Consider the following 72,089-nt stretch of genomic DNA (forward strand, 5'->3'; position numbering starts at 1 on the left):
CGCCCCCACCCCGACTCAGGTTCAAGGGTTCAAACCATTGTTTCTCAGTCTAGTTGTGTAGGACACAGCTCCCTGGCCCATGCTGGTATTATGAGCGTTGTGTTCTCCCGGACTGCTCAGCTGCTCTTGGCAGCACATGGTAGCCCATGGCAGCACAGCAGCTGGCAGCTGCCCACCGCTCATGCCGACCTCCGGCTGCTCACTGCAGCCCAGCTCCAGGGATAGCCGTTGTTCACAAGGTTAGCTGTAGAGGGCGCAGTTTACTGGCCCACGTGGGAATCAAACTTGCCACCTCAGTGTTAGGAGCATGGCGCTCCAACTACCTGAGCCACCAAACGGGTCCATGATGTATCATTTAGAATGCTTTTGGTTGCAAGCAATAGTAAACTTTAATTTACACTGGCTTTAAAAAGGAAGAAAGTTAATATCACACGAAACAAGATATGCAGAGCAGAGCAGGCTCCATCCAGTAACAGTAAAATTACTGACTCAATGATACCCTTATGGTTTAGATAAGCAATTCTTGAGCCTCTTACATACTATGTTGGAATATATGTATATAATATATATATATACATATACATATATATTTCCTTTTCAGATAATTGTAGATTTTCTTCTTTGATATTACACTCAAACAACAAATACTAACTTCTTGAAAATTAGTTGTAATATGGATCTAAAATCATATCAATAAACATTTTATATTCTGTCACTATCCATTCATTTGTCTTGCACTTTGAATGAATATCAAACTCATGCATAATTGTGTAAAAGTCAAACATTGGTCATTTGGAAAATATTAGTTCACTGAGTTATGCAGATCTTCCAAATGTTAAGATTTTTTATTATAGCCTATCAAAATAATCAGGTTAATTAATATCACCCCTGATCTTATCAGAAAAAGTCATTAAATATTGGGAAGCTATTAGTAAATATTGGGATGTTCGCAAGCTCATAGAGGCAGATACACATTTTCCAAAATTCCAATTTTGCTCAAAAGCTAGACCTTTATGGTTGATAACAAACCCTGTCCATTGTTTGCTCTGAAGTGGTCCAAGTTTAAGACAATGTCTACCAAACACTCAAATCTAATGTCTATTGACAACCATAGTTCGTTAATAGAAAAAGGAGCTAAATTAGCTCACAACCCAAACAATCGCCCAAGTGCTTTTCCTTGAGACAACCACCATACTTTAAAATACAGAGAAGGAATATATGAATATTTGCCATTTTTTAATACAGATATCAAAAAAATGTTTCACTAACAATTGTCACCCCAATAAATAAATAAATAAATAAATAAAATAAATGTGGTCAAAATTTAATAGAATTAATGGTCAAAATTTAATAGAATTATCATTATTTACTTCTTCATCAAGGACATTAAGTGAAGCTACTTGGGTTTCTTTTTTCCTGCAAGTGCATGGTGGAATGCAAAAATACAATGGTACCACTATAGTGTGTACAGGATGTGCCACTGACTGATTCACACTAAGGCACCAGCAGTTTTACCCACCAGTGCTTTTGCATCATCAGTGGAAATGTCAGCTACAGTGAAAAGGGCAAATAATGCTTTTATTATGAAGATAGTTTTGAGCTCATGGAACTCCTAAAAGGGTCTCAGGAACTACACTATGAGAACAGCAGGCTTAGATATACCAGGACCAGGAGCCCAGAATGGGAGAGAAGTAAATGCCTAAATAAAACTAGGATTATGTTAGGGAGAAAGGATGATTAATGGATACTTACAGGCAACCAACAGTGTCCACTACGCATGGGCACAATATATGAAAATCATAGCACAGTGAATATGGTTAGCTACTGTGGAATTAAACAAATAGGTATAAACACCTTCCTAAGTGTGGCGAAGACAACTGGATATGCATATGCAAAAGAATGAAATCGACCCTTAACTCAGACCACATACAAAAATTAACTCAAAATAGATCAAAGACCTAAACGTATGAACTAAAACTATTAAACTCTTTGACAAATACGTAGAGGTAAACATAGACTTTGGATTTGGCAATGGTTTCTTAGATATAGCACTAAAAACAAGCAACAAGCAACAAAATAAAAAATAGATAAGTTGGATTTCATCAAAATTAAAAATTTTTGTACATCAAAAGTCACCATTAAGCAAATGAAAAGGCAATCCACATAATGGGAGAAATATATGCAAGTCATATATCTTTTTTTTTTTTTTTTTTTTTGCAAGTCATATATCTGATAAGGTCTTAGTACCCAGAATATATCAAGAACTCTTACAACTCAACAACAAAAAGATAAACAATCCATGAAAAAATGGACAAAAGATATTAATAGACAAATATACCAGTGCCCAACAAGCACATGGAAAGATAACCTATATCATTAGTCATTGGGAAAATGCAAATCCAAACCATGAGATAATACTTCACATCCATTAGGATGGCTATAATCCAAAAAAGAAAACACAAAAAACAGCAGGAGTTAATGAGGATGCAGAGAAACTGGAACCCTCAAACATTCTTGTTGGGGATGTAAAATGATTTTGTTGCTGTAGAAATGTTTGGCAGTTCCTTTAAAAGTTAAAGATAGAATTACCCATGACCCAGAAATTCTACTCCTAGCCTGAAGAAGTGAAAACAGGTATTCAAACAAAAATTTGTATATGAATGTTCATAACAGCACCGTTCACAACTTCCAAAAACTGGGAAAAATTCATGTCACGTAAATAACATGTGGGATAGCCCACAACGGAATACTATTCAACCATGAAAGAAATGATACATGCTACAACATAGATAAACTGAAAACATCAGGCTAAATGAAAGAAGCCAAACACAAAAGAGCATATATTGTATGATTCCATTTATATGAAACGTCCAGAATAGGCAAATTAATAGAGACAAAAAGCAGATTAGTGGTTGCCAGAGGCAGGGGGGAGAGGGAAATGAAGAGTGACTGCTTAATGAGTACAGGATTTCCTTTTGAAATGATGAATATAGTCTGGAGATAGATCATAGTGATAGTTGCACAACATTGTGAATGTATTAAAAGCCACCACCACTTTAAAATGGTTTAAATGGTAAATTTTATGATATGTGGTGTGTGTTTTTGACCGCAATTTACAGGGGAAGCAAAAAAAAAAAAACCTTCCTAAGGTTACATCATAGCAAATGAGTCCCAGAGATGGTTTGGCAAAGGAATTAGTGCAGTGCTGCAAGTTTCAGTCTTGCAACTGTTTTAGAAAGTAACTATCACATAATGCACTAGGTTCAAACCACACCAGGCAAGTAATGATAGCCTGACAGACAGACAAGGATTTCACTTAACTCAGCTGATAAAGATGAGAAACTGACTGATAGATATAGCTGTCCTGGTGGAAACACACAAATGTACTGATTTAAAAAACAAGCAAGTATACCATCTTGGAAAGGAGACATACGGAATCAAAGCACATCTGGCAATGGATGTTACAGTTAGAACAGACCCTGAAAATATTCTTATGTTAGAGGCTAAAAGAAATGGAAGTTCCAGAAAAGTTATGACCTGCTTAAGGGAACATAGCTACTTAATGGAAGGAGGTGCCCCAAGAGAATCTATGTTCTGCCTCTTTCCACCCCATGATCTTCATAGTCGGGGCAATTCCATAAACATCTTTCAGAACAGTTGTAACCTGAGTGCTTTTTGAGCCAGGGATGACTGTATTTCCCCTGTATATGCCCTCACATATGCACACAGAGAGACCTGCTGTCCACAATTTTAAAATACCTCCTCCCTTTGTGCTCTAATTTTTGGGTTGCGTCACACCCAAATTAGAGAGCTGACTTAACTACTTCCTCACTTCACCCCGTATGTTCCAGAAACTAAGCACCATGCTTGCCAGTTTTCACTTTGGAAGATCTAGCGAATATGGACACTCTTCTGTTCTCATCACGACTACCTAAACTTTGACTACTTCGTATGCCTCTTAACTGCCCAGAGCTACCTATGGCTGTATCCAGCACTGACTCAAGAGGCATGTAAACCTGAGATGGAAACTTAGGTAGTTCCAGACCCTATGACCCTGACTCTCAGTGTAGGTTAGATGGAGCCTGGGTACAATAGTGGTCTCCTCCTTGGGCCTGGTTTTAGATAAACAGTGACCATAAAAATAAGCTGTAAGTAAGTTTGAAAGACTCTGACCTCAACAATGGCAACTGTGACAAGTGTTGATACTTTTTTCCTTCAGATGCACAGAAAGCAATTCTGATTTAGTGTTACAAACAATACTGGATTATCTGGTTTCCTTGGCAACCTGCAGTTCTATCCTAGGTGACAATCAAAGACTGGAGGCTTCAATTTCCTTCTATCTCTAAAAATCTCATTCTGTGAAAATCTGGGATTGTAGAGAGCCTACCAAAGGGAGACTGCTGCAAAAGTAAAACGATTACATTTTTATAAATAGAAGCAGGGACAAAGATGGCTGCCCAGGAGGCAATCTGGTGGAATGCAGGGAAAAGACAGGCTGTGTTTCTTCCATGAGCAGAGTATGGTATCAGAAGGGTCCCACAGCAATCCTAAATTAACAGAAGTTTAAGTTCTGCTTCAGCCCACTCTTAACTAAGGCAGAGCTATGGGAACATGGTGAAAGCTTTCTTTTTTAAATGACGACAAACTACAAGTTAATTTGTCATGTTTCAGAGAAAACATCCTTATCTAGAACGATTCTCTGCTAATACATAATGAGCTATCACTGTATTGCACCATTAGCCTCAGCTTTAAATACAGACATTCAAACTAGAAGGCAGAAGTTCATGTTTAATCTGATCCAGCAGCTTCTGGAGATACAGGGAGAGAAGGAGAAAACAACCACCCAATGGGGTCTGAAGTTCCCAGCAGCTGCAATGTCACAGGGTGTCCTAATTATAAGAACAAAGCACACAGTAGGTTGTGACCAAAGCTCTCGAGCAAGATAAGCTAAGAGTGGCTGTTCCCTTTTCTGTAAAATATGTGCAGTTTTGTACTGAGGGATTATAAACAACATCTGCCAATCCCATCTGTAGACCCCCTTTTTTGAGTGTTACTGTTAGTTTCTCTTTCGATACAAATGTCTCCATAAAGAGTTTGGGAGAAACTTGTCCATGTATGCCACAAACAAACCAAAAAGACATTGCCAGTGGATCCCACCAAGGGCCCTGGGGGAGTAACGAACGGAATAGGGACATTTTCCTGCTAGAGGCCAAGCCTGCCTACAAAAGCTTGGCTGCACATAGCATTGTCCAGGTCCTCCAGAGGCCCAAGAATAGCAAGCCCCCTAGTTCTGGGCAGAAGAGGCAACAGAGAGCTAACCCACATCCACCTTTGCTGCCGATGAAAGCTAGGTCAGGGCGCATAGCTCAAGAGTCATTGCCCAGACAGGTCTGCTAACCCCAGTCCAAAGTCAGCCCCCATACAGGGGTTGGGGGCTGGAGTTTGCAAAGCACGCACACTTCCAGGCAACCTCTTGCTGGCCAAAAGGAAAAATGAAGGACAAGAAGAAATCCTACCCATCCATGCTGAGGAGCTGAGGGAGATGGCTCCATCCAATAAACAAACGTGGATCAAGGACTGTTACCCACCAACCAAGGATTCACCACCTTCGACCACAGAGAAAGAGGTAGGGTCAGAGGCCAGCTATATTGAGGGAAATCCTTTACAGCCCTCTCTGGCTCAGAGAGGCGAAGCAGCCCCACATTTGTCACCCCCTAAAATAATGACTACTCATGATGGTTAGAAAAGTTATTAAAACTTACTGGTTTAGAAAATAGGAATATCTCAAATATTGGTCCCTTGCCTGCCAAGCTTTGGGTTCGAGAGGCTGTTCACTGGTAGGATCTGCTTTGCCAAGGCCCTGAGCCCCAAAGTCTGGTGGGGGGGTCTCGGGGAGACTAGGTACAGCAGGTGGCTCCCACACCTGGAGTGCAGTGTGTGCTTGGGAACAGGGTGGCCATTCCTTCCCCTATTGCCAGTGTCTATTGGAGCCTAAAGCCATTGGCATTCTATGAAACACCACACCTTGAGTGTTGCTGGCACTTTACCCATAGAAGCCAAGAGAACTGTGAAAAAATGGGCAACTCCCTCTCAGCAGGCATTTGCCTGGCATGACACAGTGAGAATAAATAGTAAGAACCTTTCAGTCCCCTTGCCCTCTGCACCCCTTTTCCTCAGTAGGTCTCAGTATCTCCCCTCCCCTGCTTTTATACTTTCTCCTTCACCTTTCTCTTACTCGTTCCTTTTCTTTGTTCTCTCTCACTGTCTACTTTCCTTCCACTTACTCTTTGTATCTCCGCGTATTGGTTAGTTGTTTTTTTTCTGCCTGTTTTCTCCCTGCCACTTCTTCTAGTTTCTTACTCTCTCCCACACATAACTGTAATCTGGTTGCCTGGATTTGTATAACAGCCTGCAAAAAATCCCTCTGCAGATGCAACTTCCACCTCCAATTCTTGCACTTTAGTCAGAGTGACCACTTCATGACACTCCCTGATTCAAGACCCTGCATTAACTTCCCAGGACCCACAGAACTGAATGCAAACTCCAATATAGCAGGCAATGTTGTGTTGCCTTCATCCTGTGGCTCTGCCTGCTTTTCTTTTTATCTATTCAATTGTTTACTGGCTCAGCAAACAAATCAATTTAGCTGTTGAGCACCTACCATACGCAGATATGTACTAGGAACTGGAGATGAAATAAATACAGAATAAATACAAGGATATTTACAAATAAAACAATGTCTGGAATTTGCTTCCAAATAACCCTAAGAGTGGGGGAGGGAATGGTAATAAAATGGAAGAGATACAGAGAAAACAAGATTGATTGTGAGGGTGCTGGGTATGGGGGTTCATTATATTATTTTCTTTACTTCAGTATATGTTTGAAAATTTTCCATTAAAAATAGAATGGAGGAAGAGAACTGAAGAGTCCCTGACTTCCCTTTTCCAATGGTTCTCCTTGAGTTCTATGCACAGTATCCCCATGGCACTTACCTTAACCTATTAAAATTTTTTGTAATTGCTTGCGTAATTGTCTGCCTTTCCCACTAGGCTGCAAATTCTGTGTGCACAAGGAGTGTTTTTGGCCTCACTCTCTATTTTATCCCCAGAGCCTCGCACACACTAGGTGCTCAGTAAATATTCACTGAATGAATAAATAAAATGAATTCTGTGGTCTCTAGCAGAGCAGCTGGCACAAACCTGGCCTCACTGTCCCATCTGGTGGAATATGGGTGGGAAGTGGAGGAGCCAGACACTATAGGTATCCTGCCCTGTCAAGGCATTTCCCTGTCAAGGCATTTCCACTCTAGGCCAGCTGCTTTGGGGTGGAGTTCAATTAGAGCAGCGTCCTAGAAATCTTCTGGGCAGAAAAAAATTGAAGCTAATGTTATAAAATCCAAATTAATGACCCTTTAATATTTTCTCTGATTTTTCAGTGAAGTATGAAGTGAGTCAAGAATGACATTTATTGAAAGTTTCTTCTCCATGATACCCCACCTGCATCCTGCCATACTTTACCCAGAACAAATCACATGAAATGACATGATTTATGATTTATTATTTAATAGAAGTGTCAAGCACAGGATACTTTCTCTCAGTGTGCTGACATGTATGGCTGGTCATACATCTGCTTCTCAGCGAGACCTTTCCTGAACACTACCTAATGCAGCTACCCCCTCCAATCTTGCTTTCTCCTGTTCAATTTTTAATAGCATCAATCACTGCCTACAATCATGTAGAGTTTACTTATTGGTGGTCTGTCTCCCCCTCCCACTTAGAATATAAGCAACCGATAATTAGGGGCTCTGTCTAGTGTTAACCAATGCAGGCCACATGGTAGATTATGAATGAATGAAGGAATGAATGAATGAATAAACAAAAGTGATATTTATTACTGAGCAGGGCCTCTCTGCAATAACAGAAGCAAACTTTTTAATCCAGTCTTTTGCCTGTGCATTTATGCAAGACTTTAAGTGTTCTTTCTATAAAATGTACAAAGATAATAAAATTGCCTTTACATGTTAACAACATCAGATGAAATAAATGAAAGAAAGACCTCTCTTACCCAATGAACTTACTACAACGAAAAGAAGGTCTGAAAAATAACAAGCTTCCCAAAATGTTGGCAATGTAATTATCCCCTTTTAGTTTTTCAGTGGAGTACTTACAGAAGTACTATTTCAACAAGGAACAGTCTATAGTATATACAAAAATGGAAACATCTTCATATGCCTTTGAGAATTTTTCCACAATAGCAATTTTAATGGCTACATGTTATTTTGCTGTACACATTTCCTTATTGTTGAACACTTAAGTTAATCATAATTTTTTACTATTTTAAGCACTGTTGTTATGAAAATATTTGTATTAATAGTTACATCTTTTTACTAAATAATTACTTCTGTGAAATAAATCCTCTATCATCAAAATTTTTAGTTGAAGGATATAAAGGTTATCAAGCTTTTGATAACTTTCTCAGACACTTTATTTCCAATTTCTTGATCTATGAAACTAAGTAGATCTTTAATTCCACCCAGAAACTGGAGTCCTGCCCTTTTCCCTTTCCAGTGGGTGGGATGCCCCACATATATAAACTTCCCAGATGTCCACTTCCTGTTTTCCTCAACCCGTCATGGCTAGAGGTGTATCACAGGTAGGTGTGTCTACCTGTCTGCTGTCATGGCTCCCTTTCTAGATTCTCCACTCCACAGCTCTGACTTCCAGGGCAGACCATGTCTCTGAACCATATTAGAAACTGCCTGACTCCTTGCACATCTGTGCCCTGGTAAGTATACTTACTAGGGCAGGTGCTACCTTTCTCTATTGCTCTCTCTCTTCATGTATGAACACATACAATAGTCTCAAACCATGACAATTATTGCAGTCTCTTGGCAGCTCTTATGGCATATTTCTGGTCATCTCTGCAATTTACATAATACTGTTTCCTTAGTGATGTATTTTTAATGTGATTCTCAATTATAACATTGTTGCTTTAATAAAACATAATCGCCTTTATAGTAATCAACCATATAGCATGGATTCCAGGATATCTTGTGGAAAAACTGGATGACCACTGCTAGAAACATCGCAGCTCTTATTATCCTAATCACAAAAGAATGGTATTTAAACTGTTTAAATTGTTTTATTGTGGCAAAATATATATAACATGAAGTTTACCATTTTAACCACTTTTAACTATATAATTCAGTAACATTAAGTGTACATTCACAATGTTGTGTAACCACTATTTATTTCCAAAACTCTTTCATCACCCCAAATAGAAACTCTATAGCCCATTCATTTCTTTTTATGGCTGAATAATATTCCATCGTATGTATATGCCACAGTTTGTTTATTCATTCATCTTTTGATGGACATTTACATTTAGGTTTTTTATACCTTCCTTGTAGCTATTATGAATAATGCTTCTATTATTAAATGACTAGCAACTGTAATTACCCTAATTATGAAAGAATGATATTTAACCTGTTCTTGTAATTCATCTTTAATATATATATGTATATGTATAACATATATACTTGTATATCACTAGCAACACTCTCATTTACTAATCAGTGCTTTAAACAGTATATCAAACTAGCCTAATTTATTTAACCTTAGTCCAGAAATTATTTGAGGACGTTTATAAAACACAAAAGCATCAAAAGAGGTAAAGAAAGGAAGATGAAGAGAAATACAAGGATGGTATTATAAAATAAAGCTAGGGATAACATACATAAAATGTATAATGTACCAGAAATTCTGGCAAAGAAAGCAGGTCACAATTTCTAAGGTTCCTAATTACCAAATGAAGAAAGGATCAGTCATAAGAGTCATAGGTTCCATAAGACAAGCAAGCAAACGAACAAACAAAACAACCAGTTGTGAGGCAGCCGGTTAGCTCAGGTGGTTGGTTAGAGAGCAGTGCTCTTAACAACAAGGTTTCCGGTTCAATCCCCACATGGGCCACGGTGGGCTGCGCCCTCCACATCTGCATTGAAGCAACTAATTGACTTGGAGCTGATGGTCCTGGAAAAACACACTTAAAATAAATAAAAGTTTGGGGGGGAAATCACCTACCAGTTGTTCAGGAAAAAGAAGCCTAGATATTCCCAGTATTGAATTATAAGAGAATTGGGGAGAACCATTTGATATAGTAGATTATGTCTTAATTGACTTCCTTGATAAATACAAACTGAGTATCATGTGGCTATTTCTTATAGTGCTACTCAAAAAAAGCTAAAGGTATACCACGAAGAGGAACTCAGAAAAAACAATTATATGGGAGGGGATCAATAAAAGCTGTCCAAATACTCAGTTCTCTGCCCGAGGGATGAAATATGGATCTTAACAGGAATGAATGGACTGTATATTCTCCGGGAATGATTTCTTAATTATGATTTCTTATAACTGGATTTTTTATAAAAGTTGAGTAGCAGAGAATGTTAGATTATATTTTCTGAAAAGAACCAAGTCGCCTTTTGCCCATGTTACTGATGAAAGGAAAATTGATTTACTCAACAATCTTCTAAGCATAATGTATTCCCGGTATCCTCTTACTAAAATTAGAAGACCTAGACAACATCAAATGTTGGTGAGAATGTGGAGCAACCAGAATTCTTACTCTTTGTTTTTGTAAATGTAAAATAGTACAACCACTTTGGACAAGTCTGGCCATTTCTTAAAAACTAAACGTACACCAAAAATCTGACCTAGCAATTTTATGCCTATGTATTTAGCCAAGATAATTAAAACATATGTTCACCAAAGGACTTCCACAAGAATGCTCATAGCAGTATCCAGGCTTTTTCCAGTTTTTAAGAATAATCAAAAACTAGAAAGGCCTGGGTATCCATCAGTAGGAGAATGGATAAACAAACTGTGGTTGATCTATATAATGGAATTCTATACAGCAATAAAATAGAAAGGACAACTTATACAAGCAACAACATGGATGAATCCAAAAACATTATGCTGGTAAAAATTTGGTAGAATTTAGGAAATAATGTAAAAATTTTAAAGCATGCTGGAACTGAGTCAGGATAAGGATTCTTATCTAGTTCCATGGCCGAGAACAATTTGCTTCAGTTTTGTCAGGGGAAAATAATTGTTGAGTGTGAGAATTAAGTAATCACGAATGTGATTTTATTTTGTATTTTTAAAGTTTACATCTAGATTATCTGTATGTGTCTTTCTGTAATTTGCTTCCTTTCACTTAACCCTGACTTGTAAGTACTTGGTAAAGACCAGTATGAAACAAATATAAGATTATTATTAGTCAAAACAAAAGACAAATACTGTATAGCTTGAGGAGAACATCATATAAGTTTATTATGTTTTGTTTCCAAAATTATGCTGAGTGAAAGAAGTCTTACTGAAAGACTACACATTGTATAGTTTCATTTATGTGAAGTTCTAGAGCAGACATTTTATCCATCCATCCATGGTAGATTAAATCACAATAGCAGTTACCTCTGATGGAGTGGGGTAGGGATTGACTGGAAGAGGGAAAGGGAAAATGAGGTGATACAAATGTTCTATATTTCGTAGGCATTTGTGTGTCCATCTGTATGTAAACTTTACCTCAAAAGAAAGAAAAATAGCAATAAACAAATGTTGAACTCTCATTAGTGAACTGCATTTAGGGGGGAAGTGTACCAATGTCTACAACTTAAAATTCATTTAAAAATAAGGATGGGCACAAAGATATGTATATGCATGATATGTGATAAATAAAGTAAAATGTTAATGGCAGAATTCTGTGTGTGTGTGTGTGATGTATATGCTTATGTGATGTAAAATTCTTTTAATGTTTCTATATGCTTGAAAGTTTTTGTATTTTAAAAAATCCAAAAGAACAAACTCACAGATAGAGAGAACACATTGATAGTTGCCACATGGGATAGTGATGGGAAAATGGGCAAAAAGGGGAAGGGGGCTAAGAAGTACAAACTGCAAGTTATAGAATAAGTCACAGGAATGTAAAGTACAGCACAGGGAATATAGTCAATGATATTGTAATAACTGTGTGGTATTGGATGGGTACTAGGCTTATTGCGGTGATCACTTTGTAAGGTATATAAATGTGTAATCACTTTGTTGTATACCTGAAACTAATATAATATTGTATGTTAACTACAATTAAAAACAAATTAAATTTAAAAAATCCAAAAGAACCTAGACACCTTCTCCACTGTGTGGCCCCGGCCCTGGAAGTCGCACAGTTGTTGGTGTCCTCCAGCAGGACCTTGTGTTTTCGCGGGCCTCCCTTCAAGGCCCGGTACACGAACACGCAGGCCATGAGGACAAGAGACATTGTGAGCATGTTTCTTCAAAATCTTGTAGCCCTGGAATCCTGAACCATAGGAAGTCTGAGAGTGTGAAAAGCTTTTGACTTCAGAATCCTTCCAAAAAAGACACCAACACAAGCACTTCCACCTCACAGCATGACCAGAAGCCCATGGACCAGGGATCCAGTTCCCAGTCCTGCTGCTGCAGAGCGCGGCGCCTCGAGGAGAGGGATTTTGATTATTAACATATGATGGGCTTTAAAAATGTTTATTAGCAGTGTCTGTCAATCATTTGGAAAAATTCAACTGACATAAATCATAAAACATAACCATCCGCTGACATGCTCACTTGACATTACTACTGCAGTTTTAAGTATAATCCACCAGGTGGCAGAAAAAATGAATCACAGAAAATGTGCACATTTCTAATTTAAATGAATAATTGAAAATATCTTATTATTCTGTTAATGGAAAAGATTTGCAGACTTTTACCATGAAAGTTATACAGGACACAGAGCTAAATGTGTGATCTAAATCTGAATTCCAACCTTTGCCTGAGGATATTTGCTTACATAAAAAATGGTGATTATTTGAGTTGCCAAGCTTGCTTGCACAATGTCACTCTCTTTTGGAGGTTATCTTTTACATATGCATGAGAGAACGACTATGGAGTTATCCCTTCTTACTGCTCAAATGATATACCTACCACACCCATCGCCTGCATTCGTCTCACTGTGATCCCAGCTTCCCCTCTCTGGCCAAAACTCAGAAGCCATGGAGCTCCTCAATTCTTCATCACTTTTAATAGATCTTTAAGCACTCCTTACTTTAAGCAAATGCTTTACCTTCTGTGATTATTTCAAAGTAGCAGAAGTAGAGGATGTAAAGAGAAAAAGAAAAAAAATGCCCTACAATGTAATTAAAAAGAGGCTATAAGTAAGGAGACTAGACATATTTGAGTCATTCATAGAAATCAACAAATGTTTACACATAGGATCAGGTTTATTCCATTTGAGCAGCAGGCCTTGATTTGTCTCCTATAATTTTCCAGAGGGATTCCTAACTAGTCTAAACACTGAATTAAGACAATAGCTCTACATTTCCCTTCTCCAACACATGCTTTGGGATGTCAATGAAGCAGCGATGATTTAAGAAAATGTCAATAGTTGTCTGACTTATTTTTTGTTTGGAAGACGGAAGAAAATGAATAAGAAAACAAAAATCAAATTTGTGGAGCCAGAATTCCCTTTAGCAAATAGACTAATCTTATTTTTAGATGATGAAAATTGACTGTCCATTAGTAATTCTGCAGGTACATCAAGCTACTGGGAGACTCAAGAGATTTTCAGTGTAAAGGAGTCAGTGACGTGGCATGTGGAGCATTCAGCTATAAGATGCAAAACATAAGCCAACTAGTCTCAGAAACTAACTACATTGATAATAACCCAACCCTGCTTTAACATTAAAATCCTATACCCTGTTTTAAGTTTTATTGAAAAGCATATTCCCTGGCAAATTTTTTTTCACCTGACAAATGTCATCCTGTGGGAAAAAAAACATGAGAACCCTCTCACAATTTTAGAGCTTCATGTTACTCTCTGTTGGACTCGTCTAGCAAGTCGGCTCATCCCTTTCCTAACTAGGCAGCAACCAAACATATTGGTGTTATACAAGATCACACCCTGCTTTAAATGCTTATTCAGCCGCATTTCCAATATGTAGGATCTGCTACCTTTGTTCCACATTTCAATACATATTTATGACCTGAAATTTTAACTGCCACTTCTTTTCTTTTTTTATTTTTTTAAAGATTTTATTGGGGAAGGGGAACAGGACTTTATTGGGGAACAGTGTGTACTTCCAGGACTTTTTTCCAAGTCAAATTGTTGTCCTTTCAATCTTAGTTGTGGAGGGTGCCATCCAGCTTCAAGTTGTTGTCCTTTCAGTCTTAGTTGTGGAGGGCGCAGCTCAGCTCCAGGTCCAGTTGCCATTGCTAGTCGCAGGGGGCACAGCCCACCAACCCTTGTGGGAGTCGAACCAGCAACCTTGTGGTTGAAAGAACGCACTCCAACCAACTGAGCCATTCAGGAGTCAGCTCAGCTCAAGGTGCCCTGTTCAATCTTAGTTGCACCATCCCTTGCAGGACTTGAGGAGTTCAACCGGCAACCTTGTGGTTGAGAGCCCACTGGCCCATGTGGGAATCGAATCAGCAGCCTCCGGAGTTAGGAGCATGGAGCTCTAACCGCCTGAGCCACCGGGCCGGCCCTAACTGCCACTTCTTGATTACAATTCAGACTAAGTATTTATATTCTGAAACAAGAAATGCACTGTCAGCTGAAAAACATACTCTAATAGTTATAATAATATATTACAGCAAAAGATAGTTTTGCCTGAAAATTAAAGAACTCAGGATAATCATGTTATAACAAATTTTATTGACTAATACATTTTATTAAATAGCAAGGAAAATCAGGGATTAGAATATGTATTTTCCTCAAAAACTTTTGACTCAAAAATAGGAAAAATTATCTTCCTTTTCCTTTGAATTTCTTTCTCTTTCGTTCCCCCATATCAAATTTTCTCCAATCTGAAAAAATTATTTTAAAAAAACAAAAACAGAAAAACAATTTCCAACTTAGTTGTAATTAAGTTTTAATCAATACAACTGTTTTTAACTTTGTATACTGTCCTTCCCTCCATTTAATTAGGTTATTTTATAAGCCAGTCAGCATATACTATCAGACAAAATATTGGCTTCCATTAAGTATCACAGGGGTATTGCTACCCCTGTGAAAAATGTGGAAACTGAAGCACAATGAGGTAATATAACTTGCCCAGCTGATGCAGAAATTTCACATCTTCTAAAATGAGTGATTGGTAAGGATAGCTGCCTACACTCTTTGGCTCATGGGCCAAAGCCTTTGGTCCAATACCCTGGTGGGACAGATAATAAAAATACACCATTATGGTCACAGATTCTAGTGAACCAAACATCTGACACATGTAAGCCATAGGTCAAAAGATGGATCATTCAAGAGAAGGATCTGTGTATATCCATCCATTTCCCCCACCCCCAACAGAAAAACAGCTGAAAGCACAAGCCCTCCTGAGGCCCATCAGTGGTGAAATTAAATACTAAGTTTGACAAGTAAACATACATACACCTTGGAAATTTTAACTATGCCAAGTACACTGAAGTATTCTGATGACTATGTTGGACAAACCCACGCATCATATTGCATTTGTTCCAAATGACACATCATTTATGTATTAAAGACATCCTTCTCTTATTTGTACTTTAAATTCCTAGCCACTAAAAATAGCTCTCTTTAAGATTAACCAATTTATGTTCTTTGTTGACTTTCTGAAATTATATGAAAGAAAAAAAGTAAAAATGTCAGCTAAATAAAACTAACGGGTATTTGGGTACTCCAAATCTACTTTGGAAAGAAGGATATAAAATATAAGTTTCTCATACATCATACTTAGCAAAGTTATAATCATATTTTAAGAATCTAAATTGTTACCACAAATGACATCTGCTCTAAATCCCTCATTTTTCATATTAAGAAACAAGAGCCAAAGAAGATAAGAGATTTCCCTGTGCAGCCCAGAAGAGTAGCAGGTCATGGTCATGACATGGAAAGAACCCTGATGACCATCTGAACCATTGGAAGGCCCACGTAAGTAAGCTTCACAGCCAGATGGAAGAGGAATTCCCCCCACTGCAATTCACTCATGAGGCAGTGTGGCGTGGGTTAAAGAAGGAAGGATTAAGAATCAGATAGGTTTGGATTCTCAATACTAGCTCTTTACTTTTTAGCTCGCCACCTTTTTTTGTAAAAGGAGAAAATTAATCTTTTGGAGTCTCTGTTTCTTCACCAATAAATCAGACCTGCTGTAAACGTATGATGTGAGGATTAGAGATACACAGCAGGTTCCCAATTAATTGGAGCTATTATTATCATCATAACAAGTAAACAAGTAATAGCTGCATTGATTATCTATCATTTTCCATTCCTATCCCCAGATGTCTTTGTCATCTTATACTTTAAGAAAAATAATTTATTTTGAGAATTTGGTCCAGTCAAGGGGTTTGATATCTGATCCTGAAATAAGGCAGAGTACCCGGCCTGCATGGAGATTGTGTTATCATCCGTAAAGTGTCCTGAACAAGTGAACCATCCAGCCATGGCTATAAGGAACATGGAGAGCTGGGAATTCCCCCGGTTCACACAGACAACAAAAACTGAATGTAGGTCATTGTCTCATTTGTACCCACAGGATTTTAATTTATGGAGGTGGCTAAATGACAATATGGAGAGGTCAATACCATTGAAAGAAGAATTATTACTTACATTTCCAGAGAGTAGGGGGCACACCACACCACACCACAGAGCCATGTGGGAGCACTAGGTTTTGGTCAAGAGGCAGAAGCAGAAGTCTAGGCCAGAACCTTTATGGGAGTTTGTGCAGAAAACGCAAGAAGGAGTAGGGTAACATTTTAGGATTAGCCAGCTTGAATTATTCTGGCAGGCTTTGGGCTGTAGGGGTGTTCTCTAATTGCCTGGTACCTGGCCCTGGGACGACTTATATCAGAGAAAATATTTTCTTGGTGTGTGAGAGTTACATAAGGGGAGTGGTTGCAGGCATAGTCTCAGAATTGATCCATTTGCATACAAAAGGTATATTCCTAGGCAAGTTGTTATTATATTTGAGAATTAGCTAGCCTTAGGACGTGCAGTCTCTCCCTGGGGCTGGTAGGCCCCTAAAATATTAAAATATCATGAGATACAGAAAATTAAAAAACAGGATTAATACAGTCACAGAAATTTCAAACAAGTATTTCCCCTTTTATGCTATTGTCTACTCATCCCTTAATCACTTAGTGCTCCTATGGTATATAGACATTAAATTTTCATTTGATACGTAAATAGTAAGCAGCCTTGGTTTCAAATTTTCATCTGTATAGAGTTTGGGATGGTTTTTATTGTGCCTTTCATAAAAAGAATTCTTTTGAAAGGTCCTGAAGTTTATGTCCATTGAAGTTCAAGGACTAGAAGGGGTCTTGGAATTCACTCAGATTAACTCTTTCATTTTTAAAAAATTTTTTTTATTGGGGAACAGTGTGGTTTTCCAGGACCCATCAGCTTCATGTCAAGTTGTTGTTCTCAATCTAGTTGTGGGGGCGCAGCTCAACTCTAGGTCAAGTCGTCTTCTATCTAGTTGTGGAGGGCGCGGTTCACTGGCCCATGTGGGAATCAAACCAGTGACCTTGGTTTTAGGAGCAATGCGCTCTAACCACTGAGCAACCAGCCACCCCAATTCTCTAATTTATATCGGATATCAGTCATTAAAAATTCTTTTGAGTCTTAATGGCTGAACTACTATTAAAATCAACCATACAATATAGTTAAACATGTAATAAAAGCATTAAATAACCACACTCAACCAAAAAGTGGTTAAATTTCAGAGTGTAACTAAATTCTTTTTTCTTTTCTTGTCTTCTCTCCTCCAAAGTAATACATAGTTCAAAGTAGAGACATTAGAAAGAAGTCTCTGGAGATCATCAGAAGTTAGGAAAAGCTCTAGGAGTCATTTTCAGGACAGATTTCTCTCTATGGGAGTATCCCAGCCTCACCAGCACAGTCAAGGCCTCAGACAAAATCAAGACCATCGACCACACCAAGACAGCTTTACAATTATTAGGTTGGTATAAAAGTAATTGTGGTTTTTGCAATTATTTTTAACCTTTTAAACTGCAATTACTTTTGCACCATCCTAATAAAATCACCTGGCAGACACCTGTATGAATTCCTGCCTGGAGAAGAATGAATTGCTCAATTCTTGAGTTTCCTGTTTTGTTTTGGGTTTTGCCCCACTTAAAAGTAATAATGGAAGAGCAGCAAGGACAGGCACATTAAATTTGGAAACACTCTTCTCCATAGATTGTTCAGCTGCCTGAGTGTCTAATGATAAGGGTGGTATGCAAAGAACTAGAAAAATGGAATGGTGGACACTGAGGCATGTGCTTACCTGGAATGAGAAGTAGAGACTCTAATTGTAGGGAGATGCCAAGGGTGCTAATAATACCTGGACTTATTATAATCACTGGACTTAGTCATCCATCTTTCTGAAGTCCTGTGAAGACACACATACTACCTAGGAAGAAACATGGTTAGAAAATTCGTAGAAATAAAAATCATTTCATTGATTTAATTTTTGTTTTAGCACAGTAATACATGCAATTTAAAAATTCAAGTAACTTTACAAGACTAATTATAAAAAAACAGCAGTTTTCCATCTGCCAGATGTTGTCTTTTTGGCCACAGCTATTTTTTAGAAATTTTTTAGTCAATTCTTTTGATATTTATCTATATATCTCTAAAAAATATTCCTATACTACTATTTCTTGGAAGTTATTTCCCCCAGTTTTAGGCATTATCCCTGGACATCCATTATAGTAGATGAGAATTTAGCTCTCTTTCAGCTCTTCCCCCAATTTAGCCCCAACACACATTTAGACTTCTCATTGCCCCATCCTCCCAATAAAGTTAGTTATATTTGTAGTTATAATTGTGGTTTGGTCCATATTTACATTAATATCACTATGCAAATATATAAAGCATGCTCTGTGATCCTTAGGAGGGCTTAGTTTGGAGGGATCATTCAGGCATATACGAGCATTCATTTAACAAATGCTGGCTGTACAAGGGTCAAGAGATGTAGGACATACCCAGGGGGTGTAGAACAGTGCCCCACTCTGTGCTACAGTCTTTTCTGGAACCAGACTGCCAGGAGTCTAATCATACTTTTTCCACTTAGTAGCCATGTAATCTTGGGCAACTTACTTAACTATTTTGTGCCTTAATTATCTAAGAGTTATGGAGAGGATTAAATGAATCAAAATGTGTGAAGCACATGTAACAGTGCCTGATAGATAGTAGGGACTACGTAAGTGTTACATAGCATTATTATTTTAGGAGTCAAATGGAAAGGAGAAATTTATATACATATATTCTACACATTTATATTATACACATATGCCTGTATACACATATATTTGCATATGTGTATACATACATATACATTTATGTATATGTTGGGCATATATGTGATACAGATGTATATAGACATATATGTATTTACAATATATTACATACCATAAGTGCTAAGATTGAAAGTACAGGGTGCTATGAGAGCAATAAGCCAGAGGAATTCTTCATATGATGAAGGTTTAAGGAAGGAAGGCTTCTCTGAGAATGGGATATTTCAGCTGGAATTTGAAAAGTAACTAGAAAGTAGCCAGAGTGGGAAGAAGCATGTTACAAAAGAGGAAAGAGTATATATCAAGTCTCCAAGATAGGGAAGAGCTTGGTCAGCTTGAGGAACTAAAAGACCACTGAGGCAAGAAAGAAGAATGTCAGGAGCCTAGACAAGGCTTTGTGGGCCATGGTAAGAACAGTACTGGATTTTATTGTGGATGGCCAGTGAACTATCCTGAGAAGATCTTCATTTTAAAAAAATCATTCTGGTTACCTAGAAGTGATTGTATTAAAGGGGAGCTGAAGAATTTCTCCACTTCGGGGTAAGTTAATGCCCCAAACAAACCAGATGAAAGGTACTGATTTGGATTAAAATAGTGGTAGTGGAGATGGTGAAAAGTAGACAGAATCAATATATATTTTGGAGTAAAATCAACACTTTCTTCAAAGAAAATATACTAATGGCCAATATGTACAAGAAAAGATGCCATCTTTCCGTGATAGCCATCAGGGAAATGCAGGTCAAAACACTGAGAAAATACTTCACATGCACTAAGATGGCTATAACAAATAAGACAAATAATAACAAGTGTTGGAGAATATGGGGAGGAATTGGAACCCTCTTACAGTGCTGTTTGCCATTTAAAACGATGCAGCCTCTTCAGAAAACATTCTGGCAGTTCCTCAAAAGGTCGAACATGGAGTTATTATATGATCCAGCAATTCCAATCCTACATGTATAGCCAAGAGAAATGAAAACATACGTTCATACAAAAACTTGTATATGAATGTTCAAAGCAGCATTTTGGCTATTCATAATAGCCAAAAAGTAGAAACAACCCAAATGTTCATTAACTGAGGTATTGATAAATAAAATGTGACATATCCATAAAATGAAGTATTCAGCCATAAAAAGTAGACATTCTGATATGTGCTACAACACGGATGAATTTAGAAAACTTTATGCTAAGTGAAAGAAATCAGTCACAAAAGACCACATATTGTATGATTCAATTTATATGAAATGTCCAGAATAGGCAAGTCTATAGAAACAAAGTAAATTAGCGGTTGCCTAGGGTTTCAAGAATTAGGGGGAAACGGGAAGTTATGGGTAATGAGTGTGGACTTTCTTTTCAGGATGATGAAAATGTTTCAAAATTGATTGTGGTGATGATTACACAACTCTGTAAATATATTGAAAACCATTGAATTGTACACTTTAAATGGGTGATTTGTATCTTATGTGAATTATACCTCAATAAAGCTGTTATATTAAAAAACCATTTAGAATAATGAAAAATGAAATGTCCAATATTCTCTTCACTGCCCTGCCCAAATCTCCTTCTCATCTGTCTATCCTACCTCAATAAAGGTACTGCCTGCCACCCAGTGGGATAACCACTTTAAAAGCCTTACTGATAACCCTGGAATTTCTCTACCTTAACCTTTACTTCCAATCAATTGCCAAGTCATGTTGATTTTACTCCAAAATATATTGACACTGTCCACTTTTCACCATCTCCACTGCCACTATTTTGATCCAAATCACCACTTTTCATCTGGTTTGTTTGGGGCATTAACCTACCAGGAAGTGGAGAAATTCTCCAGCTCCCCTTTAATACAACCGTGTTTCCCTGAAAATAAGACCTAGCTGGACCATCAGCTCTAATGCGTCTTTTGGAGCAAAAATTAATATAAGACCTGGTATTGTATCATATCATATCATATCATATCATATCATATCATATCATATCATATCATATCATGTTATATATTATACCCAGTATTATATTATATTACATTATATTATATTATATTATATTTTATTAAAGACCCGGTCTTATATTAGAGTAAAATAAAACAGGGTCTTATATTAATTTTGCTCCAAAAGACGCTTTAGAGCTGATGGTCCAGCTAGGACTTGTTTTCAGGGAAACACGGAATCACTTCTAATCAGATCTGCTGTCCATTTTTAAATTGTGTTGTTTCTTTGTCACTAATGCTTTTGGTGTCATGTCTAAGAAGGTTTTGCTTAACCCAAGTTCATGTTTTAGTACTTACATTTAGGTCTGTGATCTGTTTTGATTAATTTTTGTGCACAATGTGAGTTAGGGGTCCAACTTCATTTTTTTTGCATGTGGCTATCCAGTTGTCCCAGCACCATTTGGTGCAAGGATGATTCCTTCTCCCATTGAATTTTCTTGGCACTTGTGTTGAAATCAATGTGAATATTTATTTCTGGATTCTCAATTCTATCCCACTGAGCTATGTGTCTATTCTTATACCAGTGCCATAGTCTTGAATATTTTAGCTTTGCAACAAGTTTTGAAATTGGGAAGTGTGATCCCTCCAATTTTGTTCCTCTTTTCAACATTGTTCTGTCTATTCTAGTATAAGGAAATACACGTTCCTCCTCTGTGTGTCTCCTCAACTCTCAATACTTTACTACAACACTACTTCATTTCTAATACCAGATATGTATGTTTTGCAAACATCAAGTAATTTTGCAACACCAGCTAAGTGTCCTACAATTCTGACATTATCTACCTGAGATAGCATCAGATCCCAAAGGACTGCCCCCTCCCCCTTCAGATGCCAATTGCATGTCAGGCTGTCATCTAGGCTTCTGACTGACAAGCTATACATCAGAGCTTTCCATGATCACCTCCTTAGGTTTGACTAATATGCTAGAGCAGCTCACAGAACATAGGGAAACATTTACTTATGTTTAAAACTATTACAAAAAATGTTATAAAAGATACAGATGAACAGTCTAATGAAGAGGTACATAAGGCAAGGTCCAGAAGGGTTCCAGGTATGGAAACTTCTGTCCCCAAGGAACTGGGGTGTATCACCATCCCAGCATGTAAATGCCTCATTCACCAATCCAGAAACTCATCAAATCTTGTTTCAAGAGATTTTATAGAGCTTAATCACCAGCCCCTCCCCTTTGCCTTCCTAGAGGTCATTGGGTGAGGCTGAAAGTTCCAATCCTCTAATCACTTGGTCTTTCTGGTTACTAGCCCCATCCTGAGGCTATCTAGGGGCCCCACCGTGAATCACCTCATTAGCATAAATTCAGTTGTATTCAAAAGAGGACACTTATGAATGACAAAAGACACTCCTATCACTCAGAAAATTCCAAGGATTTTAGAAAATTTGTCCCAGGAACAGGGACAAAGACCAAATATATTTCTTATTATACCACATTTGGGTTTTTTGGGATTTCCAGATGAATTTCAAAATAAACTTGATTTATATAAAGATGCCAGCTGAGATTTTCATAGGGTGGGTGCATTGACTCTGTAGATCAAATTGGGGAATATTGCCATCTTTATAATATTAAGTTTTTTGATCCATGAACATGGACTGCCTTGCCATGGTTTTCTTTAATTTTTTTCAACAATATTTTTTGCTATTCAGAATGTAAGTTTTTCACCTTTTTTTGGTAAGTTTATTCCTAATATTTTATTCTTTTTGATGCTATTCTAATCACATTATTTTTTAAACCTATTTTAATATCTCTGAAATTGAGATGTATCTTACAATCAAGGGTATCTTAGCATTATGCTAAGCATTATGCTAATTATTATATGCTAATAATTATTATATAATTATTAAATAATTATTAATTAGCATTATGCCAATTAATCCATTCGATTGGCAGTAATTTTTTTTATCTTAGTGGACATAAATGTGACTTACAATCAATTGCTTCTTAGATTAAATACCATATAGTTTTAAATATGAAAAGTCTATAAAACATTGAAGTGGAAATGAAAAATATATCAATTTAGAAATCAGAAGAGAGGCTTGAACTACAGATAGAAATGTGGGGTCATATGAAGTTCATTATTTAAAGCCATACAGTGAATGAGATTCCTTTGGGAAAAGGGTGTAGATCAGACAAGAGATTCCAAGTTGCAGTTCTGAAAAATCTCAACAATATGGATAAGAAGAGTTTCTATGCAAAGTAACCCCACAGAGTGATCTGATCATAAATTCCCAACTGGGCAGGTCATGGCAGGTAGTCATACCCCAGGCTTATAACATTTAGTAGAAAGAGTTATCTTTGCCCTAAGCACGTCCTGTCCACTACATCTGTGCACCTAGGTTATCACACCTTTGATATAACCACCCTCAAGAGAGCACATAATCTTTCTCTACTCGTAAGAAAGATCCACACCAATAGAGAATTTTTATAAGAGTTGATTTGAGCAAAACTGACAACACATGCTGGGGAGCAAGATCTCAGATGCTCCAGAGAATGAGTTTACGGTTTCTTTTATGCATTTGGAATTGAGGGATCCTGAGGAAAATTTCATGAGGGTGGGAGAAAGCTAGGTGGGGTTGGATTACAAGATAGTTAACAAGATTATGTGTTATTCCCTCTTTCTGGATTTTTTTTTTTTGAGTCGTTTGAGGATAATAGGTGTTAATATATGGTACTGGCATAAAAACAGACACATAGATCAATGGAACAGAATAGAGAGCCCAGAAATTAATCCATGCCTATATGGTCATTTAATCTCTGACAATGGAAGCAAGAATTTACATTGGGGTAAAGACAGTCTATTTAATAAGTGGTGCTGGGAAAACTGGACTGACACATGCAAAAAAATGAAACTGGACCACCTCCTTACGCCATACATGAGAACAAATCCAAAATGGATTATAAAAACTTAAATGTAAGACCCAAAACCATAAAACTCCTAGAAGGAATTATAGGGAATAAATTCGCAGACATTACCCTGAGTAATGTTTTTACTGATATATCCTCTTGGGCAAGGGAAGTAAAAGAAAAAATAAACATATGGGATTACATGAAACTTAAAAGTTTTTTCACAGCAAAGGAAATCATAAATAAAACAAAATGGCAGCCTACTGAATGGGAGAAGATATTTGTCAATGATACATCTGATACGGGGTTAATATACAAAATTTATAAAACACTCATTCAGCTCCACACCAAAAAACAAGGAACCCAATGAAAAAATGGGCAGAGGACATGAAGAGACATTTCTCTAAAGAGGACATACAGAAGGCCAACAGACATGAAAAAAATGCTCAACCTCATTAATCATTAGAGAAATGCAAATAAAAACCACAATGAGATATCACCTCACTCTGGTCAGAACGGCTATTATCAATAAATCAACAAACAACATGTGCTGGCGCGGTTGTGGAGAAAAGGGAACCCTAGTGCACTGTTGGTGGGATTGCAGATTGGTGCAGCCACTATGAAAATCAATATGGAGGTATCTCAAAAAACTGGAAATAGAACTACCTCATGACCCAGCAATTCCACTCTTAGGTATCTATCCAGAGAAATCCAAGATGCTAATTAGAAAAAAATACATGCACCGGTATGTTTATTGCAGCAGTATTTACAATAGCCAAAACTTAGAAACAACCAAAATGCCCATCAGTAGATGACTGGATTAAGAAAGTGTGGTACATTTATACAATGGAATATATTACTCAGCTATAAAAAAAAGTGAAATCTTACCATTTGCAACAATATAGATGGACCTAGAGAACATTATGCTAAGTGAAATAACTCAGTCGGAGAAAGACAAATACCATGTGATCTCACTTATATGTGAAATCTAAAGAACTGAATAAATGAGCAAAGTAAATAGAAATAGTCTCAGAGATAAAGAGAAAAAACTGATGGTTGCTAGAAGGGAGAAGGGGAAGGGATTAGACAGTATAAATTGGTAACTACAATATTGCCACGAGGATATGAAAGACAGTTTGGGGAATATAATCAATAATGTTGTAAAGATTTTGTAGGGTGTAAGATGGGCACATGTCTTATTAGGGAGACCACTTCATGGATGGTGTAGATAGATGCTTGATCAATGCACTGTACACCAGAAGCTGAATAACATTGTACGTCAACTACAACTTAATATACATATATATATATATATATACATAGTCACAGGATTTGGAGTACAGCATAGAGAATAGAGTCAATGGAATTGTAATAGATATATACAATGTCAGAGGGGCAATAAATATTTTGGGGGAGGAAAGTTACCACTTTGTGAAGGGTGAAATGTCTAACTAGAACATTGTTTTGTACACCTGAAACTAATTAAAAAAAAATGTTCTCTTGAGGGTGGTTAAGCCTCCCAGAGGTCTGAAAAAGAGGATTACTATGGCATTTCAAAGGAGTGTTAACATAGATGCACAAGAACAGTAGACAGGGCTGGCTTTAGTCAAAGATAAATATTTTTTCTAAAAAAGTTATATGCCTGGGCTGTGACTACCCACCATTACCTGCCCAGTTAGGAATTTATCATCAGATCACCCTATGAGGTTACTTTCTGTTACTGGACTTGTCAGTTTTATTAGAACCCATTTTTTTGTCCACAATTGTCATTATTGTTGTTGTTATTTGTCACTAGATGGAAAGACATACAGGCCAGGACCTCACTTCTTTTGTACTCTAATGAACCCGAGTCAAGAGCTTTACTAAATTTAGATATTAACCTACATGCCACAGATAAATTGGAGAAAGTGATTCAGAATAATCTATGCTTATTTCAGAAATAATATATTGATTAACTGCCAGCTCTTTCACTCCTGGAAATCTGACATGAATACAAATAAATAAATAAATAAGCATTTCATGTCTTCAGAGAAATACTTTAATTGATTGTGATTATGGATAGAAAATAGGTACATGCTTATTGCATATTAATCTAGAGTAATTGTCTAAAGGCAGAAAAGGAAAAACAGTCAGTAGAAGTACTGTAGCACTCACAATTAAAACCAGAAATGTGTATAAAAATCCTTCAAAGGAATTCATATCCCATTTGCTGTCATATTTCTATAACATAAGTAGGACACCAGCTGGTAGTAATGTTAATTCATCCGCCTTTCATTTACTGTTTATCACTTCACAGATGTTGAATCTTATCCATTCCTTTTTTCCTTTGTATTTCAAATATCCTAACCATTATATAAAGTTAACATAATACCATATCGTCTAGGCAATAGCTCTCAACCAAAGGAGATTTTTGAGGGAGATTTTTGACCCCCAAAGGACATTTGCAATGTCTGGAGACATTATTAGTTCTCAAAACAGGAGATGAGGATAGGGAATTTGCTAAGTATCCTACAATGTCCAGGACAGTCCTCCATAACAAAGAATTATCCAGCTCAAAATGTCAATAGTGCTAAGGTTGGGAAACTCTACCAGTGGGGATATTTATATGTATATGAACTTTCTAGGGTTAAGTCCTTAGCTCTTACCAAATTCTCAAAGGTGGTATAACTGAAAAATTTAAGAACCACTGGCTTTAATGGATATTTCATTTAGGCCTTGGTAACAGGTGACACATTAATCCTATTTCACAACAGATATCACCTCTCTAGTTAAAAAGACTTACATCTGCCAGCCAGATTTCTGTCTCTTTCCACTATCCACTCTGATTTCCCGCTAAACAAACAGCTCTTTGGATTTCCTCTATGTCTTCCTAGAGGTCTCTAGGTCTTCCAAGTACCACATCCAGTCTCCTATTAGCCAGGTTAATACAATTATTATGGTTATAGTAACTACTAATGATCAAGCTATAGCTTCATGTTATGTCAATAAAAGTCCTTTCTTTAGATACATCCAGTTCCTTTGTTCAATATCCATTTATTCAGTGCCTACTATGTTTAACACACTGCTAGGCACTGGGTAAACAGCGATGAAAACGAGCTTACATTTGAGTCCTGGAGTGATATTAATACAATTTAAACATATAATTTAAAATTGCAATATGAGAGGAAGGGTGTATGAAGTAAAAATGAGAGGAGCTGAAATGAGAATGAAAAGGCAGGACTGAACAACTAGATCGTTGCACGCCACCCAAAAGCAATAAGCGGTTCACACCTTCCTGGCTATTTTAAACAATTTTGTGGTTATCTATATCCCAATCCAGGTAACTTGGGCTGTATTTATATTCCACTAACGTTTCCTAGGCAGTGACAGGTAAATTTGGGAGCGTGGAGGCTATGGGTAAGCTGAGAATGTCAAATGCAAAAGCTTCCCTCTTCTGTTGCTGTTAGAGCTAGCCAGAATTTAATGTGTGTGCAGGGGGTAGAAGGAGATGCAGCAGAAAGCCAGCGTCTCAAAGGCCGCTTCCAGCTAAGTCATTACAATCACCACCGTAGGTTGATATTGTAAGTGTCAGGGCCCGGAAATCAAGACACACAAACCATCAACCATTCCCCCTAAAATTAGCAACTCGCTATCTTGTTAGTAGTCAGCATATGCCGGTCAGGGAGGCCTACCCAGCAATTTTCCCCGAGGCAGTCAGGCTTTATTTTGCATTCACTAAAAACCCTAGACTGGTCAAGTAACCGGGGTTTCCGTGGGAACCCGCTGGTGAGAGAACAAAGGCCTCCGGGCCCGCCGGTCTCCCGTGCGGCGCAGGCGGCAGTGCTTGCGGGTGGTGGGCTCCCGGGTCGGTGACACGCGCCACCCCGGCGACACCTCTCCGGGCCCCTCCCCGGGCGGCTGCACAGGAGGTAGCCACCGAGAAGGGAGGCGCGTGAGAAGGGACGCGGAGGCCGAGGCTTGGCCGCCGCCCGAGTGAGTGAGCGAGCGAGCGACTTGTGAAATACGCTGCTGGCTGTCACCCGCCAGGACCGAGATCACGCGGTTCCCAAGGCTCGCTGAAGCCACCCAGCTAGAGCACGCGGGAGGGGAGGGCCGTCCGGACAGAGGGCGACGTCTCCCACAGCTCCCGTCTCGCAGGGGCCGCCGTCGTTGCCAGGCCCCGCCTCCTCGCACTTATGTAATAGGGGAGCGCTGCCATTGGCCCGCGCGACCGGAAAGAGCGCCGGCGTGCGAGGGGGCGGGGGCGGGGAGGAGGCCGCAGCAGGAAGGCGAGTGGGCGGGGGCTGCGAGCGGCAGGGGGCCCTGGGACGACCGGGAGCGCTGCGCGGCGTGCGCGGGCACGAGGCTTAGTGGCCTTCCCCAAGGCTGAGGCGGCGGTAGGCGCGCGCGGCGGCGGCGGCGGCGGCGGCGGGTGCGAGGCGCGGGCTGCTGTGCTCTGGTCTCTCCTCTTAGCCCTCCTGGGCGGGTGGTGGAAGTCGACGCGGCGCTGGGCGCTCTCCCCCTTCCTCTCCCTGCGGCCACCTCCCCCGGCCCTTTCGCGCTGCGCGCTCTCTCCGAGGCACGACTGTCCCGGCCCGGGTGAGCGGCTGTGGGGGAGGCGCTGGCGCCGCGGGACGCCCGGGAACCGGGGTGGGCGGAGACCGTGGGGTCGCGGCGGGTCGCGGGAGGCCGCCGGCCTACCTGGCCTTGCTGGGGGGTGGCCGGCCAGTGCTGTCCCGGCACGGGCCGCGGGAAGGTGGGGAAGCTCGGCGCCCGCCAGGCCCTGCAGGTGGCCGGCTCTCAGGCCGGCCGCTGGCGCTGAACGGTAACCTTACCCCTGGCGACAGCAGCCGCTCGGGTCTGGAGAGCGGGGCTTCCCGTGGCGGAAAGGACCGAGTTTCGGGCAGCCGAGGCCTCCGGGAGGCGCGACCGGGGCCGGGGTCCGTGAGGAGTGGTGGGTAGGTGGCGGCTCTGTGGCCTTGGTGACAGGAAAGAGGAGGGGGCTCCCCGAGGCGAGGCCGGCCGGTTCGGGAAGGGAGGCGCACTAGGCTGCAGCTGAGGCCATGGGGTGTTGGTGCAACACGCCTTCCTTGCTCGGGTGCTTTCGTCGTGTCCCCTCCCCAAAAGGATGGAGTGAAAAGCTGAGGTCGGATGTCGGTTACCGCCTGGGCCGCTTCGTTTCAGAGGGTTGTACCGAAGGATCCCTCTTCCCGGATCCACAGTGTTTTCTTACTCGTTTTGGTTTTAAGAGAAGCTTTGGGGCCGTGCTTACTTGTTGCCTCCTGTAAGAGCTCCTCATTTTAAAATAACTCGTTATTTTCCGACGACTTCCCACTTTGCAGCCCTCTCAAAACCTCACTGAGTCATATTAAAAAAACAGTTTTTAGATGTTTGTTAATGCCTTCGGGCCCTCCCGTGTGTCACATTTAATCAAGGAGCAGTTATGCTTCAGATTTTGTAGAAAATTCGCTTGGCTCCAGAGCAGGTCCGAAGTTGAACTGTCCAAAAGCAGGTGGTTTGTTCGTTTGCATTTCTGCTTTCAGAAAGGAAATCAGTGCAGTGTGTTGTTAGAAGTTAAGGACCTACCCAATGAATTTAGACTATTTGATTTTATTTCCTTTACTTGGTTGTTTTCCGTTTTAAAAATAAGAACAAGCGACTACAGTCTTTTATTTATTAAAGCTTTTAGGGCTTTGTTGTTACTGATTTTAGATGGCAATGGAAAATGGGTTAAACTTACTGTGTAATATATTTCAGGAGAAATCCTAAATACAAAAACTACCAAAAAAAATTACAAAAATTAAAAATAATGTGTATCTAATGACACTGCATAAAAATGTTATTAATAATAGCTAATACTAATAGAAGTCGAAGAAACTTCTGAATTAGTGGTCTACCATTTATGTTTTTTTCCAATATAAAGCAATTTTAGAGGTTACCTACACAATCAGTGTATTAACATACGTAGCTTACATTGCATGGAAGAGTTCAGCTGCATGAGAAGACTGAAGTAGTCTAACAAACTACTGATGCTAAGACATTGAGACATTACTTTGAGACATTACTAATGCTATGAAACATTTGGATATATAAAGAATGAATACTTGACTACACTACTATCATCCAAATAATACATAAGTAACCAAATCTGTTTCCATGGGAATAGATTTGTAAGCTTGCCATAACAATTGGACTTAAATATACTGTTTTAAAAAAATCATTCCATTTGGCTTGGAATTTGGTTTAAAAAAATGGAAGTTTAGTCTTCAAGGACTAACACATCTGGTAATATTTATCATTATTTGGTGGGGATGGGGTTCTTATATTAGGCTAGCATACTAAACATTTTTATAATTTGTTAAAATATCCCACTGGCTTCCTAGAAAAGCCTTGATCCTCCACATTTCACTTGACTTTCAGTTCAGTGTTTAATGCTAGAGGGAACTTGTACAGTTGGTGCATTTTTTCAGTTTCTCTTTTTCTTTTTTGGGAAAAGTTCAGATGTTTCTATGAAATGATTTGGCCTCATATCCATTAACTAGTTAGGGTTCCAGTCAGAAAAAAAGTCAGTGTTCTTTTCTGGTCAAGTTGAGGTAGATCCATTATATGTTCGTGTCCTGCAATGATTTAAAAGTTTAAAATTTACAGGCCACCAGAAGTAAAAAGTGGTATCTTTCATTTTTGTATAAGTACCTTTACCCTTTTTACAAGGTTCATTCTCTCAATTGGGAACTAATTTAATCTTATTTAATAATTTGTCCAGCAATCCTGCAAAACCCAATTTTTAAGAAAGATTTAGAATAGTACAATAGTTTTATGAAACGTAAGTATTTAAGAGAACAGTTCCCATTTCTCCTGTGATTTCCTTTAGAGGCATCAGATGATAGCTCTGAAAGTTGTAAGAGTCTCAAGTCACAACAGGAATACAAGGGAAAAGTACTTTTGCAATAATTTTTTCTTTTTGAATGCTGCGTTTTATAAATATACTACAAATTTCATATCCATTTTACTATTAATAGGATTTGGATTATTTCCAGTTTTGGAAACAGGTGCACTGGACATTCTTGTACTGTGTCTTTTGGTGCACATACATTTGCATTTCTGTTGGCTATATTGTTCGGTTATAGAGTAGACAACAACAGACAGCTTTCCACAGTGGTTGTACAAATTTATCTTCTATTAGCATTTTATGTGAGAATTTGAAAACTCATGCATTTTGATTAACAATTTTTCTATAAAACATACGTCTTCAACTCTGAGAGTGTTATCATACTTAGGTAACTCTATATTAAATAAATCACTCTAATGCCTCAATTTCTGTTTTTAGATATGGCTCGTGGACAGCAGAAGATTCAGTCTCAGCAGAAAAATGCCAAAAAGCAAGCTGGACAAAAGAAGAAACAAGGGCATGACCAAAAGGCTGCTGCCAAAGCTGCCTTAATATATACATGCACTGTCTGTAGGGTAAGGGAAATTGAAAGACATAGGTTTTCTTTGGACAATTCTTTCATTAGAGATTGGTTTATATAGGTTAAAATTTTGCAATCATGGCAAAAAAATGTTTTACTTGAAATAGGAGATTTGAGAGCTGGTTATTTTAGGAATCCATCTTTTTTTTACTTTTTTTAAAAACTTTTTTTTTAATTAGTTTCATGTGTACAAAACACTGTAATAGACATTTAGACCCCTTAAAGCGATAACTCCCCTCCCCCAATCTATTATTCCTCTGACATCACACACAGCCATTACATTTCCACTGTCTCTATTCCTTATGCTGTACTCCACTTCTCGTGCTTGTGACCATATATATATATTAAATTATACTTGACATTATTATTCAGCTGCAGGTGTACAGTACAGTGAAGGAATCCATCTTTAGTCATCCACTCAACAAATATTTATTGAATGACTCCTGTGGCCAGGCACAGTTTCCTAGTTGTTGGGGAAAAGGAGTGAACAAAGTCTCTTTCCTCATGGAGAATAAAGATGTCCGCTTAAGGGAAAACAGCACACTTTGAACTTTGTAAAGAGGTCAGATCTACATTCTTAGTTTAGAGCTGTGTAAGATACTAGTAAATAAACCTCTGGTTATAAATTAGCTTTTTTTTTTTTTTTTTCTCTTTCACTAAATCCATAGTTAGGATGTCTGTAAAACTATAGTTTATTCACATTGATAGGTTTTACTAGAATCAATATGTCTTATTAGATTTGAAGAATAATCCTAACAGCTATTGTCGAGTGCTTACCATGTACCAGGCACTGATCCAGGTGTTTTACATGTAGGAGCCCATTAATCTGCACAACAACCCAGTAAGATAAAGTACTTTCATTGTGTTCATTTTACAGAGAAATAAATTGAGTCATGGGGATTGATAACTTGCACAGGGTCACCCACCTAATACCTAGAAGAGCTGAGATCTGAACCCAGAGAGTCCAGCTCCAGGGGCCACCCCTGGACTACTCCATGCTGCCTCAAAGGAGGTTTTCTTAAATTCTGAGCCAGAGCTTTTTTCTTGCCTGTTGGTTTAAGCTTACCACCCTGAAGTTAGTGCATAGAAGTACCAAAGGAAAAATAGGTCGGTCCGATACACACACACACACACACACACACACACACACACGTCTTTTTTTTCCCCAAGAGCCCTATACTTGGTTAGGCTTGGTATGGATGGGACAGGATCTTGATAAGACATGAGTCCTCAATTATCTATAGACGTCATTACTGATGAAATAGAAGTTCCTAACTACGTAAAAATTCTACGAGAGAGATGTTATATTAAACACCTTATTTATATTGAACTGTGATACACACAGTGAAATTGAGCAGCTTCAGATCCTCTTTGGAGAGAAGCAGGGTAAAAGTAAAATTCACTAAATTACCGATGAAGAAATGCATTCGCCTAAAAGTACATATTTAAAAACTCAAAATAACAAAATAGTTTTATTTCATGTTTTGTCTAATTGAATGTGCTAAGAAATAAATAAATAAATAATAAAGTTCCTTGCCTGAGGAAGTCAGTATAGTGTATTTGAAAGCTGCAGGAACTAATACTAAGTTAAAGCATAGGTCTTGGGCAAATCAAGTTCTAGGGTTTAATTTCCTTGTGTAAAATGAGGATAGTAGGAAGTAAAGATTATTATGAAAGTTCTATGAGAATTCAGATAACATGCTTTACATAAGAGTTCAGTGCATGCTACTTATTTGCTGTTATCAGATAAGCAGAATACTTCATTCTCTGTGATATACCTCTTTGAAATGTGGGACTATGTTGGGAATTTCTTCATTAAATGTCATTTTTCACATGCCAGCCACTAAGTTGTAGGAGTTTAAAAGTGTTCTGCATTGTTTATCATATGCAGGCTCAGGATTTTAAAAGCACACATGTTTATTTCGTGAATAAGGCCTAACTCTTCTTTTTCGTACAATTTTTTAAATTAGACGCAAATGCCAGACCCTAAGACCTTCAAGCAGCACTTTGAGAGCAAGCATCCTAAGACTCCACTTCCTCCAGAATTGGCTGATGTTCAGGCATAAAGTTGTTTACAGGTAATTGACCTTGTCTTTTTGTTTGTTAATGTCAGGGTTGTATACAAGAGCAAAGTGTCTTCTGTAATTGTGAAATTGATTTCTACTTTCTAGCTGAGACTATTAGCTTCCCCTTTTTAACTTAATGTTTAACTTTGCAATTGTTAAAAGTCCATTTTCCCAGACCATACCCTTTCAGTGCCTTTGCGACACCCAAGCTTTTACTTCTGCAGCCAAAACTGGGAGGGGTGAGGGGCTAGGGATGCTGACCATGTCTGGCACAAGAATGGAAGAGACTTATCTGCTTAAAGAAAGTAGTAATTGTTACCAAGGTATTGAGGATCTTGCTCCCAGGAATGATGCAGACCGATGTTCCTGAGTGCCTTTTGCAGGTATTTTACTTAACAGTGCTTAGCTGAGCTAAGTGCTTTAAAATACAGGGCATGTGGCTGGCCAGGTGGCTTAGGTGGTTGGAGTGCCATGCTACCGAGGTCGCTGGTTCGATTTCCACATGGGCTAGTGAGCTGCTCCCTCTTCAGCTAAGATTGTGAACAACGGTTCTCCTGGAGCTGGGCTGCCTTGAGCAGCCAGAGGTTGGAGTGTGCTGCCGTGGGCTACCGTGTGTGCTGCCAGGAGTTGCCAGCAGCCAGCGTGAGTGGCCCCCAGCGGGCGAGAGTTGCCGTGAGCAGCTGTGCCGACTAATGACTGGCGACCAACTGCCTCAGCCGGGGGAGCAAGGCTCTTTATACCAGCATGGGCCATGGAGCCCATGTGTTCTACACAACTAGACTGAGAAACAACGGCTTGAACTAGAGTGGGGGTGCGGGAGGCGGAAGAAGGTGGGGGGGGAAGAATATTAAAGAAGAAAAATACAGGGCACAATGTAGGTACACTGTATAAACTTGGTAGTTGCTTGAAAATAATCAGCTTACACTTCTGTGTGGTTGGATTATTTTTTCCCCCCGAAATGGTTGTGATGGTGCTGGTTTTGTGAGTGTGTGTGAGAATTACTTCTTTTTAAAGTAAATTAATCAAAGTTCTGTTGTTTATAAAGTCCTGTTGACAAATCGACCAGACTAACTCGATACCTTAGACATGTTGTGCTTTTTGTCTTAGACATTTGAAATGTATATAAGCTGCATTTGTGCAATGCTTACATTCACTGAAATTTTTGTTTATGTTTTGTAGGTGAATTCATGACACCTTTGACTCTTCTACTGTCTCAGATCTTAGGTAACAAATCTGCAGCTGCTTTTCTAACAAACTGTTGGTCAGCAAAAATAAAGGGGCTACAGAAACACTCATTTTTATGCTGTTCCCTTTTGGGCTTCATGCAAAGACAATTCTGTGTAAATGTACAGTTGACTCTGATTTGGAAATCTGAAAATCAGTCCATCCTTGTTATAAAAAATTTTTTTACAATTGTAATTATATTGATGTTCATATTGTGTAAAATAACTCACTTAATAAAGTAGTACTTTGATTTTACAACATCATAGGATAAATGGTTCTAGAAATTCTGTTCTAACTTTCTACATTATTTGCCTTATAAAGTCTAATGAATTCATCAGCCAGAATTGCAAGCGCAATTCTTACTTCCCTTTCTCAGCTCAGTGGCAGGTTCATTAGTTAAACAGACTCATTCATTAAATTTGTGTACACAATTTTATTGGCAGCTGCTCATCTGGGTGAAGAATGACTTACTTGCTGCCTTAGTGTATTGAGATCATGTGTCATTTCCCCCTCTGATTGTTTCCTGTGTTTGAAGTTGGAATGTTTCTACTTGCTGTATGACCTGGCTATAGCTGCCAGCCAGGTATACCCTTTAGATAAGTGATACATTTCTAAAGCGGTTGGATTGTTACCCCTTCTGAAAAAGTAGGTTCTGAAATATATACCATAATAAAATAATCAGTAAGCCTATCATTTATTACAAAATATGCTGGAATTATGTGAACTGGTAAAGACTTTATAAATTATGGTGGATTCTTTAAAAATTCTTCAAGTTCTCTAATTTGAAATTGAAACATTTCGAAGGAGTTTTTGGAAATTAATGATTTGACCAACTCTAGAATGGATTTGGCATTAACAGGAAGATTGGAATGACCTGTGCCTAGGTCATTTCCTAGAACCTTATCCTTCCTTTCCTTTTTGAGTAGTTGATTTTAAGAGTTTACTTTTTGCTGGTTCCTAAAATCAAAGACTGTATATATAATATGACTTCCGTCTAAACTAGAAAAGTATTAAAATAGGCCAATATCCACATTTCATTTGCCTGTGGTGGGGGGTGGGAAAGTCGTTTGGTTCAGATGGATGATGTAAATCCAACCCAGTTAAAGGAGACTTAATTTTAGGGTCCTAATTTGCTTTTGTCAGCTATTAACTTTGCAAGTGAAACTGCTGTAACTGAGTTTAAATTTTAAAGTTATGTGATAGGAAGAACACTCAAATATTTACTGGTAATTGCTTAGAGCCACCAATCTGATCCTGTGGATTACAAAATGCATTCCCCCTTTCTGCTGTCACTCATCATTGCATTTGTTTTGGAGCTGTGCATACTCTGCCCACTTTGTCTTCACTGTAAATTTAAAATATTTCCAAGGAAAATCTTCAGTGGTAATAGTTTCTTAGCAACTCCTATTCTTATATCTTACTTTAAAATAGTCTCTTTTTTTCCATGTATTTAATTTCCTAAGTTTCAGATTTAATACGTTATTTCCATATATTGATTACCAGAACATTAGAATTTGCCTAATTGCTTGTGGGTATTACAGAAGTTCTGGTTAAAGGCTTCTTAAAGTGCTTTGAGCATATATATGTTTATGTTTAGTAACAAGTCATTTAAAAACCATTCACAAGTTTTGGTTTAAATTTTTTCCATTTGCTTTACTCTTAATTCAGAATAAAAGCTTTTTGTTGTTATATTTAACCCTTTTTAATAAGCAGCTGAAGACATATTTAACTCTATCTCAGTGATGGGGAAATAGCTGCATTGATCTTGCATAAGACATTAATTCTCATGGTCCATGTGAGGATTATTAGTATGGTCCCCTTTTTATTGTGTTTAAATCTGCTGTATGGGGAAAATTAAAAGACTTGATAAAATACACTGAGAGAGAATTGGTCCTTTTGTATTCTGTATTTCCATTAGTTGCCAAAAGGAATGGGGTTAAGATTAAACTTGTTTCCCTTCTCCTTCGTATGAATTTATATCCCCATGTTTAAATGACACACTGGAGGCTCAGTTGTGTGCTGTAATGTCTTATTAAAGAAGATATTAAAGAAAACTTAACCTAGTCTAATTTCTTCTACATTTTAGGAGTTTTTATGTTGCCTCCTCCCATTTTTTTCTTTTTTTTTTTCTTTTCTCAACTTAGAATTGTCCCTTGAGTATAGAGTTCAGTGATTCTAAGGGTGATGAGATTTTTTTTCATTTGTCATTGTTTTTCCTGTAGTCTATTTTGGGCCTATAGGATATCCTTAAAAATGAAAGGAAGAAGGTTCTGAACCCTTGCTTTACAGAATAAGTGTACTAAGTTTGTGGAAGGAGGAAGTAATGAGCTATTAGTATAAAAAAGTACTAAAAAAATGCTTAGATCAGTTAATTGAACTGAATGGATAAATCCTTTATGACATTGACTCAGATTTGAGATAACACTTTGGTTTTATATCACAAATACTGTATAGCTAATTAGTCACATCATAATTTAAATCTGAGATGTATGTAGCATGAACAAGAATTTATCAGCATTATTATTTACGTTATTGAATCTGAATTAATTCGTTTGTGCTAAATTTTCATTGTGGGAATTTTGGGTTTGGTTTGGTTTTGGTCGGAGATGCATACTTTTTTTAGAGTGTATAGCAACAAAGATCAACACTAGGGGGTTGTGTTTACTGTGACTTCACATTCTGAAATCTTTCAGGCTAGCCTAATTTTATCTATTGTAAAAATTTCAGAAAACTCGCAGACACTTTCAATGTGTAGATTTAATAAAACATCTATCTACTTGACAGAGAAAATAGATGTTTTATTATTAAAGTTTATCCTGTCATTGTGGATTACCATATTTAACTGAAAATTAAATGTCTTCTATTTTAAATCTTCTTTGGATAAGCTGTTTACTGAGTTACCATCTTTTGGGCAGGGGTTTTGTTTTTGAACAGCCATTCATTAGCTCCAATTTTTGCACATAGTATGGCTCCAGATTTAAAATCTGCACATACAGAAACAGACTTAACTTACTCATTTATGTTCACACGGGCTTATCTATAGTATGAAGTAATTATATCACTATCTACTGTCTTATAAATTCAGAATGGGACTTGTAGTTTGGATTCTTATTAAAATTTTAATTACTAGGAAATAGGCTATTATATTTCCTCTATAACAATGTTTCTCAAAATGACGTCTATAGCTAGGGTGACCATATATCCTGTTTTGCCAAAGAGTCTTGATTTAAATATCAAATTAATATTAGATATTAAGGTGTTTCATTACAAATCTTTTTTTTTTATAAAGATTTGTATTGGGTAAGGGGAACAGAACTTTATTGGGGAACAGTGTGTGCTTCCAGGACTTTTTTCCAAGTCAAGTTGTTATCCTTTCAGTCTTAGTTGTGGAGGGCGCAGCTCAGCTCCAGGTCCAGTTGCCATTGCTAGTTGCAGGAGGCACAGCCCACTATCCCTTGCGGGAGTCGAACCTGCAACCTTGTGGTTGAGAGGACGGCTCCAACCAACTGAGCCATCCGGGAGCTCAGCAGCAGCTCAGCTCAAGGTGCCGTGTTCAATCTTAGTTGCAGGGGGCGCTGCCCACCATCCCTTGCAGGACTCAAGGAATTGAACTGGCAACCTTGTGGTTGAGAGCCCGTTGGCCCATGTGGGAATCGAACCTGCAGCCTTCGGAGTTAGGAGCACGGAGCTCCAACCACCTGATCCACCGGGCCAGCCCTATAAATCTTAACATTACCACTTTTTACTCATGCATGTCAGTTTATGTCAAACAACTGAAGTACTTCTTTAATATGTAGATTTTTTTAAAGGAAATTATCATATGCAGAAATTCTTACTCATTAAATGGGAACATGATACCAACAAGGTTTGTCTTTTAAAGGCCTTGGATCTGTTTTTTTCTTTTTTTTGTAACTCCTACAGAGACTTAAAAAAATCTGGTAAAACGAACTATGTATATTTTGAAACTTCGAAATGCCCTTATTCACAGACATTCATGTAAACTTTATATTGTTTGTACCAAGTTGTTCAGACTTGTTTCCTGATCTTTTTACCCAAAGGATGTGTGGAAAATGGCCAGTTGGGGTTAAAGATACTGCCTGTTAGTATAGAACACTTTTATTGAGGAAGGAAGGGAAATCAGCATTGACTGCAAGTTAGATATGCTCTGGGCTAGTGGTATTGAAAACTTATGGCAAATCTTACGATTTTTGATACAGGATGCTTCTGCACATTTAATCTAGATCTCTGACATTTTTATAAACTCTTCATTTTGGAATACTTTTAGACTTACAGAGAAGTTGTAAATGTTGTCCAAGAGAGTTCTCATGTCCCCTCACCCAATTTCAGTTTATCCCTAATGCTCTAATCTTACATCACTGTGGTATGCTTGTCAAATCTAAGAAACCTGCACTGGTGTGTTACCATTAACTCGTTTGTCTGTTAATGTCCTTCTGTTCCAAGAGCTAGTCCAGAATGCCACATTGCATTTAGTTGTCATTTCTCCTTGGTTTTTTGTGGTCTGCGATGGTTTCTCAGTCTTCCCTTTGTTTTCCATGACCTTGACAGTTTTTTTTTTGTTTTGTTTTTAATTAAAGTTTATTGGGGTGACAATTGTTAATAAAGTTACATCGATTTCAGGTGTACAATTCTGTATTATATCTATAAATCCCATTGTGTGTTCATCACCTAGAGTCAGTTCTCCTTCCATCACCATATATTGGATACCTTTTACCCTCATCTACCACCCCCTCTACCCCCTTACACCCTGGTTACCACTAAACTATTGTCTGTGTCTATGAGTTTTTGTTTCTCATTTGTTTGTCTTGTTCTTTTGTTGTTTTTGGTTTATATAGCACATGTCAGTGAAATCATATGGTTCTCTGCTTTTTCTGTCTGACTTATTTCGCTTATCCATACTCTCAAGATCCATCCATGTTGTCACAAATGTTCCTATATCATCTTTTCTTACCGCTGAATAGTATTCCATTGTGTATATATACCACAACTTCTTTATCCATTCATCTATCGAAGGACATTTTGGTTTCCATGTCTTGGCCACCGTAAACAAAGCTGCAATGAACATTGGAGCACATGTGTCTTTATGGATAAATGTTTACAGATTTTTGGGGTAGATACCCAGGAGAGGGCTTGCTGGGTCATATGGTAATTCTAGTCATACCTTAACAGTTTTGAGGTTTATGGAGGTGTGTTGTAGAAGGTCCCTTAGCTTGGATTTGTCTCATGTTTTTCTCATGATTAAGGTAACAGGTTCTTAGAAAGAAGACCATAGAGGTGCTCTTCTCATCACATCTTGGAGGTTAATGATCCCCACATGACATCACTGGTGATCAAAGCTTTTATCATTGGTTAAAGTGCTGTCTGCTTGATAGGTTTCTCTACTGGAAAGTTACTACTGTGTTTCCCGCAAAATAAGACCTAGCCAGACAATCAGCTCTAATGCATCTTTTGGAGCAAAAGTTAATATAAGACCCGGTCTTATTTTACTATAATATAAGACTGGGTATGATATAATATAATACAAGGTCTTATATTAATTTTTGCTCCAAAAGATGCATTAGAGCTGATTGTCTGGCTAGGTCTTATTTTGCGGGAAACACGGTAGTATTTTTTTCTTTTCATATGCTGCTATTTCAAAGTAAGTCCAGCCCTTACTGAAGGGGAATGGGGGTTTAGCTTCATCTCCTGGAGGGGAGAATATATATAATTTGGAATTCCTCTAGGAAGATTTGTTTCTTCTCCCTGTTTATTCCATCATTTTTTTATATCTTTATGGACTCATAATCTAATACTACATTATTTATTTTGTTATTCAGGTTATTCCGGCTTTGGCCATTGGCCACTCTTTCAGATTGGCTCCTGTATGCCTTTATCATGCCCCAGCCTTTTTTGAGCATTTCTGTATTGTTAGTACTACACGATGCTCCAGGCTCATCTAGTACTTTCCCTGCCCCAGCCCTAGATTGAGCCATTTCTCCAAAGAGCCCTGATTTCTTTTATTGCAGATGGTATTTAAAAACCAAGATCTGGGCACTAAGTCTGAGGTGTTTTGTTAATTACGAAATGTTGAGCTTTCCCCCCACCAATAGCTAATGCTATTTGAGGGTTGTAGGAAAGAATATCTATCCCGGATCTTTAGGAGATGAGCTCTCTGAATGAGTTTTCTGTACATTATTGCTGAAACATTTTCTTTTAAATCACCAACATGTTTATTGAAAATAATACATGTGAAGTTCCTTTATAAGCTGTAAAGCATTATATAAAAGCAATTTATTATAAAAGAAATGTAACTAAGGTCCCTTATATTTGGAAATTAAAATGCATTTAGGAGATAATGTGTATATTTACATAATTTTAGGCTACATGGTTAAGTGCTTGGTGTGTTTTATAGACAGTAACTTCTACAGGAATATATAGGAGGGAGATGACTTATGGTTGGAGAGGTTGATCTGTGCCTGGAAGGATGGAGAGTCTACTGGGGGAGGAGTAGGAGTGAATAGGGAATCAAAGTGAGGGTGGCTGAGTGAGCAGAAGCTCAAGTACATAAGTTTCTTTGAGAGAAAGTGAGTAGGCCAGCCAGAGCGTAAGGCTTGTGAATGAGAGCCTTTGAGCTTACGGATGAGAGTGGGGAGCGTTCATTAGAATGGGACCAAATTGTGCAATGTGTGCACACTACAATAAATAGTTCAAATTACTCCTGGCAACGGCAACCCTTTTAGGGTTTGGGGGCAGGGAAGTGACATGATGTTAGGAAAATAAATATTTACCAGTGAAATATTCTGTTGGTACTGTTTTGATAGAGATCTTTTTACAAACTGTTGTGCTTTCCTTCTTTTTTAAGAGTATACTGTCCATATGTAACTTGGTTATTTAAGGTCATTATGTATGCAGATTTACAGGCAATAATTTTGCCCTGCTGTAATGCAGTGGTCCTGCTGGTACTCAGATTGCTGTATTGGGGGATGTTTGCCTCTGCACTAGACGGTCCCAGACTATAGTGTGTCTCTGACATTTGTTGTCTTCTACTTCATTATAAAAGAAACACATTTTCATTATATATAGAAATTTGGAGAGCATAGTAAAGTTGAATTTTAAAAATTTACCAGGACAGATACTTTTTTGGTGAGTATTACCTCTTTCACATATACACATGTGTACATGTGCAAATATGTATTTTAAGTAATTGCATGCTTTTTATGTAGTCATTTTTTGCACATTATGTTTTTGTCCTTTGCCGTTTCACGTAACATACATAACAAGGGGGGTTTTTTTCATGTATAAACTGTATAAGTGAAATTTTTGTGGCTGTTTAGAAATTCATTGATAGATTTGCTGTAGTTGTTTTTTGTTTTTGTGTTTTTAACAATTCCCCTGTTAGACATTCAGGTTTTCTCTAATTTGTGTAAAAGTCTATTTCCACATTTAGAATTACGAGCATCATAAACTTTAAAGCTCTTGCTAGGAGATAGATAATGAGATTTGGAAGAATGTATAACATTTTAGTAAAACAGAACTCAGAGTTGCAGGCTGGATAGCAGAGGGAAGCAGGTTACATTTGATAAGTGTGTGGGTGTTACTTCTGTTTGACTACTAGCACTTTTTCATGAATTTGGTAGCTTAAACATGGTGTATTTCCTTGATTTTGTAGCTTATTTCCTTGATTTCTAGTGGAGTTTGAACATTTTAATTATATTTGTTAATCATTTCTAGTTCCTATTTTGTGAATTGTCCATTGCCCGTTTATTTGTTGGGGTCTTGTAAGCACGTTCAATCTGCTGTCTGCACTAAACTAGAAAGAACTGAAACTTGCCAGGGAGTATCAGATAACCAAGGTTGTGAAACTCGTACTAATTTTACGAAATTGGAGGCTCTGTCTGCACAACTTGCTGGAAGTCTTAACAATAAAGTATAAAACCACACTTTGTATTTAAAGCATATTTTTTATTCAAGGCTAATGAAATTTACTTTTGATTTATTAACACCTACCTGTTATGAAGACATAGGAAAAGTGATTTTTATTATAAGTCAGTTCAGCAAATTACAGTAACAAAATAGCCTTTCATACTTCTAGATCTTTCTGATCTGCATTTTGTTAGGTTCTGTTATTTCATATTTTCATATATATGGATTTTCATAGTAACAAAATAGACTGTATTTAAGCCTTGCTTTGAATAGCCAGGAGTATTTCTGATAAGAACAGAGTTCCTTAAATAGGATATGAGGTTGTAAAACATGAGAATTTAAAGCTGTGGTTGAATGACTCAGTGAGAAAAATGGCAATTTTTAAGTTCAAATTTGGCTCTGCTTTTTCCTAGCCGAGTGAACTTGGACAGGTTACTTCACCTTTTTGAGCTGAGGTATCTTCTGTCACCTTACAAATGCAGAAACTAATACCTACCGCACAGTTCTTCTAACTTGAGTGAAAGACACAATGAGTAGAAGTACCTGCCTAGTTATTGGTGCTCAGTAACTGTTAGCTTTCTTCCCCCTATCTTCCTTTCCCTCATCCTTTTACAGAAACTTAGTGCATAATGAGTCTCGCATGTGTCTTATTTTTGCCTGTTTCTGCTTGTGCTTTTTCTTACTGAAATGCTTTCTCTCCATCTAAGCCCAGTCTCTTCCTGTGGAAATGCTACCCATTCTTCAGAGCTCAACTCAAATGCTGATTTTTTTTTTTTTCATGAAGCTCAGCACTTTAAAAAATATATTAAACATGGGGAAAAGGAAAACATAGTAGTAAATACGAAACAAGGCTGCAAACCATAAAAAAAATAGTGTCAGGAGACCAAGTTTTAGGAGGGCAGAGTTCCTGAAAAGTGGTAAAGAAAACTTGTTTTCAGTTAAGCAGCAATAACGGAATGGGTGTTGGATAACACTGCCTTAGCAACTTCTATTTATATGCCATGTGTTTTGTAAAATGTCTTAAAAAGTGAAACAAGCCTAATATGATGAAATACTAAGGGGGCACATGATTTCGTTGGTTTTCACCTGGCCTTGATTAATTACAACTCAGAGGCTGCAAGGAATTCGCAGGATTTGACTGAACCACTATCATACTACAAAAGTGATACAGATGAGAAGCTACCCACAAGACTAGAGATAAGTATTTTGTGTCTTGATTTTCAAGAAGCACAAAAGAAAATATTGAAGAGAGTGCAGAATTGTAAATTTGCTCTTAGTCTCTAGGTAAATACATACATTATCTTTTTACTGTGAACCTCCCTTTTCCTCAGTTGGACTAATTTCACGTGTAGTTCCAATTTTAGTCTCTTTCCCCAACCACATTTGTTTTTCCTGCAAGAAGAGAAATTCTGAAGCTCAGTTCCAGTCACATTGTCTCCTCTGAAGCTGTCAAGTGTTCTCCATGGCCCACCAATGAATCCACCCACACTCCTGGCTGTGACTGGCGACACCTCCATTCTGGCCCCAGGATGCGCTTCCAGCCAGCCCCTTCTGCTGCCATATCTGATGCTATGCTCCCGCTAAGGTGAATTACTTGTTCTTGAGTAACTCTCACTACCCTTTTGCCTACACATAATTTTTCTGCGTCTTCACTAGGGTGCCCTCTTTCTCCTCTTCCATTCCTTTGCTCCTATCTCTAACTTTTCCTGATGCTCTCAGGTCTAATAGGAGCACTCTTTCTAACTGTCATAGCCAATTGGAATAGTCTTTTATTTTTTTCATCATTATGTATTCTGTTCTTTTTCAGGATCCTTGGGAACAGGAATTATCTCTTGTGCCTACTTGAAAGTTTATAACTGAGCATGCAACTATTTATTATCTTTAAATGTAGCATTCCCTAAATGGTAAGAAACCATTCTCATTGCTTTTGTGGATTACTTTTTAAACTTTCTGATTTACTTAAAGAGTGCTTGTTAACAGGCGATGCCATGCATATAGAATACTTTACAAATATTATTTTGAAATGAGTATAAAAATACACTTGAAGAAATCAAGGGACAGCTTGATAATCTTAATTTCAGCAAGAAAGAGTAATTTATTGTGATCTTTACAGCAAGATTTCATACAGATACTAATATAATACCTTTGAGCGGATTTGAACTAATTTTGAACTTCTATACTGATATATTTAATGGATGTGTGTCAACCAGTCAAGTTCCAAAAATCTCTGTCCTGTCCACTTTAAATAATGTGTGTACGTATGTTAGCATTTTACAGATGGTACCAAGGATGGAGGGAAGCTAATAGAAAATTACAATTAAGAAAGATTTTAAGCTGAAACAATGAAATGAAACTAACAAGAAGTAGTTCAGATGGATTAAATAAATGTAAATCCATCTAGGGTTTATAAAAATTGAATTGCATAAGTCCAAAATATGGACAGGAATTTGACTTGGCATTTTTTTCATTTGAGAGCCAATGTGTTAGTTTATTATAGGCTTATAAGTCAAGCATGATCGCTTTAAAAGGTGGGAATGCAACCTTAGTTCAAGAGACTAGACATATTAATCACATAAAATCATCTTCGTTGATAGCCAGTTCTTATACTTGGTTCTGGGTATCTTTGTTTTTTGTTGTTTTTAAGTGAAACATTGCTTGGCTAAATTCCATTCAATGGGGAAGAGGTCTAGGATGGTAAGTAGGACTGTAAATTGTGTTCTCAAGGGAGACACTTGGAGAGTTGCTGTGCAGAGCAGATCTGGAAGCCATGGGTGGAGATGACCTCACTGTAGAAAAGTACTATTACAATGCCTGTGTCTACTGAATAGCAGCATGGATTGCCTTATGGAACGAGTTTCCCTTCCCTCTAGTTCTTAGCAAAGAGGTCTGGGACAGTTCAGCAGGGTTTTATAGCGCTTGGTGGGAGGTAAACTAGATATGCTCTGAGATCCCTTCTCACTCGGCATTCCTATGATACCCAGTAATTCACAGTCCTGGAGGCACGTAGATAGTTCTGTGCTTTGAGAAAATTTTATCAAGAGAGCAATAGAAAAATTAGTGGGAAGATCTGCTCTTATATTGACGTTTTAACACATAAACTGCTTGATCTTTGTTCTCATCTCTCTCAGATGCTTGTAAGTTTTAAATGTGAACAATATTGAGTCAGGATAGGAGTCAGGATATCTTTTTCACATTTGGAGTTGAGATATAGGGTGTCCTTGTGTTCAGTGTTTTATTAGCCTCCTAAATGGCAAACTTAGTTTAGAAATGCTTCTTTTTATCCCCTGGCAAGCAGTATGGAATAATGTAAGTATGATTTAAGTCAGGACCATTCTTCATGTTAGTGGACTCCACACTTAAATTACAAAGTTCTGTCAGTAAAACAATTCTTGACTGTATACTACTAATGTGTTTATAAATTATATGCATGTACTTCCATTGTAATTATAAATCCTTCACAAAGATAGACATTAAAATAGGATGAGATGAAAAAACATTATTTCTTTCCATATTCCAGTGGATCATCGTGCATTAGCACCTGGAACATATGCACCTCACTTTGACACAGAACTTGGGACCTTAGCTTCCCCATTTGTATTTTTTTTAAAAAGATTTTATTGGGGAACAGTGTGTACTTCCAGGACGTTTTTCCAAGTCAAGTTGTCCTTTCAATCTTAGTTGTGGAGGGTGCCATTCAGCTTCAAGTTGTTGTCTTTTCAGTCTTAGTTGTGGAGGGCGCAGCTCAGTTCCAGGTCCAGTTGCCATTGCTAGTTGCAGGGGGTGCAGCCCACAATCCCTTGCGGGAGTCGAACTGACCTTCTGGTTGAGAGGACGCACTCCAACCAACTGAGCCATCCCGGAGCTCAGTGACAACTCAGCTCAAGGTGCCATGTTCAATCTTAGTTGCAGGAAGCGCTGCCCACCATCCCTTGGGGGACTCGAGGAATTGAACTGACAACCTTGTGGTTGAGAGCCCACTGGCCCATGTGGGAATCGAACCGGCAGCCTTCGGGGTTAGGAGCATGGAGCTCTAACTGCCTGAGCCACTGGGTTGGCCCCTCCCCCATTTGTTTCTAAGGTAAAGTGTTTCTAGCAAGTTACAGATATATAGGCCTATTCAAATCAGTAAAAGCAAATAAAATGTATGAAGTATCCATGCTGTGTATAAAACATTCAGCAAAGTACACATATGTAAAAAGTGTAAGATACAGTATGCCTTTGGAAAACATAGACTGGTAAAGGAAGTGTAGCAACATTTTTTTCAATATTTAGCATATATAGCTTAGAACATGATTGCTGGGACTTAAGAGAACTCAGGACAAAAGAAAGAGATTTGCATTAATATGCGTAAAGGTGCTCTTTGAAACCTTAGAAATAGATGATATCTCTACAGCAATAGAGTCAAAAGAACAAGTAGCTGAGTGTAAAACTGTTACAGGATGGCTAGAGCAGCAGCTAGGAAGAGGAAGGGAAGGAGCAGTGGAAGAGGTGAGAAGAGTACCAGGAGAGTGAGCAGAGGCCGAGCCGTCAGGGCCGCATGGGTGGATTAAACATTCTCAGCAGCAGTGCTCATCCCACCAAGTGCTTCCCTGAGGTCAAGGGAGTGTGGTTTCAGGAAAATAGAAGGGGTGGAGCGGGGTGGCAAGGAAGGAGCAGATGTAGACCAGTGACTTGGCAGGTAAGGTAATGTCACATGGCAAGTGTCCATACCTGCAATCAGGGCTTCCTTCCAAGAGGCCTAGACACTGATGGCCAGACAAACCTGTTGTAGTTTGGCAGGCAAAGTGCTAAGAGTTTATGTACTGTGAGGCTATTCACTTTTTAGGCACAATAAACTTAATTTCTACGTAAAGTGTTGATGTAAAATACTTAGACATGATTGAATATGCCACATGTAAGTATAGTATCTTGATCTATGCTCTACAGTGTTTCTGTCCTGTGATAAAGAAAATGTACAGTCTTTCACTGGTAGCAAGAAAGTAGTGTCCCTTGAGTCACTCACTCACTGCTGGTTGGACGGGGAAATACTGACCTTATGATATCCTTTTTAGCCAGCAGTTGAAATCCTGAGATTCATTTTATTCTGTTAAGTCAAAACATGTAGCAGTGGTTATTTTCTTGAAAATTGTAGCGGTATTTATTTACTTCCTAGAAGTAAAGTTTCTGGGTTGAAAGCAGCACAGAAGCTTTCACGCTGCTGTCCTTTGACATAGGGTACAAGGCCACGTGTCCAACATGTTTTGCGTGGGGCAATGATGGAGGAGCCACTTAGCAGCTCCTGGTAGCACTATGAGGAGGAATTGGTTTTTTTTAAGTATGTTCAAGTGCTCTTGTAAAGTGTAAAGCCCTTTGAGGGGCCATACAGTGGTTTTATAGGGTACTGTACCGCATAGTAGGGTGTGGTTTCCAGTAATGAAAAGCAAATTACTGATCATTTTAAAGTACCGAAGTCTGTAGACTGTTTTATGAATTAGAATGGATTCAAGACTATCTCTCACAAGAACACTACTTAGTAGCATTTTAGGGTGCTTTTTCCAAAGGGAGAGAAAGAACTCAGCAGGTTGAAAATCACATGAATGACCCTAGATACACCCCTTTATCATACATCTGAATAGCAGAAGAAAATATTTTAGAGTCACTGATAGAGAGGAAATAGCACAGGCTTCTCAGCTAGGTAAACTTTGGTTCACATCCATCACTGCCATTTAGAATTTGAGTGACCCTGAGTAGTAAACTCATTTCACACCCCTGAATCTCACTGTCTTCATCTCTAAAGCTAGGATAACACCACCTGCTCTCCTGAGTAATTGGGAGCATTTAGCACATGGTACCTGCACATGGTAGAAATTAAGACCCAAAGCTATGGCTCTTCTTGTCTATCTAAAAGGTAGCGCTCCCTGGAAAAAAGTGGCTGTGCAAATGAATTGTCCAGTCTGGATAGGTGCAAGTGTCCAAAATAGTTGATGTTTTTTATATTTTGAATAAACAGCAATGGGAAATGGCTTTCTTAACGCTTAAATGCTTCTATTATCTTACTCTTTACTAGTCTTGTTGGGATAGTTTTTAATTTTAAAACTAATTTATGCTTCATGGTAAATGATTCAAACAATGCAGACATGTAAAATAAGTAATAGTCCCTTACTTTTCCATCCAGGCCATGGAACTGGCTTTCCTTTTCTTTTTTTTCTTTCTTTTTTTGTTTTTTTGTTGTTATTGTTAGTTGTAGGTGTACAAAACAATGTAATATTTACACCCCTTACAAAGTGGCAACCCCCCACCCTCAATCTACCACTCTTCCGACATCACACACAGCTGCCACAGTTCCAATGACTCCATTCCCTGCACTGTGCTGCACATTCGTGTGTGTGTGTGTGTGTGTGTGTGTGTGTGTAACCAGTCGACACCCATCACTATTCAGCTTCAGGTGCACACCTCAGTTCCAACTCCATTTCTGTAAAGAATATTTGATTGTATGATCATGCTAGGTTTTTTTGTTCTTAAAAATCTAACTACAGGCCTAAGAGGATAAATTTATTACTTGTAAGATTGTTGTGAATACCACTAGATTCCTGGGAAAAGACAGGTAGATAAAGAGAAAAAGTTTAAGTTTTAAATAAAATAATTTTAATGCACTATGGGGCACAAAAAATAATTCTCTCGCCTTTCTAAGTTCTGGCTGGTCCAATAATCCAGTTAAAAGAGACAGATATAGGGGGAAATGTACAAAATTTATAGATGTACATGCAGGGTGCCATAAGAGTATGAAACCCGAAGATACATTGGGCATTTTAGGTTTACATGCCATTTTGGACAGAGCAGAAGGAGGGAAGTCTGGGATTTCCAAGGGATAGCAGGTAATTCATAGGTAGATGAGAATGTACAAAATGTGGTAAACAAATTCTTGCTGGGCCACTCAGAAACAATGGGACACAGAAGAAAATTCTACAAACAAGCTTTGCTGCATTTCTCCACCTGCCATTTAGTTTATATTATGATGCTAAGGTTTATGAAGCAGGTTTTTCTATCTAAATTCTTTTAGGCAGGTAAGGGGGTGGGTCAAAGGTTCTTTCTGATTCTTTTGTTTTTTAATAACCAGCTTACAATCAATATCCCAAAAGGCATAATTTGGGGTGGCAAACATTGGTCCCCCTCAGCACCAAGACAGTGAAGTGACCCTGAAGTCAAAATATAGAGATCTGCGCTTCTCATATTCTAAGCTGGTTCTTCATTAAAGTACTTTCATCTAAAGTAAAATAAAAAAGTTAAGTACCATGTTTCCTCAAAAATAAGACCTAGCTGGACCATTAACTCTAATCCATCTTTTGGAGCAAAAATTAATATAAGACCCGGTCTTATTTTATTATAAGTAACCGGATCTATTTTACTACAAGGAACCGGATCTTACATAATATGATATAATATAATGTAATATAATATAATACCGGGTCTTATATTAATTTTTGCTCCAAAAGACGCATTACAGCTGATTGTCCGTCTAGGTCTTATTTTCGGGAAACGTGGTATCAAACATTTCCACTTAATAGGATTGAAATTAGTCGGTGCCCGATTAACTTGTGTCCAGAGCTGACTTTGAGCTGTCCCAACCTGTATAGCCCTGTCAGTTACCATATGGAAGCATTTCTACCCAGTCGGGATTAACTGCTGACCTGACTGCCCCCCAGTGAGGTCCACTGCCTCAGCCACCCTGTCCCTCTGCCCCCACCCGCCTCCGAGTAATCCAGCAGTAAAAGGTGACCTGTCCGCAGGGGCTGGTCAGACCTGCACCAGCCCTACAGCCCAAGATCTAGTCTGATTAGCTCATGCCCTACTGGTTGCTGAACAATATAATTTGAATGTTCAGTCTGTGCCAACAATAGCTGAATGGCATGGCAGTGATTAATACAAAAGCCTACATTTTGGCAAATCTTTTCATAATTCTGAACACAGGACTGGGATCTATGATTTAAGCAGTCAAATGCAAAACTGCGAATATCAAACCTCAGGGAAGACATCACATGCTTGCTTAACTCTCTTAACTCATCTATATTATCCTACCTTCATTTTCTCTTTCTCATACACACGTTTTCTTCATTGTAGTCTGAGAGGATACTGCCCCATTTTTTTTTTGCCCTTTTACCATTGGACCTTGAGTGGGTATCCTCAGTCATTTAGTGTCAGTGTCAGCAGAATGCTGTCAATGACAGGATCACTGTCAGCGTTGACACTGCTGAGCCACTGTTTTAACACTAAGATCCACTTACAGTTGACCCTTGGATAATATGAGGGTTTAGGAGACCGACCTGCCTAGCGGTTGAAAACCGTGTACAACTTAAGTCAGCCCTCCGCATATGCAGATTCCCAATCACTTGTCAAAAATACAGTATTCTTCAAAAACAAAAAACCAACAGTATTTTTCTTTATTTTTCTTTTAAAGAAAGGCATAATGCCATTCTGCCCTGTGATGTACTGCTTCTACCAGATGTTTTTGGTGTGTTTTTTTTAATTGCATATTGGGGCATATTGGGGAACTGTGTTTTTCCAGGACCCACCAGCTCCATGTCAGGTTGTTTTTTTCAGTCTAGTGGAGGGCGCTGCTCAGCTCCAAGTCAAGTCGTCGTTTTCAACCTAGTTGTGGAGGGCGCAGCTCACTGGCCCATGTGAGACTCGAACCGTCAACCTTGGTGTTATAAGGACCGTGCTGTAACCACTGAGCCAACTGGCTGGTCAGCTCAGCTCCAAGCTCAAACCGTTGCTTCTCAGATGTTCTACCAGATGTTTTATTGACCTTTCATTCGTCTTCCAGAGATGTACCAATCTATTTAAGTTCTTATTGTTTTGGGGGGAGTGATTGTTTCTTGTCATTTGGGTTGAAGCAATGAGGTGTGAGAATTTAGACCGTGTGCTCTGGACTCCTGTGTTTGAGTTTTGGCTCTGCTTCTTACCTGTGTGACATTAGGTAAGTGACTCCACCTAGTCAATGCACCGTTTCATCCTGGGTAGTGTAGAGATGATCCCAAAAATTCTCTCTTAAATGTGATAAAAGTGTTCAATGCTTAGAGCAGAGTAATTCAATAAATGTTGGCCAAACACAATAAGCAATCTAATTTTCTGACCCCGGTAGATAAACTGCTTGAATATTTGGTGTCTGAATTATTGGAGAGTGCGAAGTGACCTTGAGAAAGTCATCTGATTCTTCTGAGTTTCAGTAACATGAAGATAATACCTACCTCCCAGGGTTGTTTTGAGGCTTACATGAGATAATGTAAAAACACCTATGGGACAGTTTGCTCAACAAATAATTACTGAGTGCCTTTATTGATACAGCGGGGGACAAAATAAACTGTTTTGATGTTCATGAGGCTTATACAGAGTAGGACTAAATAAATATTGATTTTTAATCAGAGAAGGCAAAGAAATGCCACATATACAAGTTATAAAATCTCATGAAGAGAGCAGGTTGTTTTGTTTGTTTTTGTTTTTTTAAGATTTTATTGGGGAAGGGGAACAGGACTTTATTGGGGAACAGTGTGTACTTTGAGGACTTTTTTCCATGTCAAGTTGTTATCCTCTCAATCTTAGTTGTGGAGGGTGCCGTTCAGCTTCAAGTTGTTGTCCTTTCAGTCTTAGTTGTGGAGGGCGCAGCTCAGCTCCAGGTCCAGTTGCCGTTGTTAGTTGCAGGGGGCACAGCCCACCATCCCTTTAGGGAGTCGAACCGGCAACCTTGTGGTTGAGAGGACACGCTCCAACCAACTGAAACATCTAGGAGCTCAGCGGCAGCTCAGCTCAAGGTGCAGTGTTCAATGTTTAGTTGCAGGGGGTGGAGCCCACCATCCCTTGTGGGACTCGAGGAGTCGAACCGGCAACCTTGTGGTTGAGAGCCCACTGGCCCATGTGGGAATTGAACCAGCAGCCTTCAATGTTAGGAGCACGGAGCTCCAACCGTGTGAGCCACTGGGCCGGCCCAAGAGAGCAGGTTTTATTCACAAAATTAATGAAGCATTCTAGTCACAAGCGGCTACAAAGATGATGTCACTAATATAAAACAGGTGGCAGGAATGGGTGATGGCCTCCTGAGGATGTACAGATGCCGTTCTGGAGCACGGGCCTGGGTTGTGCCTGAATGATCCTGTCTGCCAGCGGTACCCGTTCTGCCCACTCCTGTGAGAACAAATGTCAATGATATGTGGACTGGATCTCTAGTGATCTGGAGCCTTGGGTGGTAGGACAAAGGCTCCAGGGCACAGGTCTGTCCTAGTTAAAGGTCATGCGTGAGAGGTATGGGAAGCAAACATGATTTTATACATAGCATCAAATAAGAGTTTGTTTTTCTGGACCATGGTTAAGTATCAATATTTCAAATTTCTAAAGGGGCCCCTGGGAAGCTGATACCAAAATAGGATTAGAAGTATAACAGAATACTTCACGGGAACCACTTGGGTAGGATAAAAGGGGGAGAGAGCAGGGAGAGGGTCAGAAAGCTTTCCGACCACGGTGCACTTCTTACACTGAAGAAAGGAAGAATTGGGTAGAAACAGCCTCAGGTTGTGGTGCAGTTTTGAGAAAGCTTTTGACAGGCCTATGGAGTGTTCCTGAGCAAAAGTTGCCCAGGAGGGGACACCTGTGCCAGACAGCGGTGGGCCTACACTACCCCCGCTGGGCTGTCAGCGGCTGGGGCAGCCCTGGGAGTGGTTGGGTTGCCTGCCCTAAGCATGCAGAATGGGGGACATGCAAAGGGGCAACAGTTGGGGCTGTCAGTCAACGAGGCTTCCCACAGCTTGTTTTAAAGGAGATTTCCACGGGTGCTGCAGACTCTAAATTGCATCCCTTTTGTGGGGAAATATGGCATGTGAAGGTAGGCCCTTAGGAATCATAGAGGTGAAAGGACCACATCTAGATTATTGTTCCGTATTGATTATGTACCAGGCACTGCGGATGCAATCCTGAGCATGGTAGAAGGCCCCTCCCTTCATGCACCTTGTAGTCTGCTGGATAGACAGGAGGGTGTCATGAAAGGGCATCACTGGTGTGTCCTCCTCTAGATAAGGTGGTCATCAAATTCCTTCCCAGGGACCAGGTAACCTGGGCCTTGCAGGCCGAGGAAACCAAGTACAGAAGGAAACCAAGTCCTGAATCAGGAAAGAAGTTAGCCTGTTTTAGGAATGAAAAGAGGGCCTATGTGCTGGAGTGAAGGAACATTCCAGGGACAGGGTGGGCTAGGATGAGGTTTAGGGGTGTGCTGGAGCCAGATAAGGCAAGGCTTTGTTAGCTATGGTGACTTTATTCTAAATGCAATGGGAACTGAAGATGTGAGCAGGGGCATGACGGGATCTGATGTGCATTTTGTCGAGAGCACTTCCTGAGGTGTGGCGGATCATTTGGAAGTGTAATGAGGAGACACTATAACAGTAACCCATGCAGAAGATACTGGCAGCTTGGAGCTGGGCGGTGGCTGTAGAGAACTGGAGTGATTTAAAAGATATTTGAGAGGTAGAACCACAGGACCTGCTAATGGCTTCTCAATGGATGAAAGAAAAGGGGAAAAAAGATGAGTCTCAGGTTTGTGGTTTAGTCAGTTGGGTAGGTGGGGATGCTATATACTAAGATGGGAGAAGGAGCTGACTGGGGAGTAAGAACTCAGTTCTGGGCATGTTTGGGGTGCCCCTTAGCCAAGAGGCAATGTCAAGTACATAGTACTAGAAGCACATATGTCCAGGTGTTTGATTCTGATTGATATGATTCTGGAGGAGAGTTTGGGCTGGAGACACAAATTCTGTAGTTGTCAAAATGTAGAAGGTATCTAAAGCTATTGGATTGGGTGAGATCTCTTAGATAGAAAAGACAAGAGGGTCCAGACCCCAAGCCCTGCGGAACCTCAACGTTAGAAGTCAAGGAGAGGATGAGGAGGCAGGGAGGGGGCCAAGCAGTCCAGAGAGAAAGGTGCTTCAGGGAGGCAGCCCTCACTGTTGAGTGCCTCAGAGACAGGCCGGTAAGAAGCTAGAGAAGTCTCAGCAACACAAGGGTTCATTGGTGATCTGAACACTGGTTTTCAGGTTAGCAGTGAGAACAGAAGCCAAATCAGTGGGTTAAAGAAGGAATGGGAGATGGGAAAGTGTAGACCTCCGTTTCAAGAGTTTTGTCATGAAAGGGAACCGAGTTGGGTTAGTCACTGGAGGAGCATGTGAAGCCCAGCACATCGTACATTTTCATATATTTGTTTTAAGATAGAAGTTGTAAAAAGAACATTGAGACTAACAGTCTTTATCCCACTTTGCTGGGATTAGACTCTCAAACCAAAAGGGAGAACAAAAAAGCTACTGGTGGAGAGGGCCCGACTCAGCAGGGACTCCACTGGATGAGGATAGTCAGGGTAACGGGCTCGGAAGAGCTAAGACAAGTCTCTGTCAGCAGATGGGAGCCCTTGGAAGTTGGTCCTGAGCAGTGTCGCTGAGATGTCTCTGACGTAGCTCAGAGGGAGTGAATCCAAAGATCCTCTAAGAATGCTGAGTGACAGCCTAACAGCCAGCCTCAGAGGAGGGCAATTGTAGGAGGAAGAGGCCGACTCCCACCTCAGCAAATGAGAGGAACAACTACGGGAAGGCAAGGTCAGCCCTTGGGCCCTGGGGAACACTGACAAGTAACAAAGTCTCTCCTGGGGTCCAGCTGTGCCCTGCACTGCTGCTCAAGGCTTCCTGGCTGTAGGGCAGAAAACACTGCGGATCAGCTGCACAAAATGTCAGGAGCCAAAAATCATCTGTCATTTCTTTTGTAAGGGTTTTCCAACCCCTGGAGCAAGCACATGACCTGGGGAACAACTGTCATGCAGATTGGTGGACTCCCAAGCAAGGGTCAAAACTCACCCTCAAGATCAGGGAAAATGTGCTTGTCAGAGATTCAGTAACTTCACCAAGAAGGCTTTCCACTGAAATTCAAGAGGGTGGGAAAAGTGCTCAGGTGAAACTGTAACCCGTGGTATTAATAAGAAAATGTGTGACATAGGCGTAGAGCAATTGGAACATCCTTTAATTTGCATGGAAAAATGGGAAAGGATAAGGACTAATATTCAGTAAGTCCTTACTCATGTTGTCCTCTCATCAATAGGTTCTGGGACTTTAAATGAAATGACGAGTTATAACAAAACCAATTTTACCATGGGCTAATTGATATAAACAAGAGAATTTCCTACGGCATCAACATTATGACAAAATGACATTATTCAAGGACCTGCTGGATCTGATTTCAAAGTTAGGAAATTGTGAATATTAAGCAAAGGGACTTTGAGATGTTAACACCTAGAAGAAATATATATTTCCCAGATATCCCTGAAACATGGGGCTCAGTACTAGAATATGGACACTCTGATTCAAGAGACGGCAGAGGAGCAGTGTATGTCCAAAAGTTACAGAGGTACACAGGAAGCCAGAAACCTGCATGCAGGAGCATGATGGAGAATGTTTGGGTGGAGAGGAAAGGACAGAGAATCAGCAGTGCTTTCACCCTGGGGGCAATATAAAACTTTGGTACCACACCATTTGCAGTATCGGTAGGCCATGTCTTCCTAATTCTGATTCTCAAGAGAAGCAAGATGTAGTTAAAAAAAAAAAAAAAAAAAATGTGTTTTAGTTCTCTGAGCCTTTACTAGAATGTTCACTCTGCTAAAAGAGTGCATTTGGTAAATTTTTGATGTGTTGACAATTTCATCTCTGAGATGAATGAACAAATGAGTGTCAATTATCTAGATATACTTTTTACCAAGAAGGAAAAGTATATCATTGTAGAGTTCACAATTTCATGTGGAAAAGGTATTAAAACTAACGGTAAAAAAGTGGGAAAACGCAAACAAAAAAGAGCAAAAGTTGTGTCCAGATTCTAGTGGGAGAGCCAGGGTACACAGGGAGCTCACTCTGGAACTGGGTGGAGTCCAGCTCTGGGGTCAAGGAGACTTCACTTTAATGAGATGTAATGCCAAGCGTTTAGAAAACTATAGGTGGATTTCATGGCCAGAAACTAAAGGGAACTATGGCAAGACAGATGGAGCCCTAAAAAAGGCCGTTCTGTTCTGTAATCACATTTGGTTGACATGAAAAAGAAGTCACTCAGGTCCCTCAGAGACCCTCTGACATGATGGGCCTCTAGTGGCCGTGAAGAGCCAGGAGGGCACCTGTAATTGCATTAAACTCGTAGGAAATGGCAGGAAAACGAAAGCCAACTGACGGAGGCTTTCCAGTTGGGTCTAGTCAGTACCTACAGCAATTGTGTTTACTAGCAAAGGTTGTCAGGAGAGTGATTAAAGACAAAAGCTGACAAGAAATAGCAGAGCGCTGTGCTGGAGACGGATTGGGATCCCAGAAGTGATGGTGACCGTCCACAAAACATATTTTGTCAGCATCTGTTTCTCTTGTCCAGGACCAGGCTTTTCTTTTTGAATCTTCTGGTGAAGTGGCCGACCTGGTCTTAAGGACGCCCTAGTGTGTCAGGTGCTCGCTCACCTGTTCACACCTAACACTGAAAAGCTCTACTTTGCACTAAATTGTGTGCAAGGTATAGTTTCACGTGTGTTATGAAGTGTGTGACACTGGCTAAGGCTATGAGACAATAGAATATTCAAAGGTTTGCTGAAGCCTAACATATGGGACAACAGGTAAGATTTCTATAGAATAAGACCTTAAAAAAAAGTTATTCCTTTCTAATGGTTAGAATTGCAGCGATTCTCAATTCTGCACATTAGAAAAAGGTCGATGCCCAGGCCCCACCCCAGACCAATTAAATCAGGATCTCTGGGGTAGAGCCCAGGCACAGGGTTTTATGTTTGTTTGTCTGTTTTTTACTGTTTTAAGCTTTCTAAGTGGCTCTGATATGCAGCCAGAGTGGAGAGCCACTGCTGTTTAAACATTAGAAAAGTATAACACTTTAAAAGGCTCTATTCTGCATGATTCCTATTTCTTTTCAAATGAAAAAAACTAACTCCTTTCCATTTCTTCTCCATCAAAGGTAGTGCTCTCAAAATTAGAAAGGATTAAACAAACATGGTTAAAAGAGAACACTCTGTATAGGTAGCTGTGCAAAGTATATTTATGTCCCTAGAACCTAAACACTTCCTTTCAGGGCAGTAAAAAGACTTGCAGATATAACTGGATAACTCTTAAGTTCGTACAGCTTAAGAGAAATGAAAGTGGCCAAAGGGCAGGAATCAAGGAAATGTCAACCAGTTGTCCAGACGGTGGCTCACGGACAATACAAGCCAATGCGTTTGAATCTGTTTCCTGGAAAAATTATAGAATGACTAATTAAAAAGTCAATTTTTGAGACTTTACAAAGGAATCAGTAAGGAAGGGTAGACCTGTCCTATTTGGATATATCAGGGCGGGGGTGGTGATGGAGGTCATGTCTACACCTACGAAGATCACACAGAATAGCCTCGCATTCTATGATGGAGAGATGTAGACCAAGTTATTACTCAGTTTATGTGAATTTATTTCAAAGGGATGTCTAGTCTTCTTTCTAGTTCTAACATTCTTGGAAAGCTATAGTTGTGAGCCTCTTTATTATGGAAGTGAATTTTAATGTAAGGAATATTGTCCAAAGTGATGTTATGCTCCAACCCAGGAATTATATATATATATATATATATATATATATATATATATATATATATATATATATATATATATATACACACACATACATATATATACACACACATATATGTATGTATATATAGCTATATAACTATATATATGTATATTTATATATATATATTTAGTTATATAGCTAGATACAGATGATATAGAGATAGAGCTAGAGATATATGGGGTTGGAATAGCCCAACACAGATTCTTCCACATTATTCCTTTCCAAAGCCTTTCCCTTTTCCCAAATACTGTAAAACCATATATAACAGACTTGGCTTTGGCTTATTGGTCTCTTAGTTCAACCTCCGCTAGTGTTTTTCAGCTTTAACTTTGGTGACTTACTTGTGCTCAGTTCTTATCCAGAAAAAAGAGAATCATTTTAGCAAGAGCCAAACTGATTTTTACTCCACAGTCTCCAAGTGCATTCTGCAGACATAACTAAAGACTACATTTGAAGAGGTCGGCTTCCCAAAGAGTCCCCTGTGAAAAACCCCATCTTTATCCCTTACAAAGCCCAGTTTTCCAATCACATGAAACCAGGAGAAAACCAGGTTTACTGAAGAACTGCTGAGTCCTTTAAAAATGTCTTTACTCTAGATGTAGACAGTTAAATTTATTCTCTGCATATAAATCATCAGAGTAAGAAGGTAAAATTGAGTCAAAAAGGTACTTTTGTTGGACTGTTGGTTCAGCTGTATCTAACAGAGACCTACAGTATTAACGGCTTAAACAATATCGAGGTTTCTTTCTCTTTTACCTAATAGTCTGAAGGTCTGCCACCTAGGACTGGTACGGTAGCTGCATGGTATCAGGCACCCAGTTTCCTCTTGTCTTACTGCTTTATTATGCCTAGGAGATGGCCCTCACTTTCATGGTCCAGATGACTCACTAGAGCCATATCTAGGCAGGAGAGGGACGGAGCATGTGCCCTCCCCAGAAGCTGCACCCAGTGCTTTCACTCACTCATTCACTCACTCAAGTATGCACACCCCAACCACAGGTAGGCTGGGAAATGTCTTTATTTTGGGCAACAAGTAAAAACAGATTCTATTAAGAGAAAGGAAGAGAACAGACATTGGGAAACAATAAGTCGTCTAACATATTCCTGGAAAATAAAACATTTCAGAAGGGGAGTAGGTGGGCTAAGGAGGAATCATCCATCCAAAGAATGACGTCTGGCTGAAGGTGTTGAAGTCACCTTGTGCCCTCTGGTTTTCCTTTGCAGGGCATTGGTTTGGCTGGAGGGAGCACGCTGCACTCTTGTCACACAGGCCAGCCTCTCCTCCTGAGGACTCTGGGCCTTGGTGTGCGAGGTGGCCTGGAGATCAGCAGAGTTACTGACCCACCCTCAATCAGAGCTGGCCACAGCCTCATTAGAGCGTCACAAGAACTGCAAACTAGATTCTGAGCTGGAAGAAACGGTCAGAAACTGCAGGGAGAAGGTTCTCTCAGCAGCTAAGCTAATTAGAAGGAGAAACCTGTTTTCCATGTGCTTCTTCACTATGCACACATTCTGCTTCTTGTCATTACACGCCTCACTTGTCACCAAAGCATCTTCAATCAATTCCTGGGTGTTTTGCTTACACCTTTAGATTTAGCACATTCTTTCCTTAGTGCTCTTCCATTTTATTCCTCCAGCTGCTTAAAACAATTTTCTCAAGTATCTGAACAAACCCACATACTCCCCCCCCCTTTTCTTTTTTAAACAAACAGAATGCTGATTTGTTACCAAAAAAAGAAAAACCAGAAACAGTTCTGTCCTTTAGGTCCACATGGCAGATCTAAAATCTGTGTACCTGTGTGGAACTTTAGTGTAAGTGTGAGGCCTGTGCCAAGAAAATGGCACCGTGTTGCAGTTGCATCTGCAGAGCAAAGTTTTCCCCTTAATGTGATTTCAGGGTGGGCGGGGTTGCTCAGGTGGTTAGAGCGCAGAGCTCCTAATGCTGAGGTCGCCAGTTCAATTCCCACATGGGCCAGTGAGCTGCACCCTCTACAGCTAAGATTGTGAACAACGGCTCTCCCTGGAGCTGGGCTTTGGTGAGCAGCCAGAGGTCACTGTGAGCAGCCAGAAGTGGCCGGCTGCCAAGAGTGGCCGGCAGCCTGCAAGAGCTGCCGTGAGCTGCTGTGAGCGGCCAACCAATGACGGATGACCGACTGCCTCAGCTGGGGGGAGCGCAAGGCTCATAATACCAGGATGGGCCAGGGAGCTGAGTCCCACACAACTAGACTGAGAAACAATGGCTTGAAGGAGCAGGGTAGGGACAAAATAATAATGCGATTTCAAACTGAATGCTGCCTGCAGTTTTGATATTGACAGAGTGTGTTATTAGACAGCAGCTCCTAGTTTTTTCCAGGTCGTTAGCATTACCCATGACACATTCTGCCGATAATGGGAAGACCCTGCTTGATGTGTTTTTGTATGATTTACGAAACATTTCACATGCATTGTCTCATGGCTAGCCTCACACGCTAGTAGTAAATAAATATAACATCACCCCCATTTTGGTGATGAAATAAACTGAGGGTAGGAAGGGTTAAGTGACAGAGAATGAACTAAAACTGGGTCCGATCTCTCTACGTTGCTAATGTAAGATGTTAAAGAACTGTCTACTGTTAAGAGGGAATGAACATCTATTTTTACCAATGTGCTACATGTTCTTTTTTTCTTGCCACAGTCCAAGATTGTCCTAAACTTTGATTTGATGGAATTATTTTTCATGATCCTCTAATTCAGGCTCTGACATTCCTTTTTGCCTCTGGGTCTTGTTTCGCTTTGAGGTTAAGAGAGGAAAGTGAGGATCTTTCGTATGTAATCTCTGCATCTTACATTTTAGCTTTCCACCTGAAAATTTGTAATGCCACTTTGAATTTGCCACCATAAAGGCAAACAGTCTCTCATCTCTGCTATTTCAAAATGAGATACCTAAGATTAAAGAAACTATATATAAACATTGCTTATCCGGAAGCCTTCTGAATATTTCATTTCTAATGGAAATGCTGAATGTTTTAGGCAACATTATCCATTACAAAACAATTTGGAAGGGAAAAAAAAAATCCCACAAGGGTAATAAGAGATTTTTTTTTTTTGTAGGAATAAGCTAGTTTTCACAAAAAGTACTGTGATCAGTTTATAAGACTGCTAGAAAATGCATTTTGTATTAAAAATAGCTCAGAGCACAATCGTTTTAAAGATGCTTTAAGGGGAATAAATATTCAGTACTTGTAACATGTATTAGCATGTATCTGGTTGAGTTTTTTTTTAATGAAAAATCACAAGTTTTATAAAAACTAAGAAACTGAAACTGTGTCATTTATCATGTAAAACTAATGCAGTTGAAATTCAGAGGTTGACTCATAGTTCCCACATTCATATTCAGTTCTCTTTAGCTCATATGGTTTTCTTTAAAAATTAGTGATATCAACTAAATGGGACTATTTCTCGCTCCTACCCACGGAGCAAACTGTTTTTGTGAATATGTCAGTTCCATCATTACATGCCATCATGGAATGCAACAGAAGCAGGCAGGCTGTCTATACTCGAGCACCAGTATTAGTCCAGGTCAAGAGCAAAATCCAAATAAGACAACGCTAAAATTTCCATCTGTTGCTTTTATGAACATAAGCCATCTTTTTAGTACCAAGGAATTTTATGTCTAGACTGGATCCTTGAAATCTTCCAATCTAGCCTCATTATTTTGGGCATGGAAAAACTGAGACACAGAGAGGTTCCACAACTTACCCAAGAACACACAGCTTGCAGCTGAGCTTAGAACCGAGGTCCGTGTGATTCCAAAGCCTTTGCTCCTGCTACATCACTTCACAATGAGGAGATGATTTTCCCCAAATCATTTAGCCTATGCCTTTTCCACAGCCCTCATTGCTGCCACTCAACAGGACCTTCCATTGGTGTCGTGCTAATTAGGAGGCAATTTCACAAATGTTCTGTAAGAGTCCTCCAAATATGTGAAGCCAGTGACCATATCTCTCCTTAAATCTCAGCTCCACTCTTTGCAATCAATTTAGGTTTCTCCAGATGAAGCAGTTCCATCACTACTTCCTGTGATGTACTTTCTAGTTACTCTCTTCTGGACACACTCCATTGACGCATTCCAGTTTTCAGTATCCGTTTTATTAAAATAGGACCCACCTGAAATGGAGCTCCTTTAACCTGTTCCTCATTCTTGTATTCCCAATGTCTATTAATCACACTGCTCTCTTTTCTGTCTCCCAGCCCTAAAAATTCAGTCATCTTTTTCCTCTCAACCACTAGCCTCCAAGCAATTTATCTGACAGCTCACAGTGTTTCTACTTCCACTACTCAATATTTTTTACCTTGACTGTGGAAATAGCCACTAAACTAGTTTCCTTGCCTGAAGTCTTTCCAGAAATGCTTTCTGAAACTCTGATAGCTATACAAGGTCTAATTGCTGTTGGTTTGTCACCGCTAGTAAAAGCCGCCACCAGTCCTGGATTCGGTTTCTGCTGTGACTCTGCCAGCTCTGTGGCTGTAGGTACGTGATTTATACCTCTTGCCTCAGTTTCTCCATTTACCAAATGAAGATTTTGAACAACACAATCTCTAAAAAGATGCCTTCAATTCTAAGGTTCTGTGTGTCTCCCCACTCCCCAACAGACTGCTTCCAAAAAAATCTTCATAAAACACTGATCTTTCTGCAAAATCCCTTTGGTTGCTCCCCCTCCTTTCACAGAAATTCTGATCTCCTTAGCCTAGCACTCAGGACCCACTTCAGATTGGTACTAAACTCTCCCACCTGATCATTCCATACTCTTCACAAGCCCACACTCAAGCTAAACTCAGCTACTCACTTATTGTCATACTGTGCCAAGCTTCCCAGCTCTTTGCTTCTGCAGAACGAAACCTTTCTACCTTGTGTTATATAGGTGGAACACATGCCATGTCTTTATAAGCTCCTTGAAAGCAGAGGCTACACTTCCTTCATCCTTGTCTCCCATACAACATCTAGCACTTACTAGGCACTCAGTAAGTAGTTGTTGAATATATTTACCCATCCCAGAATTGCACTAAAATTTTTTGGTCATCAAATCATATTCTTGACTCATATTGGGCTTTCAATCAAAATCACTGAGCCTCTTTATAATCTTTAGGGGGCCGACCTGGTGGCTCAGGTGGTTAGAACTCCATGCTCTTAACTCCGAAGGCTGCCGGTTCGATTCCCACATGGGCCAGTGGGCTCTCAACCACAAGGTTGCCAGTTTAACTCCTCGAGTCCCGCAAGGGATGGTGGGCTCTGCCCCCTACAACTAAGATTGAACATGGCACCTTGAGCTGAGTTGCCACTGAGCGCCCAGGGGGCTCAATTGGTTGGAGCGCGTCCTCTCAACCACAAGGTTGCTGGTTCGACTCCCACAAGGGAGTTGGCTGCACCCCCTGCAGCTAACAATGGCAACTGGACCTGGAGCTGAGCTGCGCCCTCCACAACTAAGAATGAAAGGAATGAAAGGACAACAACTTGACTTGGAAAAAAAAAGTCCTGGAAGTACACACTGTTCCCCAATAAGTCCTGTTAAAATATATATACACACACACACACACATATATGTATGTATATATATAAAATCTTTAATCAACTAGTTCTCTTCCATTTTTTTGCCCACTTTGAACTGCTATTCAGAACTCCATCTGTTGAAGTTTAATTTTCATCCATTGTTCTTGACTGTACAGAACTTTTTGATTCTTTATTCTCTTACCTAGTCTGTTGGCTTTCCACTGTAATCAACAGGTGTGCTATGTATACTGACTGTTTCCCTGAAGTTGGTAATGCAAATGTTGAGCAGGAGAAAGACCAGTATCTTGCCGGCTTGACACCTCATTCTCTAGCTTGACAATGACCCTTATCTAGCAATCTTTGGATTCCATTGTTTAATCACATATGACTAGCTGCTCATTTTGTTATAATTGATTGTATATATAGATAATGAAGAATATCCTATTCATTCAATTCATTTATTGAGAACCAGTCGTGTACAAGACAGTGTGTTAGCCTCTGTGTAATATAAAGTAATGGTCAGGATTTGGCCCCTGTCCTCTTTGAGCTGCAAAAAGCAGATAAGACTCATATATACAAGAGATAGGTCAAAGGGCTTTGGAGATTCAAAGGATGGAGGAGTACATCTCTGGCTGGGTGAAGCCTTACAGAATCAGTAGGATTGTCAGAAGTGGAGATGCAAGGATTAAGGTACAGGCTAAGCTGCTATAACAAAGAGAGTCTACAATACAAAGGGTTACTACTGTGGCAGTTCATTTCTTTCTCAACAGTTAAGGCAGGCTGGTGCTCCAGCTTACTTTCTCTGTCCTCACCTCAAGGCTTCCACTTGCATATTCATGGTGACTGCTCTAGTCCTCATCATGCCCAGTCAGAAGGAAGGGAGATAGAGAGCAAGATGTACCACTCAGTTATTTTAAGTACATAATCAGGAAGTACCTGCATCGCCTGTATTTACTCACGTGGCCACACCCAGCCAAAAGGGAATCTGGGAAATGTAGTCTTTCACTGTTAGCCCCATGCCCAGCTAAAACTCTTGGAGAAAACTGATATTGGGAAGACAATTAACAGTGTACCACAAGCAGAAAAAGAAGAATTCCACGTGAGAAGAAAAACTGTAAAAGAGGGAGATAATTGATTAATTATATCTCAACTAAGTGGAGCTTATCAGGAGCATAGATTTGGATTTAGCCCCAAAAATAAAAAATTAGAACACTTATAGAAGAAATGGGCCGTCTTTAGAGAGTTCCCTACCTCTGTGAAAGGTTTGAAAAATGGTTTTTACACTCAGAGGAAGGATGGGTAAAAGGTTAGCCTTTAAAGTCAATAGCTGTGAAATTGTAGGTGGGGTGGAGAGAAGAGGTCCTGGAGACAGGCAGACCATAAACTGATCAGGAAAGTACAACACTAGCCCTGGTGTGAGGGAGTAAGGGAGGAAGCAGTCAGAATGGGCTGGAAGAAACGGATGGAAGAAAGAATAAACAGAGCTTGGCTATCCATGTGTATGCACCCAAGGTGCAATGTGTGCCCTGCACCCCTGGGTGTGAACCACTCAGTATTTGTCTCTCAGAAAGCAGCTGGGAGTAGGAAAAGGCAGATCTGGGGAGCACATAAGCTTGGCTGCTTTAGAGATTCAGAAAGGTGGGCTCCAAGAGGCCCTTTCTTTGCCATGATCAGGCATCCTTCATCAAAACCCACCCAGTCTTTCTGCGTAAAACAATGAACATCACGATAGGCTCTGCCCCTAAGAAGGCATTGTGTTCATGAACGAGTGTTTTACTCACTCTGTTCTGATTTGTGCTTCTGTTTAAATTCAGTAAAAGCATTACCGAATTTTAAAATAATACGTCCTGTTTTCTTCTGCCCCCCTTCAGTTCACCAAAGGTATTTAATCTGTTTGTTCCAATACTGCAACTGTTCTCTGGCTTTACATGTGTTCTGATAGCAAAGGTTTTGTGTTGCAATAAAAACCATTCCTTTTGGTGGATATTGTTGTTGCTTTGTATTCTGTCCAAGAATGTTATTTCACATCTGTTAAATCATAGCATTTCCCCCACTAGGAAGATTCCTTGGGTGGCCAGTTTGTTTGCAAACCAAGGGAGTCGAAGCTTGTAGCTCCTAATGGCTGTTAGAGTCATGTCTCAGGGGTCAGAGCCATAAAGGAATGGTCTCCTCTAGCAGCCCTTGCAGGTAGATCCCTGAGAGAAGGGAGGGGGGCATAAATGGAAAGGCCTCCAATGAGGATCCCTCTCTCCCTGTGTATCTGAAGCACTTTTGTTTGGAAGGTAGAAGCATCCATAATGTTGGCACAATCAGAGGAGCTTTCTTATGGAGCACTTGCTATGTGCCAGACTCTGGCCTGAGGTCTTCTGTGCATTATCTCATTTGCCCTTTGTAATGGTCCTATGAGGCAGGTTCCCTCAGAGCTCTCATTTTGTAGATCAAGGAACTTTGCTCAGAAAGGTTAAGTGACTTGTGCAAAGTCACAAAGGATTCAAACCTCACTCTGTTTAACTCCAGAACCCAAGCTCTTAATCACTACATCGTACTCCTTACACGGAGTACGTGTTCTGATGCTGCAAGACTGTGTCTCTGCCTCTTGGACATGTAAGCCAAGACAATGATGCCACAGGGGTTTCCAAGAAATCGGTGAGAACCAGCAGACCCTGAACCTGGGGCCTGAAGAGAGGTGGAGGGAACAGAAGAGAACTTGGTTGGGGGAACACACAAAGCAATTTCAGCCTTTAAGTGGCATGGGGGTGAAGAGCACAGGCTCTGGGAGTAGGTTGCCCGAGTTCACCTTTTGTTATCTTGGCCAAGGTAGTTATCCTTTCTATGCTTCAGTCTCCCCATCTGTAAAATGAGCATAAGAATAGTATCTTTCTCATAGGATCATATTGAAGGTTGAGTGACTATATCTATGAAAAAGGCTATGAGTTACTCCACAATACCAGTTTCCTCTTTTTCCATAGTAATGGCTCCCAATTTTTAACTGGTCACATGGCCTGCTATAATAAAGACTACAATTCCCACCATCCCTTGCAGCTATGTACGGCCATATAACTCTGTCTGGCCAAGGAGATATAAGCAGATGTTATGAGGCCACTACCTGGAAAAGTCAGCTGGCATATACTCTTTCCTCACTTTTTCTTCTTTGTTGCTTCTTCCAGTCTTCTGCCTGGAACATGCATATGCTGTCTGGTATCTAACTGTCATTTTGGACATGAGGATGAGGGTGACGCTCTAAGGATAGTCGAGCTGTGAGCTGAGGGTAGCCTGTGTTCCTGAAGACTTGATGAGCAAAGCCACCACACTAGTCCTTGTCTACTTACTTCTGTCCTTTTACCTGACAGAGAAAAACTATCTTATTTAAGCCACTGCTATTTGGGGCCTTTAGTACTTCATGGTTGAACTTAATCTAAACCTATACAATGTATAAAACACTTGAAGTGATGTCTGGCACATAGTAAGCAATTTAATAAGTGTTGGATACATATTGTTGCTTATTATTATTATTATTATTATTATTATTATTATTATTAGTGTGTGTGTTTGTTAAATAATGGATGGGGTGAAGCCACATTATGGAAGGGCTTGAAAAATAATGAGAGAAGTTTGACCTTCTTGTGAAGAGTTCATATTTGTTACTTCTAAAAAATGATTTGAGAATAATTAAACTAAAGTGACTCATAATCACTAGGTCCATTCCATAAAGATAAAAGACAAGAGCTATAGATAACAGGGGAGAGAATTGCACTAGAACCCTAGGCTAAAGCTGGTTATTAAAACCATGTATAAAATTTAGCTCTGAGTTGCCTGGCTCCTTTGGTTCAGAAAAAAACAGAAGCCTTTGCAGGCTTTGGAGTGGAGGTTTCCTATTGTGCAAGGGCTTCGTAAGGGAGTTGAATCTAGCACTCCTGTGCAGGACAGATTGGATGGGGAGGAAATAAGAGTCCCCTAAGGAAGCCACTGCAAGAACCCAAATGTGAAGTGATGAAAATGAAGGCAGTGTCATGGGAACCAGGGAACAGATATGGAAGAGGATTCAAACAAGCTTAAGAGGACTTGGCAAGGAATAGCTTCTGGGATAAAGGAAATGTAGATGTCAAAGATGACTGAAGATTTACATCTGAGCACTTACAGTAGTCATGTGTCTGCTGCTAAAATGCTATGCATCCAACAACCCCATCATCTCAGTGCCTTACAGCAATAAACATTTATTTATTGCTTTTGGGTGTGCAGGTCGGCTATGTATATACTTTGGGGGGCTGGAACCAGACAGGCTTGGCTCCAAGCTGCCATCTGTGTTCAGGTCCATTCCAAGTGTCTTTTCATTCTGGGACCAGAGTTTCACCCAGGCAAATTCATCTAGGGACAGGAGGCAAAAGTGCAGGGGACTAAGCCAAGCCAAGGCATACAGTAAGTGCTCAATTGAAAGTCACCTCCCTCACCGCCATTCATCCTCCTGCTACAATTTTAATTAAAAGGGAGAAGACATCTTATTATCCTTTGTTTAGCTGTGTATCTACCCTACTGGAGCATAAGTTCTATGAGAAAATGGGGCCAGGTCTGTATTATTCATTGCTAGATCTTTTGCATATGACAGATGCTTAATAAACATTTCTAAGATAAACGAATAACTGCTGTATATGCTTATTTGATCTTTCATTTGCACCTTCAATGAACTTAATATTTTTGTTTCCTTTTTTCTATTATATACATCACTGACTTCAATTGACTTAGTATGCATTGTTTCCTGTTGAAAAACCAGCCAATTCTTGGGGAAGAGTGGATGCTGGGCTCCTGTAGAAGCCACCCTGTGTTGCTGAAAGCCCCTGCTCACCTCACTTCCACTATTGTTTCTATTAGCCAAAGGAAGTCACGTGGCTAAGTCCAAAGGCAGCAGGAGGAAGAAGTGTTGATATCGCAAGGTCACGCATGTGGTGGGAGGAATAAAGATGAAAGAACAATAACCCAATTGGCCGTCACAAATAAAATGAGTGATACTCCAGACATGGAAATTAGGAGTGGAGTGGGGTGGGATGGTAGGTTTCTTAAAGAGAGGCACACTTGCAACATGACAAATGTGTCCGATGCAGAGCTCTGATACTAGTCAGGAGATCTGGGTTCCAGATCTAACTTGGGGTCCATACTCAGCCTTTCTCTTGCTATGTCTGTGCCATAGATGTTAAAACTAGACCATCTAGTGGATTTTTTGTTTTCTGTATCCACGTTCATCATTCTTTTCCCTTTCCCTGACACATTGTGGTTGTGATCCTGCTGTACAGTTGCTCCTGAGATCAGCCTTGGAACTGACATTGGTGAATTTGCCATAAAAACAGCTATCAAAACTGGGACCTACTATTAGACGAAAAAGACTAGAAGGAAATATTCCAAGATGGTACTGCTGGTGGGGGGACTTCAGGCTATTTTAGGTCTTGCTGTATTTTCCAAACTTTCTACAATGAAAATATATAAATTTTATAATTTCAAAGATTTTTAAGTGATTTATTAACAATCTTGTCATTGGCTCAACTCTGTTTCACATGTCTAAAGAAAAATTATATCTCTGAAGCATTAGTTAGCACAATGGACCTGCCAAGCCGTGCCTTCCTTGAAAGACTACACTCATCACCTAACATAAGGGCATTTCCTGTCCTTCCAATACTAATTTCTCAGACATAGTTTGAGGTTTTGTTGTCTTTCTTCTCCTGAATTTTTTTGGGCAGGGAGGGGATTTTTAGTTTGAATACAAAAGAGCAAATAGAGTTTTTCCTCTTTACTTAGTTGTGATTGTTGTTTTGGTTTTCAATCTGTCTAGAATGAAGTCAGGCATGAAGCAGCACAAGAAATCCACCAGCCTATGGACTTCCCTGGGCTTTCCAAGTGCTCCTCAGCCCCTCCCACACTTAGTCTTCTCACCACAACGATACGTCCAACAGCAGGCAAAACCATTGACCTGGAAAGAGTACTCTGCTAAAGTTCTCTTCACCAGTCAAATCCTCATTCTTTGCAGCCACAGGAGAACAGGTTTTGAATGCAAGGAGAATGGGCTTTGAGTCAGGCTAATCCGAACTGGAGCTACTAAAATAACCCTCCCCTTGACCCTGCCCTCTCTATACCACTATCTAGTTTCTTATATCTAACCTGTCATTCATACCTCCCCAGAGCCACTGACTCCTCCTCCTCACCTCCCTTAAGATTTGCATCTCACACAGCCTGGCTTCTGTCTTACTCCTCTCTTTAGAGACACTACTCCCTGGATCCTCCACAATCTACTTGGCAAGTCCAAAGTTCAGCTCCTAGTTTACTTTGGTTGCTGGGCTGCACGGGAAATCTTCAGTTACTCATTCTTCAAACTCTTACTCCCTTGGTTTCTATGAAATCATGCTCTCCTGGTTCTCCTGGGCTCTCTGAACATTTGAATTCATGTTTCTTCCTCTCTCAGCTTTTACTTGTTCTCTTGGATGACGCCCTTTGCCCACTGATATTCTCACCCCACACTCACCCAGTGGTCTGATTCATTCCTTGTTTCAATACTTGTTTCATTCATATGCTAATAACTCCAGCAAAGACCTTTCTCCCCTGATTCATATTTCCTGGAGGAGCTGGTCATCCCATGGATATTTCATGGGCCTAAACCCCAGCATGTCCAGAGCTGAATTTCTCTCTCCATTAAGGCTCTTTGGTTACAAGCAACAGGGAGTGACTGATCCCGACTAGCCCATGCACAGATTAATGCACAATTAATCTTTCCTTCATTGGAAAGATTGCAAGATAGTTCCTAGAATCAAGGAAATCACTGAACAACCTGGTATCCGGTAGGCAACAACCAGGTTACTGTATTGATTCAAGTTCCCGGGAGTGAATTTGAGCTGCCCAGCTTGGCTCATGGCTCCACATCTTGGGTCTGCTATCAGAATAAAGGGTGACAAGAGAGGCAAAAGGTCCCAGACAGACAATAGCCATCATGCTTCCCAAATCTCCTTTTCCTTTTGCATTCTCTAAATCACTTGGTGGCCCTGCCATCCATCCACCTAGATTGGGAGGGAGTCTGTCTCTATCTATCTATCTATCTATCTATCTATCTATCTATCTAATCTTCCCCCCCCACACCCACCCACATTGTATCGCCAAGCCAATCACCCACCCAAGTTCTGAGATTTTACCTCTTAAAGTAGTTCTCCAAACAGTTGCCTCCTCTCCATCACTTGGACCTCCGACACCTTTGGGGCCTTATTCTTTCTTGCCTTACTGGCTTTTAAGCCTCCCACTCTTGTCCACCTCAAATTCGTCCTCCACATAGGAGCGAGAGCCATCTATCCAAAACCCACATCTGATCATGTTACTCCTCTGTTTGAACTCTTTACCTAAAGAGTAAGCTATGGGACTTACAGTCCATATTTCTTGATACATACGTAATAAAATTCTGCCAGGGTCTGGCCCCTGCCTACAACTCCCAGTTCACAGGCCCTGCTCTGCAGCCTGTTTTTCTTCCTTATTGCATTCCCTTTGCCTGAGAGGTCCCCTATCTCCCTCCCATTCTACCCCCAACCTATCACCAGCTCATCTTTAGAATTCCGCTGTGCCCTCACCACCCCCAGGCTATGCTCCCTTAAGTCTTTCCGGACATCTCCTGTGGGGTTAAAGATCCCTCCTGAGTGCTCCCACAATGCCTTGCGCATATCACTCTCACTGCACGTAACCAACCCACTGTTTGATAAGTATCTGTTTATTTACCTATCTCTCCTACTATCTATAAATTTTTGGAAAGCAGGGACAGGAAAAGGCAGGTACTCTATAAATGGTTTTTTGAATGGTCATTGACTTTGATAAGTAACATAAATTTCCTAGATTTCAGCTTCCTTATTACAGAAAGGGAATAACTGCTTACTCCAGGTTGTGAAATTAAACAGGATAATGTCAATGAAATGTGTTACACAGTGTCTGTCATATAGTAAGTGCTCAATTAAAAGTCACCTCCCTCACCGCCATTCATCCTCCTGGTACAATTTTAATTAAAAGGGAGAAGATATCTTATTATCCTTTGTTTAGTTGTGTGTCTCCCCTTCTGGAGCATAAGTTCTATGAGAAAATGAGGC

General features: G+C 39.6%; 1 protein-coding gene across 4 annotated transcripts; it reads left to right on the top strand.

Moving 5' to 3' along the window:
- The first annotated feature begins 28,421 nt into the window (after positions 1–28,421).
- ZNF706 (zinc finger protein 706) lies at positions 28,422–35,185 on the top strand. 4 transcript variants are annotated; one of them, XM_081069974.1, is made up of 4 exons: positions 28,422–28,753; positions 31,482–31,618; positions 33,594–33,701; positions 34,869–35,185. In XM_081069974.1, exons 2-3 carry the CDS (start codon positions 31,484–31,486, stop codon positions 33,687–33,689), a joined length of 231 nt encoding a protein of 76 aa, XP_080926100.1. In that variant the 5' UTR covers positions 28,422–28,753; positions 31,482–31,483; the 3' UTR covers positions 33,690–33,701; positions 34,869–35,185. The 4 variants fall into 4 exon arrangements, with proteins under 4 accessions (XP_080926100.1, XP_080926101.1, XP_080926103.1 ...); XM_081069975.1 differs by having other exon boundaries at positions 28,443–28,551; XM_081069977.1 differs by having other exon boundaries at positions 28,568–28,586.
- The last annotated feature ends 36,904 nt before the right edge of the window (positions 35,186–72,089 follow it).

Source organism: Rhinolophus hipposideros (genome assembly GCF_964194185.1).
Source record: "Rhinolophus hipposideros genome assembly, chromosome: 13".
Lineage (NCBI taxonomy): Eukaryota > Metazoa > Chordata > Mammalia > Chiroptera > Rhinolophidae > Rhinolophus > Rhinolophus hipposideros.

Excerpts from the sequence above, each read along its gene's own strand:
- ZNF706 (XM_081069974.1), top strand. The coding sequence starts at position 31,484 with ATGGCTCGTGGACAGCAGAAGATTCAGTCTCAGCAGAAAAATGCCAAA. Across the intron at positions 31,619-33,593 it reads ATACATGCACTGTCTGTAGG|ACGCAAATGCCAGACCCTAA; the intron begins GTAAGGGAAATT and ends TTTTTAAATTAG.